Source organism: Nicotiana tabacum, chromosome 18, assembly GCF_000715075.1.
Source record: "Nicotiana tabacum cultivar K326 chromosome 18, ASM71507v2, whole genome shotgun sequence".
Lineage (NCBI taxonomy): Eukaryota > Viridiplantae > Streptophyta > Magnoliopsida > Solanales > Solanaceae > Nicotiana > Nicotiana tabacum.
The window spans coordinates 83,143,346-83,205,681 of NC_134097.1; the positions used below are offsets into that span (position 1 = coordinate 83,143,346).

The following is a 62,336-nucleotide window of genomic DNA, read 5'->3' on the forward strand; positions in this document are numbered from 1 at the left end:
AGTGATTACTATGATTTTAATATTATGAGGTTATAAATGAGCCGAGTGCTGTGAGTGAGTATTGTGTGATGAGAGTTGAGTCACGAGTGACTGAAAGGCTGCCCGAGGGGCCATATTCTAAGTGATTCCTTGCCCGAGGGGCCCTGTTATGTTGTTTTCACTGTTTCTATCTACTTTCAAACAAAGCCTCTATTGGAAAAATACTGCTAAGTATATGATTTCAAGTTTTAACTAAAAGTGTGGATTTTATGACAAAATTGGTTTTAAATGGTAAAGTTGAGCTATTACTCTATTGCTATTTTCAGTTATATGTTTTTAACTGCTCGTCACTACTTTCAGTCTTTATTTACTTTAGTTACTTACTGAGTTGGCATACTCACGTTACTCCCTGTCACACCTCCTTTTTCACCTGCGCCGCCCGCGAAGGGGTGCGGAAGGGAGTTTTTTCCACTTAAAGGACAATCGAAATGGGATTTAGTTATTTATTCAGAGTCGCCACTTGGAAGATTTAGGGTGTCCCAAGTCACAAATTTAATCCCGAATCGAGGAAAATATTCGACTTTCCAAATGAAGTCAGCGAACCAGAAATTCTAAGTAAGGCATTCTGTTGACCCGAGGGAAGGTGTTAGGCACCCCCGAATCCTATGGTTCTAGTACGGTCGCTTAAACTGTTGTAATGGCTAAAACATCTAATTTTAATACATGTTCAAAAATTATAGTACAATTTCAACTTTTAACTGCTTTATTGTTATTATTATTTTATAGAGAATTGCAACATCGTGAAAATGTATCTCGAACCACGTCACATCAATGTACCCGTGGTTATCGACATATTCCGACTCTGTTGAGATTTTGATTTGGGTCACATAAATGTGCACCCGAGTTTTAAGAAAATTAAATTATTAAAGGCGCGCCTAAAGCGACTAGCGTATCACTTACTTTGGGTAGGGCCGTGAAAGTTTGCTAAACGGTCCATTCCGAAGTCTAAGCAATTTTTATAGTAAATATTTACTGAGGGCCCCGCAATTTGTGATTTACTATGGCGAGGCACACCTCCATTTTTAATTTAAAAGGATCGTCCTATAGTAACTATGTTTTTCTATTTCCGTCTGTCTCTAAAATAAAATAAGAAAAAGTACCTAATTTATTTACATGCTTGCGGGTTATTAGTTAAGATTCGTATACGATTTGTTAATTTTGAAAATGATGCAATAAGGGCGATCCGTTTGCCATTTATTGGGCTCAAGTCCAACGTATGTGAGGTAAAACTGGACTCGGGCCATCCTTAATCCAATAGGGCTAGTTAATGGTTTATACACATTCATAGCTTGTAAAAAATGGTATCATCTTATTAACAAGTTTCTTCAAATTTAAAGTGGCGTTCTACTGGAATGTAAGAACTTGGAAATCTTATTAATATTTTTTTTAAACCATTTACATGCATTAAATTAACTATTTGTATCTAATTAAACAATGTTCCTATCAGCTTCCGAAACAGGCCATTTGTTCCATGAGATAACTATTGAATGTTTGATAATAATCTAAATGGCCTAACATGCTTTTGATATATGCTATTTAACAGATAATACTGAAGTAACAGAACAAGAGTTACTATATCATCAATCCTTTTAACTAAACATACATGGGCAGTTTTCTTACTAAACTATTGCAAAAAGGCATGTCCAGTTATACATAAATAAACACTTACATGATTCTAATGAAAAGGGTATTCTAATACGTATACAAATAAATAAACAACTATAATCAATTTAAAACTTCAACTCTTCACTTCTTTGTATTCATGCTTCAAGTTTTAACCTACAAGAACCAGTGTATCAATTTGTGTACCTGGTATTTGAAAAGCAAAAAGAAGAAGAGGAGGATCAGTGCAGAAAGCAGCAGTAGCATACACAGCAACACAGCAGTACAGCAACAACCAGTAAGTCCAGGAAATACTAAAACTGAAAACCAGCAGTACCAAAATGAAACACAGGCAGATGCAAGGACACAGTATTCTGATTTGTTAAACACTCAAGAAAAGCGGCCTGAAACTCTTCATGTAAAAGTTCAGCCTTAACACTCTAACTCTTAGTGTAAAAGTTCTGATTTTTACTTTCTGAATTTTTTTCTTTTCTTTTCCAGTATTTTCCAGATTTTTTTCCCTCTTTCCGTCTGCTCTCCAAAATCAGTGAGCAACCCCCTTTTATATAAATCTGCCCCCCCCCCCCCCCCCCCTTTTTCCAGATTAGTGCCCGACCCTTTTTTTCTTTTCAAAAATAGATTTCTCCACTCAAATGGCACTAAGTCTGCATTTTCAATTAATCAAACTCCCCATTTCATGTTGTCCCCCCACTAATATATTAATTAATAACCCCATTAACAAAGCACTAATAATAAAATAAGAACTTAACTGTTTCAATCCCAAATTGCCCCTAAAAACCCTTAATATTACTGCCCTTTTAACACAAACACTACTGCATTACAGCCTTTTAAATTTGAAATCTGTTTTCATCTTTAACAAAGATTTGAAAATTAAAACTGACTTTCAACTGTAACCAAACTTATTTCTGATTACTGAAGGATTAAGGTTAGAAATTAATTGGAACAAATGAACTTGGAATTAAATCAATCTAGACTTAATCACAACATAGAACTTAACAAAATCCTTAAAACTGAAACTGAAATAATTAATCAATATGCACATGAATGCAAACATCAGTAATGCAAGTTCATTGTCATTAGGATGACAATGTCTTGAAACCAAATGGCCACGGATCAAATATACACAACAACGTTTGACAAACTTTCTGTTTTAACAAACAAGAGTGCATTAATTGACGAGAACTAATTTAACTGACTACCTAAAACAAACGATAACAGTCAATACAAAATAAACGAACAGGCTGTTTCAATCAACAATAACAGGAACATGGACTTATAATAAAATAGCTAATCGACAAACTTAATTAAATCGATTACACACATTGTAACTCATAGAAATTACAACAAACAGAAACAATGCTAGAATTTGATCGAATAAATGGGTCTAGTGGATATGAGACAGAATTAAGTAAAAAAAAATAATAGGAAAATTATACAGATTACTACAACAGGCAATAATACATACATAGAGTACAAAAGAAAAACAGGAAAAATACCTCTGAATCTTCAAACCCAAAATATGTCCTAATATTGAATAGATTTGAACCTTATTGAGGTCGAACGGACCTGAATCGAAGTATTCTAATTTGAGAATACTTCGATTAAGGTCCATTAGACCCCAAACCTTCATTTAATCGGACAAATTCCATGATTTGGAATTTTAGGGTTCCATTTTTTCTCAGATTTAGGGTTTGATCATTTCTGGGCAGATTTGAAGGGAATCAAGAGTGGTTAAGGGGTGAAGGAAGCTTGGGGTCACCTAGTATGAATCTGAAATAAATCTGGCAAGTTGATGTTCGGCTCGAACCTTCAAAAGAAGATTCGAGGAGTTTTAGGAAGATTCGAAACAAACGATTGTCAGATCCATGGTGAGGGTAGTCAGGAGAAGCTATGGTGTTGATTTGGAAGCCATCGGAAAAGGTTGGGTTTTCAGGCCAAACTTTGATCGAAGATTCGAGACGTTAGGGCCTGATTCGAGGGATATAGGTTACAGATTTGGAACGGAGAGGTCAAGAGGAGTCGGGGGTGCTAAGCTGGGGTCGTTTGGACCACCGGAACCGCCGTGAGGCGATTTTCGGTGGGTGGTTGACGGTGGTTGCAGGAGGGGTTCATCTGGTCTCTGAATATCAGAGACGAAGGTGGGAAAGGGGGGTGGGGTAAGAATTTAGGCTTATATAGTGAGGGGTTGTTTTGATCTTAACCGTTAGATCTATTAAGATCAATGGCCAGGATGAAAGGGGTTAAACTACACGGTGTCGTTTGGTTTAAACAGGGGGGTCGGGCTTAACCGGGTAATGGGTCAGGGGTCGGGTTTGGTTACATCTTTGGGACCGTTTGATCATCTGAGATCATCGGTCCAGATTGAGACGCTCGAAACGGCGTCGTTTGATAGAGGCTGGAGACGGGTTGGATTGGACTTGGGCATGGGGTGTGATTTTGGGCATGATTTTCCTTTTAAAAAACTGGCCCAATCCGAATTCCTTTATATTTTTGAACTCTTTCCCTTTTCTTAAAAATTAAATAAAATCCTAAACAAATTGTAAAATAAAAAAAAATAAAACTACACACATATTATTTAACACCTATAATAATTAACACACAAATTAAACATTTAAATAAAATCAACACAATGGCAAGAAACACATATGCATATTTTTTGTGATTTTCTTTTAATCAAATTATGGTTAATTAATTCATAAATATATTACTTTTTATTATTTTATCCTTTTATATAATGCAATGATTAATTAATTATAAAAATGCAACATTAATTCCTAAATTACGCAAATGTAACATTAATTCCTAAATGCACATGTACCTATATTACTATTTTTCTGTATTTTTCTTTAATTAGAATAAAATAAACATGCACAGATAAAATGCCACGAAAAATTCAAAATCATATACAAAGAAAAATTATTTGTGATTTCTTTTGGAGTAGTTCTTGTGAGGCAAAAATCACGTGCTCACAGCTGCCCCTCTTTGTCCGAAAACACGAAGAGTTTTTGTATAAAGATAAAGTGAGCGGATACGAGCGATTTTTGCCCGTTGGAATACTCCGTGTGAAGCATTTTTTGAAAAAGATTTAACCGAACCTTTGCTTCAAAGGTTTCCTACATATCCCTGGCTAGAAGGGAATCAGGTTAATGTAGTTCGGGAAGTTTTGGTAGCTGGGGCTACCATGGAACTGTTTTTTGCTGTTATTGTTGTTGCTACTACCTCCCGATCTCCTTATTACACCGTTTCCAAAAGAAAATAAGAAGCTAGACTAAGCTAGGAATTACAAAATCTTATCTGTCTTCCCCTTGCTCTGGTTGTCTCGCTCTTGTCGGCTTGTGTTTCCTTCGGTGCCTTTCTTTCAAAAACTGTTGGGGATGACACTGGCCTTTTGCCTTTTTGAGCATAAGTTTTATTATTTCGCTCTGTCTGCTGGGGACACTGCTTCCTACATTTTAGCTTGTTATGCTGGGGATCTTTGTTGTACTCCTCCTGATTACTGACTTCTGTTTGATCTTGAAATGTATTCCTCCATTCTCCAGGCGGATTCCTGACTTCTCTGACTTAAAGATATAACAACCTCCGTTTTACAGGCGGGCTCCTGACTTCTTCAACTTCCCAAAATAATCCAGCCTCCATTCTCCAGGCGGGCTCCTGACTTCAATAACTTCTTAAATTCTAACACCTCCATTCTCCAGGCGGGCTCCTGACTTCTTCAACTTCCCAAAATAATCCAGCCTCCATTCTCCAGGCGGGCTCCTGACTTCAATAACTTCTTAAATTCTAACACCTCCATTCTCCAGGCGGGCTCCTGACTTCTTCAACTTCCCAAAATAATCCAGCCTCCATTCTCCAGACGGGCTCCTGACTTCAATAACTTCTTAAATTCTAACACCTCCATTCTCCAGGCGGGCTCCTAACTTCTTCAACTTTCTCAAAATTTTAACACCTCCATTTTCCAGGCGAGCTCCTGACTTCTTCAACTTTGAAAATAATTCAGCCTCCATTCTCCAGGCGGGCTCCTGACTTCTTCAACTTCCTCAAAATAATTCAGCCTCCATTCTCCAGGCGGGCTCTTGACTTCTCCATCTTTCTCAAAATAATTCAGCCTCCATTCTCCAGGCGGGCTCCTGAATTCTTCAACTTCCTCAAAATAATTCAGCCTCCATTCTCCAGGCGGGCTCCTGACTTCTCCAACTTTCTAAAAATAATTCAGCCTCCATTCTCCAGGCGGGCTCCTGACTTCTTCAACTTCCTCAAAATAATTCAGCCTCCATTCTCCAGGCGGGCTCCTAACTTCTCCAACTTTCTCAAAATTGGTGTTTTATTCCTCTGAAAATTGCTGGGGATAACACCGATATTTTATTTCATCAATGTGTCATTTCCTTCTTCAAAGACTATTTCCTTTAAAGCTGGTGCTTTCACTTCCCTAAAACCTGCCGGGAATAACACTGTTGGGGAATTATCTTTCTCCTTTTAACAATAGTGGGGATGATACTGATTATCTTGCTTCTTCCAAGATTGCTTTTCTCTTAAAACTTGTATCTCCCTTCTCGTATACTGCTGGGGATTTTTCTTCCTTCAACACTTGTGTTATCTTCTCTCTTTCCCAAATGACTATCTGATTTTAAGAAAATTTTCGTAATGAGAGAAAATTTTCTGCCCAGTTTGATAATCTTCTTTGTGACCCTGTCTTCCTGCGGTCAATAATATTTCCTTTCCCTGTTTCAAATCAAAGAAAAATTTATTAGTTTAAAACGGGGCGAGTGGTCGTGCCACTTCTGCTAAGGAGGGTTTTTCCCTTTTCTTTTCCTTGCATTGCTATAAAACTTGCTGGGGAGAATATTGATTGTTGGGGCTGATATTCCTGCTGGGGATGGTTGTCTTTTCTCTTCCTTCCCCGCTCCGTGTTGTCCGACCATTGTGGAGCTTGGTCGAGAATCTGTCGGAGTTGTTCCTGTATCTCACAAATCTGCTAGGAATCATCTTGGAATTTGATCCGTAACTTCCCTTGGAAATGTGGGCCTCTTAGGATCTATACCCATTCATCATTTGGTCTTGCGACAAACTTCTTTTCGCTTTGTCGCCTTATCTTTGGCTTGTCCTTTTCGTATTTTGCCTTGCACCATTTTGGCAACTGGTAATAAGCTCTGAAAATCCTTTTTAAAAATAAACTGTTGGGGAAATAAAATCTTTTAAACCAAAAATGAAAGAGTGATAATTTTAAAGATAGAAAAGAAGTTTTTCTAGACAAACGCTGGGGAAAAAGAAAAGAAAAGAACTTATCTGAATGATATAATCAATCCCAACGATTATGTCGTGCATTCCGGATTGATCAACCCAGTCTATTTGTATCAATCAATCTTTCGGATGGCCTCATCTCGCTGGGGATATATAAATACTCCACTTTTGCCAAATGTGGACCTTTTCCGCCAATCTCGCCTTGTCGCCTCATAGTGCCCTTCGAGGGGTTTTCACTAATAAGACTCTCTCATTTCTCTCAACTCTCGTCGCCTCATGGTGCCGGTGAAGGTTTTCACCGATAAGACTCTCTCATTTTATTTTATTTTTCAGCTGGGGATTGGAGCGTTGTCGATATGACGCTCTTTGTTGGGGATTCTTTCCGCTATCAATTCATTTCCAGTTTATGATTCTTTGTCTCTGCTGGGGATCAGAGTGTTGTTCCCGACTTCCACGTGCATGAACTTGGCACTTCTCGGATACTGATCGGGAGGTCTTTTTTGGACATCAATATGGTTTTTTGTGTATGGCTAAAAGGAAAAGGGGTATCAAAAGTTTAAAATAATTTGGAGGGGTGAAACAGTACAACTCTTGGAATCAAATTTTCTTTTCACAACTTCTGCCCCAGTTCTTCTTACTTGGGGATTTTTATTTTTTGGTTACACTATGACCGAGCCGTGAGGTGCCTACGTATCCTTCTTTGAGGAATCAGGTCAAACGTAATTCCCACTTTCTTTGTTTTTCTTGTGACTTTTCTTTTGTCTTTATTATTGTTTTTCTCTATTTTTATCTTTTATTTTAATTACTGACTCCAAAAGAGGGATATGAAAGAATAAATAAGGCTCAAAAGGGTAAGCAAAGGTTAAAGTGTTTTGATAGAAGAAAGAATTGCCTCCGTCATTTCATTCTCCGATAAATGCCAACCACAAACAAATGACAATTACAATCAAAAGAGATCATACAAAATATCTCTTAACTGCGTCGAAATTGATAGCCATGTCGACGCATTTTCCTTCGATATCTGTTAAACATAAAGCGCCATTGGACAATACTCTGGTTACAATGAATGGTCCTTGCCAATTCGGGGTGAACTTGCCCTTTGCTTCTGCTTGGTGTGGCAGGATTTGTTTCAACACTTGTTGCCCCACTTCAAATTTTCTGGGGCGCACCCTCTTGTTGTAGGCTCTTGCCATTCTCCTTTGATATAACTGGCCATGACACACAGCTGCCAATCTCTTTTCATCAATCAAGTTCAACTGCTCCAAACGGGTTTTGACCCACTCGTCATCATCAATCTTAGCCTCAGCGATAATCCGAAGGGATGAAATTTCAATTTCCGCTGGTATTACTGCTTCAGTTCCATATACCAACAAATAAGGGGTTGCACCTACTGAAGTCCGGACGGTAGTGCGATAACCCAACAATGCAAATGCTAATTTTTCATGCCATTGCCTGGATCCTTCTACCATCTTTCTCAGTATCTTCTTTATGTTCTTGTTGGCTGCTTCAACAGCTCCATTCACCTTGGGACGATATGGTGTGGAGTTACGGTGTGTAATCTTAAACTGTTCACATACTTCCCTCATCAAATTGCTGTTAAGATTAGCACCATTGTCCGTGATTATCACTTTCGGGATCCCAAATCTACAGATGATATGGGAATGGACAAAATCCACCACTGCCTTCTTGGTTACTGACTTGAAAGTTTTGGCTTCAACCCACTTGGTGAAATAATCAATGCTTACCAGAATGAACCTGTGACCGTTCAAAGCTGCCGGCTCAATAAGCCCAATGACATCCATGCCCCATGCCACAAATGGCCATGGCGCTGACATTGTGTGCAATTCCGTTGGTGGAGAATGAATCAGACCACCGTGTATCTGACATTGATGGCATTTCCGCATGAAATTGATACAATCATGCTCCATAGTGAGCCAATAATACCCTGCTCGAAGAATCTTCTTCGCCAATATATATCCGCTCATATGTGGCCCACAAACTCCAGCATGTACCTCTGTCATAACTGTCGTGGCTTGACTGGCGTCTATACATCTCAGAAATCCCAAATCTGCGGTTCTTTTGTACAACACTCCTCCACTGAGGAAGAAACCATTTGACAATCGCCGAATGGCTCTTTTTTGATCTCCGGTGGCCTGCTCCGGGTATATCCCCATCCTGAGGTACTCTTTGACGTCATAAAACCATGGCTCACCATCCATTTCTTCCTCTATCATGTTGCAATAGGCATGCTAATCACGAACCTGGATGTGCAACGGGTCAACATGAATTTTGTTTGGGTGGTGAAACATTGATGCTAAAGTGGCCAATGCATCGGCAACCTCATTGTGAACTCTTGGGATGTGTTTGAACTCACTGATCAAAATTGCTTGCTCAGATCGTACAAACATTGTCGATATGGTATGAGCTTCAAATCCCGTGTTTCCCATTCACCCTGAATCTGATGCACCAGGAGGTCCGAGTCCCCCAAGACCAAGACGTCCTGGACATCCATGTCTGCCGCTAATCGCAAACCCAAAATGAATGCCTCATACTCAGCCATGTTGTTGGTACAATAGAAACGCAGTTGAGCTGTAACAGAATAATGATGTCCTGTTTCAGAAATAAGCACTGCTCCTATTCCAACTCCCTTCGCATTTGCGGCTCCATCAAAGAAAAGCTTCCAACCTGGTTCCTCAGGTAAGTCCAACTCATCTATATTCATTACTTCCTCGTCAGGAAAATATGTCCTCAACGGCTTGTATTCTTCATCAACAGGATTCTCAGCCAAGTGATCTGCCAACGCTTGGGCCTTCATGGCTGTCCTCGTCACATAGACGATGTCAAACTCCGTGAGTAATATTTGCCATTTTGCTAACCTTCCTGTGGGCATAGGCTTCTGGAAAATATACTTTAACGGATCCAAACGGGAAATGAGATAAGTAGTATATGAGGATAAATAATGCTTCAATTTTTGGGCCACCCAAGTTAGGGCGCAACATATCTTCTCGAGTTGAGTGTACTTAACCTCATATACTGTAAACTTCTTGCTGAGATAATAGATGGCTTGCTCCTTTCTTCCTGTAATGTCGTGTTGCCCCAACACGCAGCCAAACGAATTCTCCAAGACCGTTAGATAAAGAATTAACGGTCTCCCCGGCTCAGGTGGAACCAATACAGGTGGATTTGATAAATATTCTTTGATCTGGTCGAATGCTTCCTGGCATTCCGCTATCCATCCTACCGCAGCATCCTTCTTCAACAGCCGAAAAATGGGTTCACAGGTTGCTGTGAGTTGAGCAATAAATCTGCTGATGTAATTCAACCTTCCCAACAGACTCATTACTTCTGTCTTGTTCTTTGGCGGTGGCAAATCTTGGATAGATTTGATCTTTGACGGATCCAGTTCAATACCTCGCCGATTGACGATGAATCCCAAAAGCTTCCCAGATGGAACACCAAATGCACATTTGGCCAGGTTGAGCTTAATATCATACCTTAGAAGTCTTTGAAAGAACTTCCTTAGGTCTGCTACATGGTCTTCCTGATGCTTGGACTTTATGATCACATCGTCTACGTACACCTCAATTTCTTTGTGGATCATGTCATGAAATACAATGGTCATTGCTCTCATGTACGTCGCCCCAATATTCTTCAAACCAAATGGCATTACCCGGTAGCAATAAGTTCCCCACGGCGTAATGAAGGCTGTCTTTTCTGCATCTTCCTCATCCATCAGAATCTGATGATACCCAGCATAGTAATCTACAAAAGATCCGATCTCACGTCCGGCACAATTGTCGATCAAGATATGGATGTTATCTAAAGGAAAGTTGTCCTTTGGGCTTGCCCTATTCAGATTGTTGTAATCGACACACACCCTGATCTTTCCATCTTTCTTTGGTACCGGCACCACATTAGCCAACCAATCAGGATATCGAGTGACACGAATAACCTTTGCTTGCAGCTGCTTGGTTACTTCTTCTTTAATCTTCACACTCATATCCGTTTTGAACTTACTCAATTTTTGCTTGACGGGAGGGCATGCCTGGTCAGTGGGTAATTTATGAACCACTAAATCTGTGCTTAACCCCGGCATGTCATCATACGACCATGCAAAAATATCTTTGAACTCAATAAGTGTTTTGATCAATTCCTCCCTGATATTTGGTGCAATGTGGATGCTTATTTTAGTTTCTTTGATATCGCCGGCATCCCTTAAATTGATGGCTTCTGTGTCATTTAAGTTGGGTTTGCATTTTTCTTCAAACTGGCTTAACTCCCTGTTTATCTCCTCGAATGCTTCATCCTCATCGTATTCCGATTCATTATCGTAATCGACCTCTTGTAGGGTTAGCTCGAAATCAGATTGATCTTTTAGACTAGGTTGAAGATCCGTTGTGCATGCCATGTCATTAGAACAAGTATGAAAAGAACTGTTCAGAAATGAAGGAAACAAAATTAAAATAAGAAATAAAATAAGAAATAAAGAAGAAACTTTTCGTTTTATTGAATTATGGGATAACAAGGTTTCACACTTTATTGAACACAATAAAAAAAATCTGGATTACAACCCTGGAATAATCCAGAAAATAGAAAAGGAAAATCAGAGCCAACTACCAGGACTCCCTCCAAGTAGGAAGAGGAGTAGCTATCCAATTGTTGACCTTGACCTTAGGACCCACAAACTGTATGTCTGCCTTACTGGAACCCTCTCCAGCTTCTATCATGTTGATATCGGCAAAAACTATTTCAAAGCTTTCATTCAAATCTCCATTTGGCCCCATCAGAGGTCCGAGAACTTTTGGGACCGGCTACTTTTTGCACCCTGCTTTGACAAATGATCTGGACAGGCATGGGACTGGCTTAGGAAGGACCCAAACTCTTTTCTTCAATTTATGGGCCCATTTCACATCCGCTGTGGTAGGCTTGAATCCCAACCCAAAAGTTTCCAGGTTCTTGGGCAAAGAAACTGGCTGGATCATTCCCTGCAGATCAACCCCCAAACCTTTTCCTGGTACAAACCCATTATTCAACATTTCTGATGATATCAGGAAGGTTGCAGCTGTGATTTTGGGAAGTGGAAGGCCCCCGCCCTCAGGAATTTTGTCTACTGAGACTGCGTCGAAAATCTGATAAACCCATGGGCCTTTATCATCGTTGGTTTCTATGAAGGGCACAATAGCATCGCTGACGGCATGTGTGCCGTCATCCCCGTGTACCACAATCTCTTGTCTATCCCATTCAAACTTGACCATTTGATGCAGTGTAGAAGGCACTGCTTTGGCTGCATGGATCCAGGGTCGTCCCAACAAAAGATTGTACGACAGCGCCACATCTATTACTTGAAATTCCATGGTGAACTCGACCGGACCAATAGTTAATTCCAGTACGATATCACCCACTGTGTCAGTGCCGCCCCTATCAAAACCTCGGATGCAGACACTGTTCTTGTGGATCCTATCATCCGCAACCTTTAGTTTGTTCAGAGTGGCCAAAGGGCAGATATTGGCACTTGACCCATTATCAATTAGTGCTCGAGTGACCACCGATTATTCGCATTTTACCGTTAGATAGAGTGCTTTATTGTGTTCAGTACCCTCTACCGGTAACTCATCATCAGAGAATGTCACTCGGTTTACTTCAAAGATCTTGTGCGCTACTTTCTCCAAATGGTTCACTGAGAGCTTGTCTGGGATATAGGCCTTGTTCAGAATCTTCATTAAGGCCTGACAATGATCGTTCGAATGGATTAACAAGGATAGCAACGAAATCTGGGTTGGGGTCTTTCTCAATTGCTCTATAATTGAGTAATCCTGTGCCTTCATCTTCTTCAAAAATTCCTCTGTTTTTTCCTCTGTTACTGGTTTCTTTATTGTTTCAGGATTGACCCTTCTCAATTCTGCGGGAGCAAAACACCTTCCCGATTGAGTTAACCCCTGTGCCTCGCATACGTCTTCCATAACCTCCTTCCCCTTATGTGTCACTGTCACTTGACTGTAACTCCACGGCACAGCTTTCTCACTTGTTATCGGCAACTGTATGACCGGCTTGATAACAACTAGTTCCACGTGGACCCCTTTTACTACCAACATTGGTTTGTTTGCTACTCCCTGCAACACTGCTCTGACTGACTATGGCTTCTTCGCATTAATAGACGATCCTTTCCCTACTACCCCAAAGGGCTTGTCATATACCTTTCCCGACTGTACCACTGCATTTCCACTGGTCGACTCTTCATTAGCACTGGCACGAATCATCATTACCGTTTGTGAGGGTGTTTTTGGTTTCCCTCCTTTGTGCACTAGTTCGATCATATGGGCTTCATGGTGCACCAGTAACGGATTTTCATTGATGTTATGTGTCTCTGGTGCTTGAACCTCGATCCTATTTGTGTCAATAAGATCTTGTATAGCAGTCTTCAACTTCCAACATTTCTCAGTATCATGCCCGGGAGCACCCGAACAATATTCGCAGCTTACTGAATGTTCAGATTTCTGGGAAGGGGATTTGGAAATTTGGTTTCAACAGGACTTAGTAGGCCTATCTGCTTCAACTTGCTAAACAGAGTAGTATAGGTTTCTCCCAACGGAGTGAATGTTCTTGGCTTCTGCATCCTTTCGTTCCTGAAAGCCTGATTTCCGTGGAAACTTGGCCCTGAAGGATTCCTGTAAGCCCTCGGTGGTGGATTTGTGTTTTGTGGAGGTGGATATGTGTTTTGTGGAGGTAGATATGTATGTTGGGGAGACGGTCCATGCCATTGCAGACGAGCCGGAGGCTGGGTGTAAGTTTGGGCGTGATGGACGGAAAAATGTTGTTCTTGTGGTGGGTAGTAGGGTTGTGGAGGGTAATTTGGAATGTGTGGGTAGTTTAAATGATGGGGTCTGGGTTGGTAATGAGGGAAAGGACCTCTAGATCTGGACCAATTGTCTGCCTCTATTGTTGTGACCTCCTCTCTCCTTTTCTTTCCGAGCGCACCTCCCATGCCGCTCTGAATGGCCTGAGTTGTTGCCTTAATTGCCGAGTAACTCAGGATATTATTGGACTTAAGTCCCTCTTCTATCATACCTCCCATTTTCACCACTTCATTGAAGGATTTGCCAACTGACGTCACCAAGTGACCGAAGCAAGTCGGCTCTAAAGTTTGTAGAAAGTAATCTACCATTTCTCCCTCTATCATTGGAGGATCAACTCTGGCTGCCTGTTCTCTCCATCGGAAACCAAATTCCCTGAAGCTCTCTTTGGGCTTCTTCTCAAGCTTTAGCAATGTGAGACGGTCTAGGACTATCTCAAGGTTGTATTGGAAATGTCCTGCGAAAGCCTGTGCCAAGTCATCCCAGGTGTACCACCTGCTCGGATCTTGTCTTGTATACCACTCCAGTGTCGACCCGCTTAAACTCTGGCCAAAGCAAGCTATCAGTAGCTCATCTTTTCCCCCTGCTCCCCTCATTTTGCTACAAAAGCCTCGTAGATGTGCCATAGGATCGCCATGCCCTTCGTACAAATCGAACTTGGGCATCTTGAACCCTGCTGGTAATTGAACGTCAGGGAAAGGGCATAGATCCTTGTAGGCCACGCTGACCTGGTTGCCTAACCCGTGTATGTTCCTGAAGGACTGCTAAAGGCTTTTAAATTTCTGTATCACCTCGTCCTGCTCTGGGCTCTTAGCCGACTTTTCAATCTCTGACGGGACCTCAAAGTGGGGATTATAGGTATGTGGCTCGGGTGCTTTGAATGTGAGTTCAGGGGGGTAATATTATGTGTCGTGAGCCTGAAACAGTGGCTCGCTAGATGATCTGTGCAATGGGGCTGGGGAAGGCACCACAAAGACGGGAACATTTGGTGGAGGAGGATTCTGATTGGGTGGTGGAGCTTGGGGATCATAGGCCTCTCTTCCCTGATAGTAGTGATGGCTTGGGAAACTCGTTGAAGGACTGGGAGAGGGGTATTCTGATGTGTGTCCTGGTTGGAGAGTAGGAGTAACAGGTAGTTCCTGCCCCTTTTGGGCTCGAGCTAAGGCTATCTGCATTTCATTCATTTCCAGCCTCATCTTTTCCATTTTTTCCATGGCTTCCTTCAGCATCTAATTTGCCGTCTTTTCCGACTCAACACTGTTGTCTGAACCAGTCATGCTTTCTGGTATGGGCCCTTTTGATCTTGTTTGATAATGGTACGGTGCCAGTACGCTTTAACAAACTAACTGGTATTGATTGGAAAAACAACAAACTTGTCAATGTTAGAGTCTTAACAGAAATTTCATTTGCACGTTAGGGGGGGATGCAATGTTCCTAGGTAGTTAATCATTTCTAACATGTTTTTGCTCCGACCGCATGCATCATCCCGGCTTATTTTATTTGTGCCTTTTTCGAGTGTTTCAGGGACCTTTCTTTTCTTCTTCTCTCTCTTTTTTCCCTCTTTTTTTTTTAATTACGGTCGAATCCTATAGAGATTGCCTACGTATCGTGACCCCGCACGAATCAGACCAAGCGTAGTTCGTGCCACAAGCAAAAAGACCCAATTTTATTTTTTATTACCCAAATATGCTATTACAAGCCATTATTTGAAAGAAAAACAAACGAAAATACAGACTCCATACTTTTAAGAATGTTTGAAGAGAACATAAGGGTAGACAACAGACTCTGAAAAACAAACAAGTGCAGGATTTAACTAGGGATACATTAAAGCTTTGAATTTTGGTGCCCGCGAGGCATCATTCGGCCTTTCCGCGGGCTTTGGTGTTAGGCCTCTTTGCAAGCTTTTTAATTCCTCCATGATCTGGTGGACATAACCCATGATTGAGGCAAAAAGGATATCACGAGGCATTTCTTCATATGTTAGGCATTTCGTGGTGATGTAGCGCCCAATCTCATTGATCCTACCCCTGATTCTATCCCTCTCTATGAACAGCTGTTCTATTCGTTGATTCTTTAGTCCCAATATTCGAGTATTGTCCATGAGCTGATCTTGGAACCTCTCTATTTGTTCTTCCATTCGGGCTATTGACTCATAGCAGCGTTCCCTATCTGTTCTAGCATCCCGGGCTTGTTTAAGGACCTGATCACTGAGAGTGGAATTTATTTCTCTCAATGTTGTAACACTCATTTCGTAATCCCTTTTCACTTGCCATAGGTGCTTTCTCCGTGCTGTTGTAACTTTTGCCCGCCTGGTCCGTAATCTTGCTATGCTAGCCTTGGATCTTTCTAAGTCTTTCTGGCCTTCAGCGACCTGATTCCTTAACCCTGCTATCAACCTTTTATCAGCCCGGCTTCTCAGTTGGTTGTCGGCATCCATTTTCATCTTCCGGATCTGAGCTTTGAGGATCTCGCTTTCTCTAGCTAATATGTTCTTTTCTCCCTTGTTGTCAGCAAATTGCACTTTGCTTTCAAATTTCAGATCCTGAATCTGTTGTTTCAGTTTGCCTATTTCGGCAAGATATTCCAGCTCTTTGGCCAACCAGTCCCAATGCTCTTGTGAGGACTTGGCAAATTCTTGAAGGTGAGATCTTTTAGTCAACCTTCCAGACGACATTTCCCCTTTGTACCAAGCCTGATTTCCAGGTGAAACTTCCCCTCTTTCCTGATTCAGCACACAAGTATTTGCCTCTAAGTATTGACATTGGCTCCAAATATGGCGGACTCTTGCTTCAGGAAACTGACCATCGGAATTGATCTCAATTACCTGGGTACTTCGATCCTCATCTTTGGGCACTATCTGAAACCTCCCTAGTTGCCTCAAAACCCGATACGACGCATAAGGTTGAATGCTCTTAAGTCCCATCAAGAGAAAATGGGGCCTAGCTACTGGCATGTATATGACTTCGTCGACCGGTAACCATCCCATTTTCCACTGTATTTGACTGGCATTGAGGGTCTAGAAATACGAGGTCCATGCCGAGACTCCTTCAGGTAGTTGGGCCTCATTAATTCTATTGTAGAACTCCTCTATGCAGGTCTTTTCAGAAGATCCATGGCTCAGGAACTGGGCTCGGTGACATAGGTGTTCGGTCATCCACATTTGCAACAACAAGTTACAACCTTCGAAAAAGTTTCCTCCGGCTTTGCAGGCCGTGAGAGCTCGGAACATATCAGATACAATCATGGGCGCCAGCGTGCTATCTTTTTGAGTGAGCAAAGTACTGACGACCCCAGCTATCTTTATGTCGATATTCCCGTCTTTTCTTGGGAACACTAAGAGCCCTAATAAGGTTATCATGAAATCAACCCGTCTATGTTCATCCCACTTTCGACGGTTACTTTTGCTGCACAACTTGTTTTCTGGCTTGTCGAATCCTCCTATGTGACCATATCTTTGGTATATGAAACTCATAGTGCAAAAACCCTTTGCCAAGTCAGGGTTATGGATTGCTCTGACTATCTTTAATGAGTCTAAAAACCGGTGTACCGCTACGGCTCTTGGAGCAACCAGGTATTTATGCCTCAATGGAACCTCAGCACTGCCGATGTACCCTGCTATTTCCTCTAAAGTTGGGGTAAGTTCAAAGTCCGAGAAGTGGAAAACATTGTGCGCAGGGTCCAGTGAGGGACTAGTGCCCTTATAATATCTCCTCGAGGCCTGATATCCAACAAACTCGTGAGACCTTTCAGATGTTTCTTGATTTCGTCATGCCTTTCTTTGCCTAAATCATTCCACCATAGCCGCAATTGGAGGGGAATTTTATTCATGATTGAAAAAGGTTCATTTTGAGTCGTGCTCATTCTGCACATTTATTAATAAGATTTAAATAAGAGAAAATTTATTCGACTAAAAAAAATATGATCATTTTTCCTAAAAAAGAATTTCTGGACACGACCTTTCAGCACTTCAGGGATGAAGACTTTAAGGTTGTTGTGATAAAAAATAAGAAGTGGCCGTTTATACAAAGGCAGCCTTCCGGAGTTCCTTTTGGGAACATTCCGCTATTTTTGATATAAACAGCATCACCCGACTCTATGACAGAAAAATGAAAATTTTGACATTTTTATTATTTATTAATTTTTACAAAAATGGGAGGTTGGACCCGACGAGGGTTGCCTACGTATCTCACGTCCTGTGAGAATCAAACCGGCGTAGTTTGCCCAACATAAACTAAACTTGTAAACAAGACTCCTTTTTTTTCAAACACATTAAACTAATAAAACATTTTCATTTTTTTCAAAATTTCGGCAGGGTTTTGATACTACTCGGACATTGGTTTTATTTTTCTAAAAAGTAGTTATCTCCCTACACTGCTATTTTTCTCTTCTTTTTTTCACAATTTTTTTTTTTCAAAAAATCTTGATTTCAGAAGCCGGTCAGCATGCAGATCTGAAGCAAATAAATGCGCACAACACACAGAATGCAGCAGGATGGTCTTTTTCTATTTCAGGTTGCTAGTCCTAGACGGACCCAACCCTTGTGTTGAGTCCCCTAAGTCAAATGCAACATGATGCAAATAAGAGTTCCTACTAGGGATCCGGCATGAAGTCACGTTATTTTATGTTCGAAACCTGGGTCTTTGTTCTAGACAGTGCACCCGAGCGGACAGCTCGAGTTGAGGAAGGAGCTCCTTTCCGGGAACCAAAAGGCCAGTCGGCTTAGAAACTTTCCGAGCCTCTTTTATTTAGGGTACGAAACTAACAGAATAGGGAGTCTTAACCAGTAAGCACATCCCCGGAGGTAAGAAGAGAAGGCTTCGGCATAATTTATATGTACAGTTCAAATAATCTCAAAGTAGTAAAAAGCATCATTTTGCATATTAAGCTCAAACATGTAAAATCAGATAAAGCCAAATATAACAATTTATCTAAGCTCGAATTTTGAACCCTGAGTCGAATTTCGTATCCCCAGCGGAGTCGCCAGAGCTGTCACACCTCCTTTTTCACCCGTGCCGCCCGCGAAGGGGCGCGGAAGGGAGTTTTTTCCACTTAAAGGACAATCGAAATGGGATTTAGTTATTTATTCAGAGTCGCCACTTGGAAGATTTAGGGTGTCCCAAGTCACCAATTAAATCCCGAATCGAGGAAAATATTCGACTTTCCAAATGAAGTCTGCGAACCAGAAATTCTAAGTAAGGCATTCTGTTGACCCGAGGGAAGGTGTTAGGCACCCCCGAATCCCGTGGTTCTAGCACGGTCGCTTAAACTGTTGTAATGGCTAAAATATCTGATTTTAATACATGTTCAAAAATTATAGTGCAATTTCAACTTTTAACCGCTTTATTGTTATTATTATTTTATAGAGAATTGCAACATCGTGAAAATGTATCTCGAACCACGTCACATCAATGTACCCGTGGTTATCGACATATTCCGACTCTGTTGAGATTTTGATTTGGGTCACATAAATGTGCACCCGAGTTTTAAGAAAATTAATTATTAAAGGCGCGCCTAAAGCGACTAGCATATCGCTTACTTTGGGTAGGGCCGTGAAAGTTTGCTAAACGGTCCATTCCGAAGTCTAAGCAATTTTTATAGTAAATATTTACTGAGGGCCCCCCAATTTGTGATTTACTATGGCGAGGCACACCTCCATTTTTATTTTAAAAGGATCGTCCTATAGTAACTATGTTTTTCTATTTCCGTCCGTCTCTAAAATAAAATAAGAAAAAGTACCTAATTTATTTACATGCTTGCGGGTTATTAGTTAAGATCCGTATACGATTTGTTAATTCTGAAAATGATGCAATAAGGGCGATCCGTTTGCCATTTATTGGGCCCAAGTCCAACGTATGTGAGGTAAAACTGGACCCGGGCCATCCTTAATCCAATAGGGCTAGTTAATGGTTTCTACACATTCATAGCTTGTAAAAAATGGTATCATCTTATTAACAAGTTTCTTCAAATTTAAAGTGGTGTTCTACTGGAATGTAAGAACTTGGAAATCTTATTAATATTTTTTTTAAACCATTTACATGTATTAAATTAACTATTTGTATCTAATTAAACAATGTTCCTATCAGTTTCCGAAACAGGCCATTTGTTCCATGAGATAACTATTAAATGTTTGATAATAATCTAAATGGCCTAACATGCTTTTGATATATGCTATTTAACAGATAATACTGAAGTAACAGAACAAGAGTTACTATATCATCAATCCTTTTAACTAAACATACATGGGCAGTTTTCTTACTAAACTATTGCAAAAAGGCATGTCCAGTTATACATAAATAAACACTTACATGATTCTAATGAAAAAGGAATTCTAATACGTATACAAATAAATAAACAACTATAATGAATTTAAAACTTCAACTCTTCACTTCTTTGTATTCATGCTTCAAGTTTTAACCTACAAGAACCAATGTATCAATTTGTGTACCTGGTATTTGAAAAGCAAAGAGAAGAAGAGGAGGATCAGTGCAGAAAGCAGCAGTAGCATACACAGCAACACAACAGTATAGCGACAACCATTAAGTCCAGGAAATACTAAAACTGAAAACCAGCAGTACCAAAATGAAACACAGGCAGATGCAAGGACACAGTATTCTGATTTGTTAAACACTCAAGAAAAGCAGCCTGAAACTCTTAATGTAAAAGTTCAGCCTTAACACTCTAACTCTTAGTGTAAAAGTTCTGATTTTTACTTTCTGAATTTTTTTCCTTTCTTTTCCAGTATTTTCCAGATTTTTTTCTCTCTTTCCGTATGGTCTCCAAAATCAGTGAGCAACCCCCTTTTATATAAATCTGCCCCCCCTCCTTTTTCCAGATTAGTGCCCGACCCCTTTTTTCTTTTCAAAAACAGATTTCTCCACTCAAATGGCACTAAGTCTGCATTTTCAATTAATCAAACTCCCCATTTTCTGTTGTCCCCCACTAATGTATTAATTAATAACCCCATTAACAAAGCACTAATACTAAAATAAGAACTTAATTGTTTCAATCCCAAATTGCCCCTGAAAACCCTTAATATTACTGCCCTTTTAACACAAACACTACTGCATTACAGCCTTTTAAATCTGAAATCTGTTTTCATCTTTAACAAAGATTTGAAAATTAAAACTGACTTTCAACTGTAACCAAACTTATTTCTGATTACTGAAGGATTAAGGTTAGAAATTAATTGGAACAAATGAACTTGGAATTAAATCAATCTAGACTTAATCACAACATAGAACTTAACAAAATCCTTAAAACTGAAACTGAAATAATTTATCAATATGCACATGAATGCAAACATCAGGAATGCAAGTTCATTGTCATTAGGATGACAATGTCCTGAAACCAAATGGCCACGGATCAAATATACACAACAACGTTTGACAAACTTTCTGTTTTAACAAACAAGAGTGCATTAATTGACGAGAACTAATTTAACTGACTACCTAAAACAAACGATAATAGTCAATACAAAATAAATAAATAGGCTGTTTCAATCTACAATAATAGGAACATGGACTTATAATAAAATAACTAATCGACGAACTTAATTAAATCGATTACACACATTGTAACTCATAGCAATTACAACAAACAGAAACAATGCTAGAATTTGATCGAATAAACGGGTCTAGTGGATATGAGACAGAATTAAGTAAAAAAAATAATAGGAAAATTATACGGATTACTACAACAGGCAATAATATATACATAGAGTACAAAAGAAAAACAGGGAAAATACCTCTGAATCTTCAAACCCAAAATATGTCCTAATCTTGAATCGATTTGAACCTTATTCAGGTCGAACGGACCTGAATCGAAGTATTCTAATTTGAGAATACTTCGATTAAGGTCCATTAGACCCCAAACCTTCATTTAATCGGACAAATTCCATGATTTGAAATTTTAGGGTTCCATTTTTTCTCGGATTTAGGGTTTGATCATTTCTGGGCAGATTTGAAGGGAATCAAGAGTGGTTTAGGGGTGAAGGAAGCTTGGGGGTCACCTAGTATGAATCTGAAATAAATCTGGCAAGTTCATGTTCGGCTCGAACCTTCAAAAGAAGATTCGAGGAGTTTTAGGAAGATTCAAAACAAACGATTGTCAGATCCATGGTGAGGGTGGTCAGGAGAAGCTATGGTGTTGATTTGGAAGCCATTGGAAAAGGGTGAGTTTTCAGGCCAAACTTTGATCGAAGATTCGAGACGTTAGGGCCTGATTCGAGAGATATAGGTTACAGATTTGGAACGGAGAGGTCAAGAGGAGTCGGGGGTGTTAAGATGGGGTCGTTTTGACCACCGGAACCGCCGTGAGGCAATTTCCGGTGGGTGGTTGACGGTGGTTGCAGGAGGGGTTCATCTGGTCTCTGAATATCAGAGATGAAGGTGGGAAATGGGGGGTATGGCTTTGGGGGTGGGGTAAGGATTTAGGCTTATATAGTGAGGGGTTGTTTTGATCTTAACCATTAGATCTATTAAGATCAATGGCCAGGATGAAAGGGGTTAAACCACACGATGTCGTTTGGTTTAAACAGGGGGGTCGGGCTTAACCGGGTAATAGGTCAGGGGTCGGTTTGGTCACATCTTTGGGACCGTTTGATCATCCGAGATCAACGGTCCAGATTGAGACGCTCGAAACGGCGTCGTTTGATAGAGGCTGGAGACGGGTTGGATTGGACTGGGGCATGGGGTGTGATTTTGGGCCTGATTTTCCTTTTAAAAAACTGGCCCAATCTGAATTCCTTCATATTTTTGAACTCTTTCCCTTTTCTTAAAAATTAAATAAAATCCTAAACAAATTGTAAAATCAAAAAATAAAACTACACACATATTATTTAACACCTATAATAATTAACACACAAATTAAACATTTAAATAAAATCAACACAATGGCAAGAAACACATATGCATATTTTTTTGTGATTTTCTTTTAATCCAAATTGTGGTTAATTAATTGTAAATATATATATATATTGTATTTTATCCTTTTATGTAAACCAATGATTAATTAATTACGCAAATGCAACATTAATTAAACCAATGATTAATTATTTATGCAAATGTAACATTAATTCTTAAATGCACATGTACCTATATTACTATTTTTCTGTATTTTTCTTTAATTAGAATAAAATAAACATGCACAGATAAAATGCCACGAAAAATTCAAAATCATATACAAAGAAAAATTATTTGTGATTTCCTTTGGAGTAGTTCTTGTGAGGCAAAAATCACGTGCTCACACTCCCTGTACCTTGTGTGCAGATCCAGGTGCCTGAGGGGCAGAGTGAGGGCTTTCTGCTGATTCAGTGTTCGCTGGAGATTACAAGGTAGCTGCATGGCATCCGCAACCCTGTCTTCTCCTTTCTATCCAGTTTATTCTCACATTTCCTAGACTTGATGTATTAGATGTTCAGTGATGTATTAGAGGCTCTAGACTCATGACACCAGATTGTTTGGGTTGTGTAGTATCTCCTATGTTGATCTTTTGCATATTTCTGTCCGTTTATTACTTATAATGAATTTTCGCAGTTAAGACTTATGTTAGAAAAACGACTTAATGTCATTGATAAACGGGTTGTGATTATGGGTTGTCGGCTTGCCTAGTACTGTGATAGGTGCCATCACGATCGGTATTTGGGATCGTGACAAGAACGGGGTCAACTTTCAATTTCGTTCGAGATCAAGCAGGAGGATCCCACCTGGAGAACGAGGGTCAATATTTCAGAAATTGGTTTCAAGTGCAAGTTAGAGAAGCGTCAGGGGAACCCCACCTGAAGAACAGGGTCAACTTTCAGTTTACAAGTTCAAGTCAGGGAGGCATCAGAAGCCCGCCTAAAGAACATGTTCAGTTTTCAATTTCAAGTTAGAGAAGCATCAGGAGAATCCTGCCTGAAGAACTGGGTCAACTTTCATTTTACAATTTGAAGTCAGAAAGGCATCAAGAGCCCACCTGAAGAATAGGGTCAACTTTCAATTTTCAAATTCAAGTCAAAATTAAGCAGGAGGATCCCGCCTGAAGAGCAGGGTCAACTTTCAATTTACAAGTTCAAGTCAGGGAGGCATCAGGAGCCCGCCTGAAGAACATGTTCCATTTTCAATTTCAAGTTAGAGAAGCATCAGGAGAACCCACCTGAAGAAGAGGGTCAACTTTCAGTTTACAATTTCAAGTCAGAGAGGCATTAGGAGCCTGCCTGAAGAATAGGGTCAACTTTCGATTTTCAAGTTCAAGTCAAAATCAAGCAGGAGGATCCCGCCTGAAGAGCAAGGTCAACTTCCAATTTTCAAGATTCAAGTCAAAGACAGTAGGAGTCTGCCTAAAAAACAGGGTCAACTTTCAATTTTCAAGATTCAAGTCAAAGACAGCAGGATCCCGCCTGGAGAATAGGGACAATTTTTAATTCAAATCAGAAGTAGCATGAGCCGCCTGAGGAACAAGGTTTTCAAGCTCAAGTCTACTCCAAGTTCAATTTTATTTCAAGTGCAAGCAGCAGGATGCCCGACTGAAGAACAGGCTCAACTTCAAGTTTTCTTCAAAATCAAGTCAGCAGGATGCCCATCTGAAGAACAGGGTGAATTTTTTGTTTCATGTTTAAAGAGCAAGTGGGGATTCAAGAAAGACTCAAGACAAGAAGTAGATAGGATTTTGTATTTTTCTTTTATTTTTACTGTAATTTTTCCTTTTATTTTTTATGTAATGGTAGGAACCACGGACCGGAACCTCGACGACACCTCAATCGGCTCTCCACCTCGGTACTCCATCATTGTTCCTACTTTTGAACTACACGTGGCCTGATTCCTTTATAGCCAAGTATATGTAGGCAGCTCATATACTAGAGCTCGGTCACATTCTCCTTTTTCTTAGTTTTTGGTTTCTCTAAATAAGGGTCGGGTCAAAAAATATGTCTTGTAGTTCTTTGTCTAAAAACTCTTCATATTTCCAGTCAAAGAGGGGAAGCTGTAGACATGTAATTTTTTACCCTCCCCAATATTTTATATATTTAGGCATTTAAATGTTTAGTTTAGGCCTAATATCGCTATTTCAACTAGTTTATTTTGTCACAAAAATGAAAATTACAAAAATAGGTTTGTCTTAACGGTTAGTTTTATTTTAATAGTTATTTTTACTTAAGTAGGATTAATTAGTAAATGGTGTAGTATTTTTAGTCTTGCTTTAGAAGAAAGAGTACGAAATTTGAGGCTAATTTTTGTTTGGTCTTAATTGAAGAGGTCCAAAGAGATGACCCAATTTTAAAGCCCAAACCCAAAGAGCCACTCTCCCTTCTTCTTATACATGCTAACGCACATTTTCAAGACCTAGACACAACGTAAAAAAAACCTAGGTCTAATAAGCTACAGCCGCAGAAACCTATCTCCCAGTCGTTCCTGTTGCTTCATCTTCAACCTTCAGCACCCTTCACACACAAGACCTAAGAGCTGAGAACGCCCAAGCTTCAGCCATTTTTGGACCCTTCTCCTTCATCTTCCTCAACCTAATGCCACCCTCCCTCGCCTGAGAACTAGCCCCATCGTTGCCCCTCCTATTCAAACAAAAGAACCAACAGACCTAACCCTATACGACCTAAGCAGGGAGATGAACAACAGAAGAAAAAATACCCTAGACTTATAGATCACTCCATAGTTTTTGTTGCTTCTGGATCTCTCACCAAACCAGTGACCAAACTAACACAAATCAGCCACCCTCACTTTCGTCTCACAACAACCGGCGTCCAAGCCAGAAAACAACCTAGAAAAAAGTTGCACCAGCACCCTCACACCTCTCTCCCTTTTCTTTACACATGTCATTTCACACCAGCGACCACCGGCGACTATCTTCAGTCCAAAATGAGAGCAGCAACAGTGAGAAAAAGTTTCTGCTTTCTCTTCTCGTGTCTTTGATTTTTGTCGGAAAAAAAAGGTTAAAAAAATGTAGTGAGAGATAGACAATTGAACGAACGCTCAGATATGAGTAAAGGGAGGTAGTGAGGAAGTCATTTCAGAGTTCGATGAGGTTCTGGCGAGGTTTTTTGATTTAGATCTTGATCGCGGTTCCATTGCTTGGCATCGCCAACTGTCCGACAGTCAGATTTCAGATCTATTCGAGGTTTATTCCTCAATTTTTTTTTCTATTTTGGCTTAATTCCATGCTTCCAGTAATTTTGTTAATCTCTCTTTGATATGTTTTGTTGATCTTTGAATTAATGTTTCGTTTTTGCTCGTGATGCCTGGAAGAATTTGTTTGCGTGTTTTTGGTTCTTGTGATTATTGTTTGTGTGTTTCTTTTCAGGTAATTTTATATTCGGATGAATTATTAGTAAATTTGACGTTTCGTTGGCAATGACTTATTAAAAGATAAAGGTTTCGAGGCTTTAGGATTGATAATATAGTGATAGAATATTAAGTTAACAAAGTTAAGTAGGGTAGCTGATTGCTTGGATGTTCGAAAGGTCTTATGCCGTGGGAATGGGAAAAACTGTGGGTACAGTTCCCGAGGCATAGTCATGATACATAATCCCAAAATTTGAGTGCACGTTGGTGTGACTTGACCCCCCAACTCCGAACAATAATGAAATTAAAGATGTTGTAGATCGTGGGTATGGTTCCCGTGATGCGATTCACAATGTGTACCAAACAAACGAGTGTGCGACATCGCAACTTGTTCCAACCTAATTCCATAAATGATTAAGAGCGATTTTGAAAATTCAATAGGCTCTAAATATGTAATTAATTAGATAATTAGGCCAACAATAATATTTGAGCGACCATGCTAAAACCACGGAACTCGAGAATGCCTAACACTTCTACTGGGTTAACAGAATTTCTTACCCGAATTTCTGTATTTTGCGGACTGTAAAACCGAGTCAAACTTCCTCGATTCAAAATTTTAAACCGGTTGGGACACCATAAATTATCCCAAGTGGCAATTCTGAATTTAAATAAATAATTTTGTTTCGATTATTGTCACTTTAATTGAAAAAACTCTCTTATACCCCTTTTCGGGTAGAAAAAGGAGGTGTGACACATACCATTGAATACATCAAACTTCTAACGACAGAGGAATAAGGAAATTTTGTCATGCTTTCCATTTCCTCTATTGTTGTAGGACACATCTTCTTGTTTAACTTCAGATGACTAAAAAGAGGTGTGCTGACTAGCTTAGCATTCTTCATGTTGAAGCATTCCAGTACATGTTCAATGTACTTTTCTTGAGACAGCCACAACTTTCTACTTGTTCGCTCTCGAACTATCTTCATACCCGAAATTTGTTGTGTTGGGTCCAAGTCCTTCATATAAAATGACTTGGACAAATTTCCCTTCAACTTTGCGATCAACTCCTTGTCTTTCCCTACAATTAACATGTCATCCACATACAACAATAAAATAATAAAATTGTTGTAAGAAAATCTTTTGAAGTATACATATAGATCAAAATACGTCTTTATGTAAGTTTGACTTTTCATGAATGAGTCAAACTTTTTGTACCATTGCCTTGGTGTTTGTTTCAACCCATAAAGACTCTTATTCAATTTGCATACCATGTGTTTCTTTCTAGCTACTTCAAATCATTGTGGATGCTCCATATAAATCTCCTCTTCCAAATCTTTATGGAGAAATGCAGGTTTCACGTCCAACTGCTCCACATCAAGATCTAGGCTAGATGCTAAGATCAAAATTGTTCGAATAGAAGTCATTTTGACAACATGTGAGAAAATTTTGTCAAAATCAATACCTTTCTTCTATTCAAAGCCTTTTACCACCAATCGAGCTTTGTATCTAACTAGTTTGCCATTTTCATCTTTTTTGAGTTTAAAGACTCATTTGCATTTGAGTGGTCTTTTACCCTTTGGAAGTTCAACCAGCTTGTATATGCCATTTTTCTGTAGAGATTTCATTTCTTCTTGCATGGCTTTCATTCATTTGGTTCTTTTCTGGATGAGACAACACCTCCTTAAGACTTTTTGGCTCTCCATCATCACTAATAAGGACATTCTCTATGGAAGGGTACCTGTATTACTCTACCCTTGGCCTTTCTAATCTCATTAGAGATTGAGGTTCTTATTCTTCTTGAGTGGGGTACTCACTTGCTCGACATCATCATCAGGTTGATCCCCCTACTTAATAACCTCACTAGGTCGCTCCCCCTGCTTGGGAACCTCGTCGGTCGTACTTTTTGCACTTGTGGGATAGTTAGAAGAAGAAGGAATGGTAACAAGGTTAGGAATTGTACCATTCTTGGCCTTCTCTGACATATCATAATCAGTTCCAACTTCACTTTCTCAGAAGACTACATCTCTGCTTCTGGTGACCTTCTTCTTTACAAAACCCCATAATCTATATCCGAACTCTTCATCTCCGTATCCGATAAATATATAGGGAACAGATTTATCATCTAGCTTTGTTCTCTATTCCTTTGGTACTTGCACAAAAGCTCTACAACCGAACACAGATGTGAGTAGGACACCTCCTTGTTAGTCCAAACTCTCTTTGGGATGTCAAATGCCAACGGAACTGATGAACTCCTATTGATCAGGTAACAGGCTGCCCGAACTGCTTCACCCCAGAATGACTTTGTAGTTTAGCCATTCTGAGCATGCTTCTCACCTTCTCCACAATGGTATGGTTCATTTTTTATCTAAGCCATTGTGTTGTGGGGTTCCAGAAAATGTCTTTTCATGTCTGATCCCATGGCTCGAATAGTACTCTTCAAATTCCCTTGAAGTGTACTTACCTTCATTGTCACTTCGGAGATGGTTTAGCTTTTGCTCTGTCTCCCTTTCCAACCATAGCATGAAACTTCTGGAAAACTTAAAATGCCTGATCTTTAGGTTTCGAAATATAAACCCATAGTTTTCATGAAGCATCATCAATAAAAGTAACAAAATGTTTGTTACCGCCCATCGATTCAATTTCTATTGGGTCACAAATATCAGAATATACCAAATCAAGTATATTCAATTTTCTTTCAGACGATGTCTTAAATGAGACTATATGTTGCTTACCAAATAAACAGTAGTCACAAGGTTTTACCGTTGTAACTTTAGAATAAGAAATGAGTGATTTCCTGGCAAGAATCTTCTATCCTTTCTCGCTCATATGACTCATCCTTTTGTGCCACAAATCTGCAGAAATCTCATCTTGTACTGCGTTCCATTTACCTTGGCATATTTCTGCATTTTTCCTGTATAACGTGCCACAAGAAAATTCCTTTGCAATCACCAATGATCCCTTGGTGAGTCTCCACTTTTGATTTGCAAAATAGTTCTCATTTCTATCTCGGTCTAAAGTAATTTTCGAGATCAAGTTCATCCTCAAATCAGGTACATGCCGCACATCCTTTAGAACCAATGTACATCCAACATTTGTATCAATACAAATGTCACCAATTCCCGTAATCTTTGAGTAACTTGTGTTACCCATTCCCACAGTGCCAAAATCACTTGCTACATATCTGCAAAAAGAGATCTTTTATGGGTGTAGCATGGCAAGATTTTGTTGTATCAACCACCCATTCCGACTCTAGACCTGACAAGTGCATGCATTCCTCTTCCTCATTTATAAAGAGGATAACATTATCATTGTTTTGTACCATGTAGGTTGTGTTATCGTCATTCTTCTAACCACTGCTTTGAACTTTGCCCTTCCATGGATTTGGGAAATCTCTTTTGAAGTGACCTGGTTGATCACAATTGTAGCAATTTCTATCTCTTCATTTGAATCGGTTCTTAGATTTCTCATGAGCTTTGGATCTACCATAGTTACTCGAACTTCTTTGATAACTCCTGCCTCTACCTTCTGTGATGAGAGCTTGTCCTTAATTTTCAGGATTCTTTCTCATCTTCTCATTAAGTAGAAGAGCCGATGTGACATATTTCGACTCAAAGGTAGTCTTACCGTGCAAGATGGTTGTTGCCAAATTATCGTATGAAGATGCCAATGAGTTCAATAACAAGATGGCTTTGTCTTCTTCTTCGATTTTCACTTCGAGATTGGTGAGTTGTGTGATTAGTCTGCTAAACACATTTAAATGTGACAAAAATCCGTACCTTCACCCATGTGTAGGGTGTATAGCTGCTTCTTGAGGTAGAATTTATTTGTCAGCGTTTTGGACATGTATAGGCTTTCCAACTTTGTCCAAATTCCACATGCGGTGTTTTCATCAATAATGTTATTTACCACATCATCTGATAAGTGCAACCTGATTGCACTAGCAGCCCTTTCATCCAAGTCAACCCAATCCTCAACTTTTATGGTATAAGACTTTTTGGTGTCAACATCCAGTACCTTGTGTAATCCTTGTTGGACGAGCATATCCCTTATTCTTCTTTGCCATGCTGAGAAACCTCTATCTCCGTTGCATATTGCAACCTCATATTTTACTCCGGATATTTTTTTTCACTGAGTATAGTACTACCAACAGTCAATATTACTTCTGTGAACGAGCAGAACTTGTGCTCTGATACCAGTTATTGGGAATAAACCCCCTAAAGAAATAATAGTCACGGTAATAAAAGCGAAATAATAACGTAGCACCGAGATATGGTAATCAACAAGAATAAAAATAACAATTAAGAACACAAAAGTTTTTACGTGGAAAACCCTTTTGAATAAGGGATAAACCCATGGCCCCGTGAAGAGCAACTGATATCATTATAGCAAGGAATTTACACTTTGTAGGTCCGAGTAAAATACTCTAAAGACCACTATAACATACAAAAGAAATAACCCTCTTTTGATATTTCCAGCTCACTATAATATCGCTCTCTCTATTTTTCTCATTGACTATTTTTTTATACGGAAAAAGGGTCATATATATCCCTCTACTAGCTAAAATAAGCTAGATTTGTCCTCCGTTATACTATTTGATAAAAATTATCCCTACCATTCAAGTCTTTTGTTCAAATACCCCTCTGCCGTCAAATTTTAAATTTAAATTATAAAAAGTCATGTGTTAGAGTTCTATTGGCTAAACTAAACCCACTCCTCCTTTTTCTTTGACCAAGTCGACCCGACCAAATCTCTCACCTGTCATCTTCCCAACCTCACCCTTTCTTCTTTTAACAACTCATTCCTCTAAAAACTACAGGGCAAATTCCTCAAAAAATGAAGATCGAAAATTTAACATTCAGATAATTAGCTTATTAAGCTCAGTGCTCCCATTCATCTATGAAATTAAACACTAAATCTAAAAGTTTTACACCAATTAACACAGAAAGAAAACTGATTTAAAAGAAAAAAAAAAGAAATACATGTTTAACTATCGAAAAAATCAAAGGAACTATAGTAAGTGTTGATAGAGAATCAATATCTTTGCAAACGTGTGGTCCGCTTCATCAAAGGCAAGAATCTTCATGCACTCATGCCCATTTTCTAGTTGTGACCTACTTTTTTATAATTTCAGGAGTGTCAATTATTAATTATGTTGAAACAGGCCGGCACTTTGAAATTGGCACATAGTTGGTTGCATCTGCTTGGATAGCTAATTTTGTTATACCAGTGAATTTCCCCATTCTTATCAGCACTTCCATATTCTGCAACATTTTCCACCATTTAAACCAAATATTTTGAAGTTTTTATTTGTTTGAATTGATGAAAAATCTTCTTAATATTCTCTTTGAAATGTAGAGGGGTATTTTGAACAATAGACTTGAACGATAGGGACAATTTTGATCAAATAATATAACAGAGGACTGATCTAGCTTATTTTACCCAATAGAGGGACATATATAACCCTTTTCCATTTTTTATACCCTGTGAAACCTCACTCTTTCTTTCTCTTTGTTGGTATGTAGAAATGGAAATCCAAGCTCTCCTTCTATAGCCTCCGAGAAGTCTATTATATTTGACATTTTACCCACTTTCCCTTCGTTTTCTTTCTTTCATTTATGGGGATGGACCCCACACCATCCTAGCATAACCAGTCATCCCTTAATCATTTTGGCAAGGTTGAATTTCTCAGCCTTCTCTTATAATAGAGTACTGCCGGGCTTAGGCCCCTCCTTTGTTATCCTTTTTATGGTATAAAAGCACACCCAAACTCTAATGGATGAGATAAACTTGCAAGACGAATGAGGTAATAAGAATACAATGGTCACTGTATTAAACAGAAAGACAATAGGAATAATAATGGCAATAACTTTGTTGTTCGTTTTTGTACAGCAATACAATAACATGAAAGATGAAGATAAAATTAACTTAGGAGTTGAGTGAAGTATCGAAATATCAAACAAGAATAACAAACATCATTAACTGTTCAGTTTGTGCAATATCAAACTAGCTTGACTTCTTAGAAGCATTCTCTCTTGCCATTGTCATTTGTTCAAAAAGGCTTCCATCATAAACAGCTCGTACCGCTTCTTTCGTCAATTCACCATTCTTGTTTTTCGCCAAATCATATAGGAGCCTCCAATCTGTTGTAGCATTAAGCCTACGCCAATAAAAAATATGATATTAGAAAATATATATCACTTCAAAGAAAAACAAAAAGAAATATAAACAGCACCATCCAAAGTAGTCTTTAGGTTCTCTATTTTTCTTGAGCAACTCGTTCACTTCGTCAGCTGTTAACGAATTTGCATTTTTATGAGCATACTTCTTGAAGATCTCCTCAAACTTCTCTGGCACAAATCTTCAAAATCATTCAAAAATATAATCGAATATTAACTGTATCTTATACAAAGCTTACAACAAATGTGATCTATGACCATTAAATTATTGTCTATGAAAGAGAATTCTGTCACTAACTATTCATTTTGTGAAAAAATTACAGTTTGTACTTAAATACACGAGTCACATATTTTTAGTTACAATACACAAATTATTTCAGCTTTACCTTCCTTCAGCATCATAAGCATCAGAATCACTGCCATGCTTTCCATATTTGATGTTTTTAATCACAATGGGAAACAGTAGAGACGGCCATTTTCCCTATGATCAAAACAAATAAATTAAATGAGAACTTGGCTGGTAAATTTCGGGCCATAGCAGTGAATCTTTTTTTCCGAAAAATACAAATATATATATATATATATATATATATATATATTAGCTTGCGGTCCTCTCATCCTTACGACCTAAATTAGATTGGATTTGGAATTCATAAGAGTTTCTTCTTTTTATGATTTTGTTTGTATTTTATGGAAACCCAACAAAAGAACCAACAAAGATTGTGATGAAATGATAAGTATTTCTTTATTCTTGATTAGAGTTTTTCGATTCTAGTCCTGAGTATGAAGTAGTCTTTGTTAAGGAATATTTTACTCTTAAATATGAGACTTTCCTAGATAAATCCAAATTTAATAAGACCTCATGCAATGCGAGTACCACCGAGTAGGAAATCGGGAAAAAAAAAAGAAGAAAAAATCAAGAAAAGAAAACTCAAGCGGCCGCCCGCCGTGGGTGTGTTAGCATTGCAATTGAGGAACAAAAAAGAACTAGCTAGAAACAACTAGCCGTAGAATATTAAAGTCAATCATATAACTCTATTCATTGCATGTCTACCTCTGTCACCAGCTCTAATCTAGACAATCTAATCCCCCAATTTGTTGACCTGTTTTTCTTTTTAATTTAGAAGAATTAAAATAGAAGGGCAAATATAGCTAGCTTATATTTCGGTCGATGTTATATCAAGTCTATAGTAATAATGCGCAAACAGAAAGCTGGAGGTCTAGTTCCACCCAAATCCATATTCTTACCACCCATAATCAAGAACACTTTAAAATATTGTTATCACAAATATGTATTATCTCGTATTATATTGTGATGTATGATCATCTTATGTATAAATTAAACTATTATAAAAAATTTACTTTTTTAGTTAACTATGTCATAATACGCTGACTCCCTCCCCAACTTATTCGCATTATTCTATATATATGTCATCCTCTCTTATTTGTGTGCATCGGTACCCCACGTTCAATTAATAATAACATAGCAAGTGCCACTACACAAATAATATCATTTTATTCCATCTAAATACTGACAAGAGATCAAAGAGATTGTTTGTCGTCATTGAAATTTACTTATGTCATAGCAAATAGAACATGGTGATAAATATTTAATTCATCTGCATGTTTATATGTACTTGCATGACTGATTTTAATTTAACCTTTCTCTATTGTATTCCACCATCAAACTCAGTAATTAAACTTCCTCTGTCCCAATTTTTCCTAAAGGTGTTTGGATTTCGAAAGTCAAACGAATTATTCTTTTGATCATAATTTTTATATACTTTTTAAATATTTTAAATTATTAATTAATGTAACTTACAACACTTTTTAAATAATTTTTAAATATATAAATTTTATTTTTAAAAATTTAAAAATACGATGTCCATGATCAAAATTAAGAATTTTAAATCTCGAAAGTGAAAATTATCATATAAATTGGGGCAAATGTCTATTTTTATGACACATTTCCAAAAAGATGAATATTTTTTATATTTAAAATAATTTCATTTAAATTTGATATTTTACTCTTAACGAGATGGTTTATATCACACAATTACATATATCTTATTTTAATTCAAAAAATCTTCTTCTTTTTTTTTCTTAAGTTTGGTGCCAAATAAATTTGGAGTAGAGGTGGAAAAATGGTTAAAAAAAAACAGTTAACCATCCATATTATCTACTAAAAATGGGTTGGATAATAAACTTTTTAAAAACGGATCAAATATGAATAAGAACCATATTATTCATTTAGAAAATGAATAACTAACGTGTTTAACTTTTACATTTATAAAATCTCAAACTGGGGTTCCTCAAGTTTGAGAGACTAGGAATTATCCCAAAAGTGATCATATTCATGAAGTCATGGATAAGATGGTTACTCAAATTATCCGCCGGTTAACCCGTTTTTTATCCATATTAAATATGGATCGGATCAGATCGGATAATTTATCCGTTTTTTCATTACTCGTTTTCGACCCGTCCCGTCCGTTTGCCGCCCTACATTGGAGTATTACAAAAAATGGGAAGAAGAAAGTAATGTCATATAATGAGGACTAGTTAGAATCTAGACTACGAACAATAAATGCATAGAGATAGAGAGAGATTCGAATTACCGGTCGAGTCTTGTGACTGAGAACAAGATGAATGAGAACAGCAGCCAAAAGTGAGCGGAAAATATTACGTCCCAGTTTTCTGAAACCTGAACAGATGATAAATCATAAATATAGTAAGAAAATTCGTGAAAGAAAAAAAAATAATTAGAAAGAAAATTAAAGGAAACTATCAAATTTACCATAAATAATAATTAAAAAAAATAGAGAAAAAGTGCACACCTAGATATGTTTCCCAAGGCTATATTATTCCATCTTTGTTGATATCAAAGAACATTACATGTTTTTCTAAAGGAGTAAGCTGGTCATGATTTCCCATCCCTGCAGGCACATGCATATGTTTTCTCAATACCAAAAAGGCACACGTTTAAGACAAGAGGGGTTCTGATGGCAAGCAACCTCCACTTCTAACCAAGAGATTGTGAATTCGAGTCTCCCCAAGAGCAAGGTGGGAAATTCTTGGAGGGAAGGATGCCGGGGGTCTATTTGGAAACAGCCTCTCTACCCCAGGATGGGTGTAAGGTCTGCGTACACACTTACCCTCCCCAGACCCAACTAAGTGGGATTGTATACTCCACTATGTGGAATTATACTGAGTTGTTGTTGTTGTTGTAAAAAGCACACTTTTGTATTTGAACATTTGACTTAAAATGATTTTTGAACTCACACAGTCTTTATACTAGAATCTTCGTTTATGTCAAAGAGATTCAACAGTTTATATGTCCATAATAAAAAATAAAAAAACTTATTACTATTCCTATTTTGCACGCTATAATATACTCCCTCCGTTTCAATTTATGTGAACTCATTTGACTGGGCACGTAGTTTAAGAAAAGAGAGAAGACTTTTGAACTTGTGGTGTATAATGAGACACATATATTTTGTGTGGCTATAAATCATTACATAAAGGTAAATTGTTTTCAAATAAGGAAAGAGGTCATTCTTTTTGGCACGGACCAAAAAGGAAATAAGTTTACATAAATTGAAACGGAGGGAGTATATTTTAGCGAAAGGGATTCAGTTGGACTATTTTGACTCTATATAACTCTGCCGCTGTGCATGTCTCTAGAGAGTCTGAGAGAGAGAGAGATGCATACCATCAGGTTGAAGGCTGCTTGATGAAGCCATTGAATCAAACTGCAACTACTGAATGTTTTCTTTGTGAATGAAGAAGAAAGAAAAAGGAAGATATATATATAGTTAATAATTAAGATGAACGAGATAATGGTACTTTAACATGATTTGCTTGATTGGAGGAGAAAGTGAAGAAAATATCATGAAAGAAGTTTTTCTTATAAAGATATTATCTTTCCTTCCTAAATGCATATTAATTATTTTCGTTAGTGGTTCCTGTAGAACCACGAGTGTTATTTGGAGTTGACATTTCTTGGAAATAGAAAAGGCCCATCCTTTTTGCTGAGAAACATAAATTAGTCAGTTGAACTGTATTTTTATATTATTGTAGATATGACACAGACCGAACATTACTCAATTATTGGGCAATTTGTATCTTATCGTAAAAAGGACCCAATCCTCAAAAAGTTGTTTAGCGACGGATTGGCTACGGAATAATAGTTTCGTTGCCAAAAAAGCCAAAAAATAGTTAGCATATAATATAGCGACGAAATCGAAAAATCGTTGCTAAATATTGGCGCCCTCAATATAGCTACAGATTTAGCGACAAAACCTGAGCGACAAAATTTATTTACCTACAACGACGGAATTAGCAACGAAATGTCCGTCGCTATGTTTAATTTCTTTATCAAAATTTTTTTAAGCTCCTTGCTACTGAAATTTCCGTCGATAATGTTATATCTAGTAAACAATAATATCATTATTAGCGACGGAAATAAGCCGTAGCTAATTCCGTTGTTGAATACCACTTAATTATTTATCCTAGGGCACAAAATTTGTAAAAGTTCGGTGTCTTCTTCTTCTAACAGGGTAGAACGCTGGGAGCAAATATAGTCGGCTGGGAGCAAAATCAATGGAAAACGCACTTGAGAGCAAGAACAAGGGCAAAAATTAGTAGCCAACGTGAATTTAAGGTGTGTAGATGGCTTTAATTTGTTTCTTCTTCTATTTCTTATTAATCAGTAGCTTGATGGTGGTGCTAATGACTACGAATACTATGTTCATTACACTGAATGTGAGTGAACATTTTCAAATTAATTGTTTTCTTTTTATTTTATTTGCATCAATTTGGAGTAGCTAGGGCTTGGAGCTTTATCAGATTTTAATTGTAAAAGGAGGCTTTTTTGTATGTAAAGTTCTTTTCTTTCATGGTTGGACTTGTGTTTCTGGTTTAATTTTCAAGATAGGATCTTTTTTACGTGACTAATTAGGTTTTCACTATATTTGTATTTGCTTCTTTTACAGTTTTACTGACTCTTTATGTGCTTGTCTTGGTGAAGAGGTTATGTGTTATTAGCAAAATTGGGTTTTAATTTGACTTAAAATGGATATAGAATAGTATCTATCAAGTCTTGACTTTGGTTGTGATAAGCAATTTTTCATTTTTTCCCCTTGATGAAATCTCCCAAAGTGCAAGATCCTTTTATTATTCAATCTCCTTTGTTTTTAAGAAGGTTTGGAGTATGTAATTTTTGTTCTCCCCTCTTCACCTTACTAGGGTTTTAGTTTGTTTTATATAATTTGAAATTGAATTTGAGAAATTCTGTGGATTAGTTTTTACTGTATCTGTTATTCTACTGCGATTTGATCTTGTGAGCTTTTTTTCTTATTTTAGTTGAATAATTGCCATTTATGGCTAACTGTAGTTCCTGCACTTCCTTTTTCTCCATATCAGCAAGCATGTTCTAGCAACATTATTGACAGGTAAAATAATGTGTCACTTTCTTTTAAGTTATTCAAACAAATCTTGCCTTGTAGAATCAGTTGATCATCTTTGGTAGATATTTACATCTATTTGGCTTCGAATTTCATCTTTGTTTGGTATATGAGAACTTTTCTTCTGCATATGAAATATTAGTATTTCACTGATCTCCCTGTAGCCTTGGTATGATTGAGAATATATCTATATTTATTGCTTTTCTTTGATGTCTAACTTCTCACTCATTTCCCTAAATTTATCGCTTACTATTAAATTTGAAAATCTAGCAGTTGGGAACAACTTTGGAAAGATCCCAAGTGTGTTGAAAAGTCAGAAACAAATGCAAAGAATCGTCGTGGCGGTAGGAGTGGAGTCTCCACTGAGACTCACACAGGCGGCTCTGTCTCCATTGGGGAGTATCGCAAGAGACTTGTAAGTATATCGCAACCTTAGCTTTATTGCAAATCTAAACTTAAAATTTCTTCTTGTTGGTGCTAAGAATTACTTATAATTATATAAATATATGTCTGCTCTTATTTCAGAATTGCTTATAATTATATGTTTGCTCTTATTTCATACCTGCAACTCGTTTGAGAATTCTCCTACCTGCAAAATAATAGTTAAAGATTGAGAAATTTTTATTCACAATGACACAATAAATATTTGATTTTTTTATAGTTTAAGGTAAAACTAGGAATGGCCCTCTTACCTTCAGCCATGAGTTTAACATGTAAAAAATGTTTGTCCGTAGATTTCTATGGCAAGAGACACAAAGCTGAGTCACGCCATTGGACTTTCTTCTTCAGAAAGTGTAAAAAAGCAGAGAAGTTTGGTATCTTAAAGGGAATGACCTAAAACCTCATATTATGAGCCTTACAGAAATTCCTAGAATTGTTTTGTTGGCAGAGAAATAGAGGTTTAATTAAGACTAAAGAAGTTGTACAAAAAAAATGGAGGAGAAATGATAGAAATAATAATACAGTTAATAGAACAAATATGGATTTGAGCACTCATAAAAAAATAAGAGGAGGGCAGGTATAAGAGAAGCTTTTTCCACAAAGGGATAAGTAATTTCACTGGTTTAGCATATGGTCTTTCATTTTCTTTCATTCTCACTCACTTTGTCCCCCTCTCATTTGTAATTATTATCTGCAACATAATAATATGGAAAGTAATTAGGTGCAAAATAATTAAGATGAGTTGTCTGCTCTTATTTTATTTTTTGGTGTAAGTAAGAATTCCTAGATGGGAAAAGGTTAGATGGGAATACACTGCTAGTCTAGGAGTTTGGTCGACTACACCTATTGTTTTATCTTTCCTTTAGACTAGTTTTCATTATCGAGAATGAGAGCAAAAGCTGTGTCGGTATGTAATTTTGATTCTGACCAGGTTATTCTATGTTTAAAGATTGAGTGCATATTGACGTTCTTTTGCTGTCAATATAAGTTGATTATGCAAACGCTATAACACCCAGTACACTTCCCTTCTTCAAAGGTAGACCAGCTAACGTGCACTGCAGGAAGTTCCATCTTGGATACTGAATTTGGATGGTTAACTGAAATGATGATAGAATTTAAAGTGATTGAAATAAAATGGTTGTGCAATAAATTTGGTCAGTGTGTGACATATAATGTGCCTTTGTCTACTGCTTATCACTTAATCAAAAAGGGGGTGGTGTTTGTCTACTGCTTATCACTTAATGTGCATTTGCCCTGCACTAGTTGACATTGTATATACATTAGCCAATTCAGTATGTTTCTTGTGCAGTGGCATTTGAAAAACAACATCTAATTTGAGTGAATAAAAGCATGTATCGTTACTTTATATTTTTTCTTGCTTAGTTGTTGAATTGGAAATTGAGTAGTAATTGGATCAAGAGGTTAAGCTAGCCTTCCATTGTAAAGTGAATTTGTTGGCATATTCCGCCGTTTAATTACATTGAGCAGGATATATAGTGCAATTACATTTCCATCAGTTTACTGTGTACTTTACTGTGTACTGTTTATATGTTTTGTGTTGGTGGTAAATTTTGCATAGCATCCTTTCAAGTATATCAAAAATCAATGTTAACCAAGTGCCTGGCCTAGCAGTTTATGGCCATCAGTTTTTTGTCCAGTCCTTTTACTTGCAAAAGTCTGGTCCTCAACATCGCATACAAGAGTGTTTTGTGCAGTTGTCAACTGCTTACTTTCAGCCACCCCTTGCACTTGTTTTGCCCATGTATTGGAAGCCTTAACACCTGAAGGAAATACATCAAATACTGTCACAACATTTTGAGCCGTTGATGATGGTTTCAGCCCTGTATTGGCAGCCTTAACCCTTGTATTGAATCAAACAAAATTGAATCTCTGTTAGTTACAAGTTCAGAAAGATTAGAAGTTAGAACCTTTGCTATAGTAATATTTTCATCCTTTTAAAAATAAATTATTTTTTGTATAGGCTGTTGAAAAGGGTCGAGACCCAACACCAAGTGAGTTACATTTGTACGTCCATACACATGGGCATGATGGAAAATCTTTTCTTGATGAGGAAGCTCGGCTCGTGCATGTAAGTTCAATATTTTATAATCTTATTTACTATAATATAAAAAGAGTATGAAAAGTATCCTCTCTGTTGGTTAATTAAATGCTCAACATTCTTGACTATTTTAATTTAAGTACTTATTACACCTCTTTTACAGGAAAGGTATCAGGAAATATTATATGAACAAATACAAACTCAATCTGATATTGATTAATGTAAAGCATATTACGAAGACGCGGGAGGGGAAAAGAAGAGAAGAGTATATGGTATTGATCAATGTAAAGCATATTACTGTTCATGGGGTTCATCTATCGGTTTCAGATGATGACCTTAACCCCCAAGCCTCGTATTTGGAAGTTTTTTGGTTTGGACTTTATTGTTGTTGTTAGGGATAATTCGCACCTTTGTGGTTTGAACTTTATTGTTGGTGTTAGGGATAATACCCACCTTTTTGGTTTGAATTTTATTGTTGGTGTTACGGATAATTCGAACTTAATTGTATTAGCTATATGCATTTTGGACCTTGAAGTATGTTAATTTATATGAATTTTAGTTATTATAAAGGATATCTAATAATTTACATACAAAGTGCATGAGCAGAGAAAATTTAATATGCTAAATAAAAAGGATCTAAATGGGAAAAATATTGCGACGGATATTTTTTGTAAAAAAAATAAATATATAAAATAACATTGCGACAAACGATTTTGGTCGCCAAATGCAAAGGTGAAATGAGTCTTAAAATATTGGCGACAGATTTGCGACCGAATTTTTGTCGCAAAAGTATACCAACGACGAAATGCATTATGAATTTAGCGACAAAATTTTCTAATATAGCGACGGAAATTCTGTCGCTAACTGTAGCAACGGATAGTGTTCGTCGCTAGAAGTCGCTAATATTGCGACAGATTCCATTTTTCCGTCGCGAAGAGCTTAGCAACGAGCAAATCAGCAACAAATGGTAATCCGTCGCTAATCCTGATTAGCGACGAAACAAGGCTCTTTATTAGCGACGAAACAAGGCTCTTTAGCGACGGATTGTGTCCGTCGTTAAATGCTATTTTTTTTGTAGTGAATTGATAAGAGAAAAGAAAATTGATTTTTCTACTCAGTAGTGATCATCAATTTTACGTTAGTTACCTTGTACGCGTATTTCACGGTAATTATATGTATGTAATGGAATATATTATTTACCACCCAAAAATACTTTCTCTGTCAGAAGTTAGTCAACTTTTAAAATTCTATTATATATAATATGTCGCTCCCCATCTCAACCATCTTTTGATAAATTGTCTGTGTTAATATCACTGTTCAACTCTTTTTTAAGTTCATAGTAGTTGTTAGGCTCATTGAGAGCTCATTAAAGGTGCATTTACGTAAGTGTTGGGGAAATTTAGCCATCTAGTTTGAATTTTCTGGCAAAACTTATCACTTTCATATGTCACCACAAAATGGAGATCAACTCAAAAAGGAAAAAAACTACATACTAGTCTTTACTATTTTTGGGACCGCTATAGTTCCTTATTTGTTTTCAGGGGACTAAATTTGAATAGTTCAGCTTCTACATCATTATATACGTGCTTTAGGTTTTTATCCTTATTTTCTTTGAATTGGTTTTGGTTCATTTAAATCTTACAAAGAATCTAAAAAGTATTACTCCCTCCCTCTCAATTTATCTGTCTTAGTTTGACTTGATAGAAAATTTACTAAAATATGAAGATTTTTAAAATTTAAGGTCTTCTATATATTATATCATTTGTATGACTATAAAACTTTTAAAACTTGTGATCTTAAATAAGACACAACATTTGTGTGACTATAAAAGCTTTTCATACATTAAGTATAGAAATATGTCAATCTTTTTTTAAATGGACTAATAAGAAATAGTGTCAATATTTTTTACACAGAGGAAATAACATGTTATTCACTTGGAAATTCTTGCGGAAGTGATTTATCTCATAACACCACCACTAATTACCTTAGTTGTAACGACCCGACCGGTCATTTTTAACTTTAGCATTTCGTTCGGTGGGTTGAGACATTGAGTAGCTTCATTTGATGTATTATAACTTGCGGCTATAGTCAGTTTTAGTTTTCAAGTGGTTTGGGATTGATTTGGAAGAATGACTCTCGATTTGAAAGTTTTAAGTTTAAACAGTTGACCAAGGTTTGACTTTTGGGTTAACAGACTCGGAATATAGTTTTTATTGTTCCGATAGGTTCGTATGATAATTGTGGACTTATACATATGTTCGAATTTTGTTCTGGAGGTTCCTAGAAGAATTCAACTCTATTTCTTGAAAGTTGGCAATTAGAAGAACTTAAGAGTTCATAAGTTTAACCAAGAGTTAACTTTGATGTTATTAGACTCTAATTAGTATTTCGAGACTTTGGATAGATCTATATAGTTGACATAAACTTGTGTGCGAAGTTTAGAAGTACTCTGAAGTGTAAAAGTCTGATTTAGATACTCTTTTGACGGAATAAAGATTTAACAACCTAAGAGAAATTCTACTAGGTTTGAGCTTCGATTATTTGTTGTGATGTTCCCATGGTTATTTTGAGGCCTTGAATAATTTTGGATAATGGATATGAACTTATTGGTATAATTGGATGGGGCCCCAAGGGGCTCGGGTGTGTTTTGGGTCATTGGTTGAGAGACTGGTTAAGGATTTAGAGTTTGATCATGGTCAATATCAGGTCAAAATGACCTCTTTTCGATGTTTTGAGTGCACGAAAATATTTGTAGTATATTTTGTGATTGAAATGCATATATGGTTTGTGTCTGGGAGGTTCCGAATGAGTTTTGGGTGCTAAAATGAAGATTTTTTGTTATTGTCGATTTTTCTGGTGTAAATAATTACGAAAATACCAGTTATGTCGGTAATATTTTCAAACTCAAAATTTCTGACAACACATTCGAATACGAGTCCAACCGTACTAATTTCACTCAAATCCAACTCCGGATCAATGTTCAAATCTCAAATATTCAATTTAGAAAAGTTTAGACAAAAGCTCGCAATTTCTCATTTAAAATCATTAATCAAATGCTAAAGTCGACAATAGAATCATGGAATATAATTAAAATCGAGTAAAAAACACGTATCCCAATCCATGTGATGAAATTCCTCTCCAAAATTGCCCAAATCCGAGTTTCATAACTCAAAATGTGATAAAACAAAAAAAACCTCTTTTTATAACTTTTGCCGAGCTCTTTTGCATTTGTGAGCAAAGGGTCGCTTCTGCGGCATCGGTTCTGCAACAATTATCCCGCTGTTGTGGAAAATCTTGGAAAACCATCATTTCGCACATGCGGATAATGTCCCGCTTCTGCGCAATCGCTGGTGCGACACCAGCCCACTATGCTCATATTCGCTTCTGCTCTCCAAGCCACTACATCTACGTTGTCGTAGATGCGCTCAAAATCGTGCTACTGTGGAGATCGCCCAACTCCAGCCTTCTTCATAAGTGCTACCAATTTCCCCCTTCTACGACCACCACACCTGCACAAAACCAGTCACAGTTGCGCACAGAGGTGGATATAGTATATTACCAACGGGTTCAACTGAACCCATAACTTTCGACGCGGAGTAAAAATTTATAAGTAAAAATTCATTATAATTGGAAAATAGTAGATTTGAACACATAACTTTGAAAATATAATGGGTTCAATGCTAAAAACGTTAAAATTGAACCCAGAAAATTTAAATCCTGGATCCGCCTCTGGTTGCGCATCACCAGAACTAGCAGCAACCAGCACTCACACATGAAGGAAGAATGGTCTGAAATATGTCTGAAACTCACCTGAGCCCCTTAGGAACCGTCCGAATATACCAACTAGTCCCACAGCATAACACAAACCTATTCGAGGCCCCAAATCACACATAACAACATCAAAACCATGACTCGCACATCAAATCAAACTTAATAAACTTTCGAAGTTCCAACTTCCAAAACTCATGTCGAATCATATGAAATCAAATCGGAATAACCTCAAATTTTGCACACAAGTGCCAAATCACATAAATAACCTATTCCATTTCCCAAAAAAAACAATTTAAATTCGATATCATTAAAGTCAACTCTCGGTCAAACTTATGAACGTTCTGTCAACTATTGCCAAATATGGCCAAAACCTTCTTGAAGCCTCCAAATGCAATTTTGGGCATAGGCCCAAGTCCAAAATCACCATACAGACCTGATGGAACCATCAAAACTCTGATCTGGGTTCAAATTCACAAAATTTAAACTTGGTCAATTCTTTCAATTTAGTGTTTCCTACTTGAAGATCATCCATTCCAAATCAATCCCAAATCGTCAAGAAAATTATATATATATATATATATATATATATATATATATATATATATATATATATATATATATATATATATATATATATATATATATATATATATGACACATAATATATCATACGAAACTACTCATTCCTTCAAACCATTGAATGGAATGCAAATACTCAAAATAACTAGTCGGGTCATTACAATTTATTCTATGTTATATCTCATTACATGCTTTGATTACTACATGTTCTTACTTGCTATTCATGCCTTATTTGTTATATGTCATTAAGTTATAACATGTTTCAATTAATTCACTTCTCGAACAATATATGCTTACTTGTTGTGTGTTCCTACCTGTATTAATTGTATATCTTCATTGATTCTTGTCCCTACTTGTCTTATTGTCTTTACCTTATTTATTGCCCTTTAGTAGGTTATATCCGATTGTGTGAATCCTTTGGCTATTCTTGAGTTAATGATTTGCTGAGATTTGTGAATATGAGATATCAGTTTCTCTTTGTTGTGCTAGTAGTTCCTTGGTGTTCTATACGTTTTAGTACCTTTTGTGTTGAGTATCGAATCTCATTGTATAGAATTGTTCACTTTAGTAAGTTGATATTGGGAATAGGTTACGCACTGCAATAGCATTAAAATGAATTGATAATGGGAATGGGTTGCACACGTACAACAAATATTGATATAATATTAGTATCGGGTTGTACGCTGCAACAGATATTGTATAAATATAGGGATCGGGTTGCGCACCACAATAGAGTCTAATGTGTTGTAGTTGGTTGTAACTGTGGTGTTCTTTTTCTATACTATGACGTGAAGCTATGGAATTATGCTATTCTGGGCCCTTCTATTAGTTCGGGTTCGTTTTTATGGGTTTATCAGTTTTACTCTATATTATGTTGTCTTTTATTTATTATTCGTATAGGTTTATCGTAAGTGTCTTGTCATAGACTCGTCGCTACTTCATTGAGGTTAGGATAGATAGTTACAAAGTACATTGGGTCGATTATACTCATACTATACTCCTACACTTGTGCAAACCCCGGTATTGGTCCTAGCGACGCATAGAGGAGTTTGCTCGGATTCGACTTATTCAAGAGACTTGAGGTAGAGCTGCACGACATTCACAGTCTTTGAAGTCCCCTTCTATCGTGTTTTACTATTTCTCTAGTTTCAATTTGTTGTATTTTATTTCAGACCATATTTATAGCATTTTATTCGCTCATGTACTTGTGACTCCGGATTTTTGGGATTAGTATAGACTGTGTACTTATGTATTTATCATATATATCCATGGATATTTCAGTTATTAATTTTTATTATTATTATTATTATTATTATTATTATTATTATTATTATTATTTAATTGTTAAAATTGGTTAATTCTTTAGTTAACGTTGGGTTGCCTAGCAAGTGAATGTTAGGCACCATCACGACCCCTGTAGTTGGAGATTTCGGGTCATGACAAGTTGGTATCAGAGCTAGGTCTTGCAAGTCATGAGCAAGCTTAGTAGATTCTTGAGATCGGTACAGAGACGTCTGTGCTTATCTTCTAAAGGCTATAAGGTGTTAGAGAAATTTCACTTCTTTCTTTCTCCATTGTACAATTTTATTCTATCATTAAGTTATTCTTATTCTCTCATAGATGGTGAGGACACGTACAAAATCCGCAACCGATTAGGAGCCAGAGCCCCAGGTTCCAGCCACTACCATGGTAGGGGATAGGACTAAGGGAGTGCCAGAGGCTGAGGTAGAGCTCAGCCTAGAGCATGTGCAGTAGCACCTATTGCATAGCCTCAGATCGAGCAGGAGGAAGAGGTCTCATTTCAAACCGTGCCAGTTGAACCAGTTCAGGTCCTAGAGGGGTTCATTACCACCGATTACTTCGGGACGTTATAGTCCACTTGGTGGGCCTTATGGAGAGCGTGGCCTAAGTCGGTGTATTTCTTGTTATACCAGCCATCTTTTCGGCTTGGGGAGGAGCCCAGACTCTTGCTACTCACAGTTCAGAGCAGATGACTCATGGATATCAGACTTCGGTAGTTCTAGTATTTAGAGCAGTTCAGTTTATTACTGTTACACAGTCTAGGGAGGGTCTCCGATGTCATAAAAAGGATCGAAAAGGTTGGACAGATTAGCCAAGCTATTTCCTATTCATTTTGGTGGTACACCTTCTAAGGATCCCCAAGATTTCTTAGAACGTTTCCATGAGGTATTGCACAAAATGGGTGTAGTGGAGTCCAATGGAGCTGACTTTATAGTGTTTCAGATGACTAGTGTAAGCACGTGATTTTTGCCCTATATAAGAATTACTCCCAAAATTCCAAAGAATAAAACAATTTTTTGTTTGTTTGCAATTGTTGTGAGTTTTGTGTTATTTTTCTTGTATTGTTTGCATTTGTCTGCACATGTTTATTTCATAAATTAGTTAAAAATAAAAAAAATACATGTCGCATGCATCTAGAAATTAATGGTACATTTAAGAATTAATCAACCATAATTTGGTTAAAAGAAAATCACAAAAAATATGCATGTGTGTTTCTTGTCATTATGTGATTTTTATTTAATTGGTGCTAAATAATATGTGTAATTTTACTTTTTACTTTTTACAATTTATTTTAGAATTTTTGTTTAAATTAGAATTTTACTTAATGCTCCGACTCCGGATTTCGATCCTTTAGCACATTCTAATGTTATGATTCTGATTTTGGGTAGGTTCGGCCCGAGTTGAGGCCGAGGCGAGAGGCAAAGGCATCGTGAAGTAGTAATTCACTCGGTTTGAGGTAAGTAACCATTGTAAATTTGAAACTGAGGGTACAAAACCCCGATATTTCGAACTGATTTGATAAATGAGGTGACGCACATGCTAGGTGACGAGCGTGTGGGGCACCGGTAGGGATTGTGACTTGGTCCGTCCCGTAGCGACTATTATGCCGCATACCTGATTTGAAATCTTATGATATTCCGTATTTTAGACATTTATACTGTATTATGGGCTTTATGCCATGTTTGGGGCCTTGTGCCGACCTATTGAGACCCTTAGGGGCATTTCTATTGTTCTTCCTCACTCTATTTGTTTAAAAGCATATCCTCAGTCATGTTTTTACCTGTTTATTGTTTAAAACCTGTTTTATCACTCTACCTTTTAAATGTGAGGACTGTTTGGACTGAGTTTCCCTGAATTCTATTGTTATGCACGAGTGGTTGTGAGGTAAATGACTGAGAGAGGTTGATTGGGCTGCATATATGGATCGGGTTGCACGCCGAAGCGATACTTATATAGATCGGGCTGCACGCCGCAGCGATATATATTGGATCGGGTTGCGCGCCGCAGCGATATGACGCTTGGGCTGTAGGAGCCCTTCCGGAGTCTGTACACCCCAGTGAGCGTAGTCGACTATAAACTATGGATCGAGCTGCATGCCGCAGCAGTTAATATGATTATTATTAATATGAGATAATTATTGAGCCTGAGTACTAAGAGTGAGTACTAAGTGACGAGAGCTGAGTCATGAGTGACTGCGAGGCTGCCCGAGAGGCCATATTATGAGTGAAACCTTGCCCGAGGGGTGCATTTATGATATTTTCACTGATTTCACTCTTCTTTTAAAATAAGCCTCTGTTGAAAATTGCTAAGTAAATGATTTTATGTTTTCTAATTGAAACTGAAGTTTTATGACGAAACTGGTTTTTAAACTGTGGAGTTTGATCTGTTAACCTGTTGTTTACTCCTTTATATGATTTTAACTACTCATCACATCTTTCAGACCTTATATACTTGAGTTACTTACTGAGATGGCATACTCACGTTACTCCCTACAACTTGTGTGCAGATCCAGGTGCCCGAACAGAAGAGTGAGGGTCCTCAGCATTGTCGGAGACGGCAAGGTAGCTGCATGGCGTCTGCAGCCCTGCTTTCCTCCTTCCTATCTTGTTCTTTTTTGCATTTTAGACCTGTGATGTATTAGAAAGTTGGTTTGTATATTTAGAGTCTCTAGACTCGTGACACCAGATATTTGAGCCGTGTTGGTTAATGTTTATTGATTTTCGCATATTTTTAGTCGTTTTATACATTTCTTATGAAAAATTGAGATTTAAGCCCGTGTTAGAAAATAGTTTTATAAAAGAAATTCGTTGTGATTAATGTTTGAGTTGGCTAGCCTAGTAATGTAATAGGCACCATCACGACCGAGTAGTTGGGGTCATGACAAATAATTCTTAGACCGCCCTCTACCTCTTCCCGTGCCCTCCACAACCAGCCGTTCGCATCTCCTTACCGGAGCATCTAGGCTTCTCCCACTACTAGAAATTCGGTAAAAACCGAACAACTTTGGTCGGTCAAAAAACCTGCCAAAAACCGACCAAAGTTGGTCGGTTTTTCAAAATATTTTAATTTTTAATTTTTTATATTACGAAACCGACCAACTTTGATCGGTTATTTTTGGCGCAAAAATTCGGGAAACTATTTTTGAGTCCCGTGAAATTTATTTTTCAAGAAACCGACCAACTTTGGTTGATTTTTGCAATTAAAATAAATAAAAATTAATATTAAAAAAATCGACCAACTTTGGTTGGTAAATTCAGCCGGTCATTTTAAAAAATAATTTTATTTTTTAATAAAACTGACCAACTTTGGTCGGTTATTTTCGTGCGAAAATACAATTAAAGAATATAAATAAAAAAATAAGACAATCTTAAAATAAAATGCACCAATGGTCTCGTGGTAATAGTATTCTGTCACAGTATACAACCCGGTTCGATTCTCAGATGGTGAATCTTTTGATTACAAAATTAAAATACCGACTAACCTTGGTCGGAAAATACCGACCAACTTTGGTCGGTTTTTTTTTTGCAATATTTTGTTTTTGAATTTAATTGACCGACCAACGTTGGTCGGTAATTTCCGACCAAGTTTGGTCGGTCTATTAAAACGACCATCAAAATACCGTCCAAGCATATTTGGTCGCATTTTGGTCGGTGATTGGCCATAACCGACCAAAGTTGGTCGGTTTTTTTGGTCTGTATTTACCGAATTTCTAGTAGTATCCTCTGAACATGCCCGAACCATCTGAGCCTCGCTTTCCGCGTCTTGTCATCAATGGGAGCCACGTGCACCTTCTCCCGAATAATCGTTAAATTCTCCACAAAAATACTGAAACGTTAAACTTTTGTATTATAGCAAAATAACAAATGAAAAAAATTTAAATGGTGCGGGACAGATTGAAAATAGGAAAATTTACTATGCGGAGCGGGGCGGGTTAAAATTTTGCGGGTTAACCCTCAAACCGCCCCGCCCCACCCCACTGCCATCCTTAACAAACATATACCTTTCAAAATATCCTTTCTTACTTGGAGAATTTTGAAAGGCATACACTACCTTTTGATGAAATGATGACTATTTTTGGAAATTAGATTATCTCTAGATGTTGCTGCTGCAGCTCCTTATAAATAAAGACAATGCAACATGCCTTCTCAGAAAGAGAAGATGTTAAGTACATATATGGAATTACATTTTGTATACGACACCAAATGTTACGTATTAGAGTCTTTCTAGATAGCTGTTGGAAGACTAAGGCAATAAAGTACAATCTAATGATTCAAGCAATACCACTCTTGATTGTATGGGAATTGTGGAAGGTTAGATGCTCATGTAAATATATAAGACCAACGGAAGTTTGTGTAACGCAATTTAGTAATGGCTTGGATCCAACTCAGTGTGATTCTGGATAATTTAAGACCTCATGAGGGAATGATTAAAGTGAATAGTGATAGAAGCTTTGTAAGAGACAGGGAAAAGTAACAATGATTGGCATCATATATGGTCAGGGATGCAGAAAGGAGACTTCATCATATGACCACCTCACTTCCAGTTACCTGCAAAAGTAACAATGAAGTTGAGGCATTAATTAGGGGCTACATGGTGTAGGGAGAATGGCTTTAGCAACTTCATCCTTAAAACTTGACATATCCTTAATATATGCTCACAATGTTGGAGGATATTATTAATTGAAGACACAATATATATAGATTTTGAACCAAGCTGAAGCTAAAGCTACTCTTTACTCTATAAAAGCCAACCAACTAGCTGATATATTAGCCAAAAATGCATCATCTGTTCAGGGAGAATTATCCATATTTTTTTGCATATCAGAACATCCCTAGAGATGCAAAAGGCTCTTTTCAGTTGGATATATAAAAGTGAACTTTTCAGTTTTAGAATTAAATATGATAATGCTAATTTTTATGTCATTTAAATGTATGTATAGTGGACTGGACTAGACTGTTTTGTTGTATCGTCGGCTGGAAATAAATCCCCTACAAAAATAATATTCATGGTTATAAAAATGGAACAATAATGTAGTACCGAGATACGGTAATCAACAAGAATAAAAATAACAACAAGAACACAAAGATTTTTACGTGGAAAACTCTTTTGAATAAGGGAAAGAACTACGGCCCCGAGAGGAGCAACTGATAGTACTATTGCAAGGAATTTTACACTTTGTAGGTCTGAGTAAAATACTCCAAAGACCACTACAACACTCAAAAGAAATAACTCTCTTTTGGTATTCCCACCTCACTACAATATCATTCACTCTTTATTTTTCTCACGGACTATTTTCTTCTACCCTGTCTGTGAAACCTCACTCTTTCTTTCTCTTTGTTGGTGTGTAGAAATGAGAGCCGAAGCTCTCCTTTTATAGCTTATGCCTCACTCTCTGAAGCCTACTATATTTGACATTTTACACACTTTTCCTTCTTTTTCTTTCTTTCATTTATGGGGATGGACTTTCTTTCCTTCCTTTTCTTTCTTTCATTTATGGGGATGGACTCTATAAATCTCCCCCTCCAGACTCATTCACATGAATGAGGTAACACCAAACTTCTAGCTTGAGTGCATGCCGACAAATTTTTTGCACAATTTGAACTTTTCTCTTGGTACCACCTTGGTCAGCATATCTGCGGGATTCTCACTTTTAGAAATCTTCAAGACTTTTAGAGATCCATTCTCCACCATTTCTCGAATCCAGTGATATCTCAGGTCTATGTGTTTGGTCCTTGCATGGTACATGGAGTTCTTGCTAAGGTATATTGCATTTTGACTATTACAATAGACGGCATACTCCTTCTGACGCAATCCAAGCTCTTGAACCGTTTCAACCATATCATCTCCTTGCCAGCTTCAGTAGCAGCAATATATTCCGCTTCAGTTGTAGCGAGTGCGACATACTTCTGCAACCTTGACTGCCATGATATAATTCCCCCTGAAAATGTAAACAAATATCCAATAATGAACTTTCTGTTATCAATGTCACCTGCCATATCATCATTTGTATAGCCCTTCAATATTGGATCAGATCCTCCAAAGCACAAACAATCTCCCGTGGTACCTCTCAGGTACCTGAGTACTCACTTGATTGCTTCCCCCCAGGATTTTCAAGAAACCTACTGACAACACCAACTGTGTGAGCAATACAGGTCTAGTGTATACTGTAGACATGTAATTTTTGACCCTCCCCAAGATTTTACATATTTTGGCATTTAAATGTTTAGTTTAGGCCTAATATTGCTATTTCAACTAGTTTATTTTGTCACAAAAATAAAAATTATAAAAATAGGTTTGTCTTAACGGTTAGTTTTATTTAATTGTTATTTTTACTTAAGTAGAATTAATTAGTAAATGGTGTAGTATTTTTAGTCTTATTTTAGAAGAAAGAGTATGAAATTTGAGGCTAATTTTTGTTTGGTCTTAATTGAAGAGGTCCAAAGAGATGGCCCAATTTTAAAGCCCAAACCCTAAGACCCACTCTCTTTTCTTCTTATACACCCTAACACACATTTTCAAGACCTAGACACAACCCAAAAAAACTGTAGACTTAACAAGCTACAGTTGCAGCACTCTATCTCCCAGTCGTTCCTGCTGCTTTATCTTCAACCTTCAGCACCCTTCACACACAAGACCTAAGAGCTGAGAATACCCAAGCTTCAGCCATTTTTGGACCCTTCTCCTTCGTCTTCCTCAACCTAATGCCACTCTCCCTCGCCTGAGAACTAGCCTCGCCGTCACCCCTCCTATTCAAACAAAAGAACCAACAGACCTAACCCTACACGACCTAAGCAAGGAGATGAACAACATAAGAAAAAACACCCTAGACTTAAAGACCCCTCCATTGTCTTCATTGCTTCTGGAATTCTCACCAAACCAGCGACCAAACGAACACAAACCAGCGACCCTTGCCTTCGTTTCACAACAACTGGCGTCCAAGCCGGAAAACCACCTAGAAAATAGTTGCACCAGCTCCCTCAAGCCTCTCTCCCTTCTCCTCAAACGCATCTTTTCACACCAGCGACCACCGGTGACTATCTTCAGTCCAAAATGAGAGCAACAATAGTGAGCAAAAGTTTCTGCTTTCTCTTCTCGTATCTTTGATTTTCATCAGAAAATAGAGGTTAAAAAAATAGTGAGAGCTATTGTAAGCACGTGATTTTTTCCCTATGAGAGAATTACTCCCAAAAAATTTAAAATAAAATGATTTTCCTTGATAAGCAATTTTGAGAATTTTGTGACATTTTTGGATAATTATTTGTATTTGTCTGTGCATGTTTATTTGTTAAATTAATAAAAAAATACAAAAATATGTCGCATTTTGCATGTAGGATTTAATTCTATAATTGTTAGTAATTAAGTTTGTTTTACAAAAATTAAAAATTACAAAAATAGGCATCTTTTGCATTTTTAGCATTTAATGTCCAAATATACAATTTTATGCTTAATTATTACTTAATTGTGCGTTAATTGTTATTGGGAGTTAATTTACGCTTTTATAACTTAATTTAGTTCTTAATAATAATTTAAGTATTTTTATAATTTAGCTTTAGAAAAATAAAAGAAGAAAAGAGAGCAAAAATATAAAGAAAATCGGAATTAGGCCTCTTCTTCAATTTCAAACCACAAGCCCAAATAATTGCCCAACCTTCCCCATGACCCGGTCCATCTCCACACGGGTCGACCCGGTCCATCTCCACGCGGGTCCCCAACCCCTCTTCATTTTTCATTTTCCCAAAAACAAAACAAACTCAAAAAACCCTAAAACCTAAACTTAACTATCCGCCCCCCACCCTCTCTTCTTCTTCTCCAACAACCCTAAGCCGAATATGAAAACCAAAAACGCAGAGATTGGAACACTTTCGGTCAGTACTTAAGAAACCATAGACCACCTCTTACTCTTACTCGTTGCAGTGGTGCACATGTTCTTGAATTTCTGCGATACCTCGATCAGTTCGGAAAAACTAAGGTTCATACTCAACTCTGTCCTTTTTACGGACACCCAAATCCACCAGCACCTTGTCCTTGTCCTTGTCATCAAGCTTGGGGTTCACTTGATGCACTAATTGGTAGACTTAGAGCTGCTCATGCTTCTGCTTCCTGCTGCGACCACGCGACTGTTTCTTCTTCGTCGTCGAGCTCGAGCTCCCATGGCGGCCTTCTTCGTCGAGCTCCGTGTTTGATGCCGCCATGAACTACCACTGCCTTCCTGCGACCACTCACTTCCAGCTCATTTCTGCGGCTTCTGCTACGTCCAAACGGAAAATAAAATGGCTGCTACTTCTTCGTCGTCAACCACTCGCTTCCAAACACACCTTGCTTCTGCTGCGTTGTTGCTGCCACGATGAGCAGCTTATTTTGTTTCAGCTATGCTGCTGCCCCCATTTCGTTTATTCGAGTTTTGGTCGAGGTCTTCGGTCGTCGTTTTGAGTTCGTCAAGGTTAAAAGGAAGGTGAGTTCGTCGTCGAATTCAAGATCCGTTAGGTCGTTGGCAGTCTTGGTGCGATAATCGTGTCTGGATAGATTTGTTCTCATTCAAGTTCTTCGTCGTTTCGGTCCGGTTAGTGGGTTTTGAGTTTCACTTTTTGTCCGTATTTTGTTTTGATATTCTCGAATCTAAAATCGGTAAATGTTTGATTTTTGTTTTGTTCGTGTTCATTGTTTTGTTAATATTTCAGTTTGTTCAAGTGAAATTGTTAGTTTAATGTTGTTAGATTCAAATTGAAGTTTAATTAATTATTTCTTCAGTTTGTTTCATGTGTTGTTATGTATTTTCCAGAAATTGTTATGTTGTTAGATTCAAGTTTAAATTCATAATTGTTTTTTCTTCGGTTTTGTTTTTTTATTTGTCTAAAATAATTCAGTTGTAATAGGGAAATATATGTTGGTTTAATCATTTGAATCCGTCATGTTTGTTATTTAACATGCATTTAATGCATGTTTATTCTTTGTTCGAAGTCCATCCAGTAATTTAATTTGAGTTTGTTTTTGATTTGTTGATTTAGTTTGAATCATGTATTGTGTTGTTAATATTGTTGTTTCCTTGCTCATCCATTTTTGGTCTAAGTTAACCAGGATTGGTTCCCAATATGGTTAATTTATTCACATTAATTTGATGTTGTTCATCTGTGTTCATATGATTTGTTGTTGAATTTGTTGAGAAATTGGTCATATTGGCTATATTTTGGTTGAGATTGATTAGGTGAATTGGTTATAGCTGATGGGGTAGTTTGGTAAATTGCAGTACGTTCAGGGGTAAAATGGTAATTGCAATAAGGTCGGAGGGGTAGTTTGGGAATTGAACATTTTGAATAATTCTTTATGTTAAGCATGAGAGACAAAATGTAATGGGGTGTGAGTGATATAATTGTTTATGTTAGGCATGGGGGACAAGACATAATGGGTTGGGAATAATTCTTTAGTTTAATATAGTGAGGGACAAAACATTAGGTAGTGGGATTAAAAGGGGGATGAGTGGGAAGATAGTGGGTTTGGTAGGGGAAAATGGTTGTTTTATTAATTGATTAAAGGGTTTGGGATGGGATATAAATGGACGGACATAATACAGAAAAAAAAGAGAATAGAATACAGAAAAAAAGAATAGGAGGACAGAATACAGAGGAAAATTTTAAGAGAGAGGAAATTCCGAAAAATACTAAGACTTCAGAAAATGAAAAGAAAAACATTCTGGAAATTCAAAAGAAGAATAGTATACACCTGATTACAATCCAAATATTCTGATATACGGATTCAGAAATTAAGGGTTAAACACTAACTAGTCTTTCAAAATCTGAAAAGATTCCCTTTGCTTCTGTCCGTTGATTGTTGTTGGTGTTTCTGGATTTTTGTCTTGATTTTAAAATCTGTCACTAAGTTTCTCGTTGCTGGTTGTTACTGGTTGCTGGGGTTGCTGTTGTTTTATGCTACTGAATTTCTGCTGATCTCCCTTTTCTTTTGCTTCCAATATCAGGTACACAACTGACACGCTGGTTATTGTAAACCGAAATATGAAGCATGAATACGAAAATGAAGAGTTGAAATTCTAAATTTAATTTAATTATATTCTGAATTTTATTTGTATGTATAAATTATTTAGCTTGCAAAAATCAGAATCATGTAGCTATTTAATATATATAGTGGAACATCCGACGATAGCTTAACGGATGAACTATCTATATATTGCCTAAAAATAAATAAATGGTGTAGTAACTCCGTCTAGTCAAAATTCAAACGAATAGGCCATTTAGGAACTTGGTAGGAATATTGTTTAGTTAAATAATATTGGTTAATTTCAGCATGTAAATGGTCTAGGATTAAAATTAGATTGCTAAGTTTTTTTTAATTTGACAAACTGAGAACATGCTTAGTATAATGTAACTAGGTAGTAACATGTGAATAAGACGGCCCAGGTCTAGTTTTATGTCATACACGTTGGGCCTGGGCCCACAGTGGCAACGGACTGTCCTGTTTGCATCATTTTCAGATTTTATGAATCATATTCGAAACCCATCTATAACAACTCAAGCATGTAAATAAATTAAGACATTTTCTCTTTTATTTTGTGGAGACAAATTTAATAAGAGAAAAATGTAGGCATTTTAGGACTGTCCTTTAAAAATAAAATGAGATGAACCTCGCCCAATAAAATGCACCAATTGCGGGGCCCTCAATAAATGTTTAATTGAATATTTAGAATTCGGGATGGACTGTTTAGTGAATTCCACGGTCTTACCCAGAATAATATTACGTTAATCGCTTTAGGCACGATTTTAATAATAATACATTCCTAAACTCGGGTGTGCATTTCATGCGACCCAAATCCAAATCCCAAAACATTGAATAAAAATGTGTTCCAGATTGCGGGTGCATTTCATGTGACGCAACCAAAGACATGTTTTTAAACGATGTTCACATCCTTTTGAAATATAATAATAAAAGCGGCTAAGGGATAAAATTTGCACATAAGTTTATAATATGTATTATATCAGATAATCAAGACGAATATAACAGTTGAGCGACCGTGCTAGAACCACAGAACTCGGGAATGCCTAACACCTTCTCTCGGGTTAACAGAATTCCTTATCCGGATTTCTGGTTCGCGGACTGTAATACAGAGTCATTCTTTTCCTCGATTCGGGATTAAATTGGTGACTTGGGACACCCTAAATCTCCCAAGTGACGACTCTGAAATAAATAAATAAATCCCGTTTCGATTGTCCTTTAATTGGAAAAAACTCTCTTGTACCCTCGCGGGGGGCGGAAAAAAGAGGTGTGACAGCTCTGGCGACTCTACTGGGGACGAAAGTAACCCAGAACCACTGGTTCAGGGTTAGAAATTCGAGCTTAGATAAATTTTTATATCTGGCTTTATCTGATTTTTACATGTTTGAGCCTAATGTGCTAAATGCTGCTTTTACCGCTTTGATATTATCTGAACTATATATAAATTGTGCCAACACCCTTCTCTCTTTACCTCCGGGGAGAAGCTCGCTGGTCGAGACTCCCTATTCTGTTAGTGTCATACCTTGAAATAAGAAAGAGGCCGGACAAGTTACAAAGCCGGACGATCCCGCGGGTCCCTGGTACGTAGCCCCCTCCTCGACTCGAGTTGTCCGCTCGGGTACACAGTCTAGAACAAATACCCAGGTTATGAACCTAGAATAACTCAGCTTCATGCCGGATCCCTAGTAGGAACGTTTGTTTGCATCACGTGCATTTGACTTTGGAGGCTCAACACAGGGGTTGGGTCTGTCTAGGACAGGTGTACCAAAAATGAAAATGATCATCCTGATGCATCTTACTTGCTGCTACTTGCGCATTTATTTGATACGGACTTGTATGTTGACTGACTTTTGAATATCAGGAATATTGTGAAATTGAAAAAAAAATAGCGATTAGGGAATTAATTGTTTATTTTTGAAAAAATCCAATGCCCGAATACCGTCAAAACTCTGCCGAAATTTTGAGAAAATAAAAAAAATGTTTTATTAGTTTGTTTTATTAAAAGCAAAGGAAAAATAGAAAAAAAAAGAGTCGTTGTTCTGTCTTATTTTTCAAAAAAAAATAGAAAAGGAAAATAGTTTGTCTTCCCCTGAAAAATAACAATGAAAAAGAGTCTTACTTTTAAAATAGTTTTTTATTTGTTTCTGAAAATGCCAAGATGAAAATGAAAAGAGTCTTGATTTGAAAGTGGTTTTGTTATTTGCTACTGAAAATGAAAAAAAAATCCTGTTTTAAAATAGTTCAGTTAATTGCCTGAACTACGCGAGTTTGATTCTCACCGGATGTGAGATACGTAGGCAACCCTCATCGGGTCCAACCCCACCTTTTGCTAAAATAACCAAAAAAAATTAAAAAAAAACATGTCAAAGTTTTAATTTTGTCATAAATAAGTCGGGTGATGCTGGTTTGTCAAAAATAGCTGAATGTTCCCGAAAGGGACGCCAGAAGGCTGACTTTGGATAAACAGCCACCTTTTGGGTCATGTTTAGGATTTTGGTCCAGTTGACCCACACAGCCTTAAAAATCTTTGTCCCCGAGGCGCTGAAGGGCCGTGTTTGCAACACCAAGTTTTTTTTTTGTAATTTGAAAAGAAAAAAAAAGAGTCAGCGGTCAGGTGAATACCATTCGGGTTTTTAGTCAAAATAAGTCGAGCCAGCTTCGGCCGCTTCTTAAACCGTTCTTGCCGAAATAGCCTTAGAGTATCTTTCAGTTGTCGAAAGGCTATTTTCGTAAAAGAACGAACAAGGTTGTAAAGTGTCATAAAATAATCCTCTCCGGCCTCAAAATTCATGTGAAAGGGGCCACATTTGCAACAATAACCGTTTGGTTGCATTTGTCAAACGAAGAAAGGGAGCTGGCCTTTTGTTTTTGAGTTTGTAAATCTTTTGATTAGAATATGTGGGTTGTTTGACTTTCGAGTTTATAGGTCATCTTTAAACCCTTGAAACCCAGTTTGTTTTATTATGGAAATTGATAAAGAAAAAAAATGTTTCGTTGTTGTTACCTTTTATTAGTCTGAACTACGCAAGGTCTGATTCATGCGGGGTCATGATACGTAGGCAATCTCCATAAGATTCGACCACCACTGAAAAAAAAAGAAAAAAAAAGAAGAAAAATAAAGGAAAGTGTGGGAGATTTTCAAAGGGGCACAATTACAAGGTGCATTGTATCTTTGATATATGATTATCTGTCAAATGCCCTAACACTAACGTGATGGCTTCACTTTGTTGTTGTTCATATATAGAAAAGTGGTTGGTTGTGGTAACTCCTCCCTGCAAAGCAAAGTCAAAGGACAATGGCTTAGAACCGCAGAACCGAGTGGATCGGTACTGATGACCAACAACAATTGGTCGGACGGAACAACGGGTTGGTAGAAGAAGTGAAAATGCTGAGATAGCATGTGGCAGACATGTATCAGGCATGGATAACTGGAAAAGCACCACCCCCTCCACCACCAAGCCTCTTGAACTCTGTCATTACCCAAGCACCCAGCACCATAACGGAAGATCCCCCATACTCTCCATCCCAACCCATTTATGACAGCTTTCCCAACTACCCGAGTAGCTTCATCACTCGTCCACGCTACTCCCCTCCCCAACGCTATTTCTCTCCACGAGATTCCCAAAGACGGGCTTCACTTTCCAAATACCCAGCTCCACAGAAGGCCTATCCACCCTCACAAGCCTACCAGAAGCCCCTTGGATAAGGTTTCCGGCCCAATCAAGCATTTAGGAACGAGAGGTTGCTGAAACGAGGAAAGGCTCTCACCCTATCGGAGTATCTTATGCAAGTCTGTTTGAAAGGCTAAGGCATGCTGGCTTGATTGAGCCACTCCCCGCATATACTCCAGATCCACGTGCAAGAAACTTTGATCCGGCAGCACGATGCGCATACCACTCCAATGTCAGAGGACATAGCATTGAAGACTTTCGTTCCTTGAAAAAGGAAATAGAAAGAATGATTCAGGAAGGGCAATTGTGATCAATGACAGTGACAGGGAGCACGCGAATCCTCTTGAGAACTCGCTGACCGAGGTTGATGATGTTAAAGCTAGTAATGGTCTTGGCAGCATTGATGCAAAGCTCAGTGGCTAAGATGCCAGGTTTGATAATTGGGAGGGCGCTTCGTTCCTTGGTTATCAACAGAGAAGTTTTTGATGGTTTATTTTGTTGTCATTTCTGTTGACCAGATTATTCTTAGGGTTGTAGTCCGAATGTTGTCTGGTGTCAAATTTTTTTATCTTCCCATTTGTCATAGCAGTTTGTTTAAGTTTTGTCCAGTTTGTTTTAGGATTTTATTCTGGTTTGTTTTGTTTTTCTTGTTATTCAAACCATTCCACCAGTAGTCTAAAGCAAATCCGGTCTTTTATTATTTCCAGTCATCTTTTTGTTTAGTCCTTTTATCATTTTTGTTTAGTACAGACTCTAATGACATGACATGCGCACACAGTTTGGGCCTAATCTTAAAAGTTAATCATAAAACTCCGGAAAGGTGGTCAGAACATTTAAAGGAAATAAGGACGGTTGAGATTATTCGGAGCTCGAGTCATGTGGAACTAGGGTAAGTAAAACACAAAGAAAACCGTTTAAAAGCAAGATTCGCCAAATTGGCATGAGGGTCGTTCATGATAATAAGAGTGAGAGTATCGCCCAACGGTGCTTTAGAAATGACAAATGAGAAAGCAAATGTTAAATATAATTGTCAAGTCCAACACCATCAGAAGAGGCTACAAATCTTTGTTTAAATTGTGTTGTTTGCACTTGGCATGTTTGAAGACTGGAATGACGAAGGCAATTTGTTCTGCTACCTAAATACTTTATCCTTCGTTACCCCTTTTGAGCCTTGTTTATTTTTCTTTCATACACCTCGTTCGGAATCAGTAGCAATGACTAGAAAACACAAGCATGGCAGGTAAAGAAAAGGAAAAAAAGAGAAAGAAAAGAAAACAACAAAACGGAAAAAGAGAAAAAAAAAAGAAAAGAAAAGAAAAATGATAACAAAAAAACAAAGGAAAGTCAAATGAAAAAAAAGAGGAATTGGGAACTACGTTTGACCTGATTCCTCAAAGAGGATACGTAGGCGCTTCACAGCTCGGTCATAGGGTGCATAGTGTGCATGGTGTGCATGGTGTAATAAAAAGTAAAAAATAATAATAAATAAATAATACCCAAGCAAGAAACTGGGGCAAGGGTTGCGCTTGTGGTGAGCAAATATGGTTCCGAAGGTTGTAATTTTGAACCCCAAATTGATTTGTTTTTGAGCCTTTAATACCCTTTATTTCTAGCCCTATCCAAAAAACCCACATTACGGTCCAAAGAAAGACCTTCTGATCAGTCTTCAAAAGATGCCAAGTCAGACAAATGAGAGTCTTACCGGCGAACATAACATTCTGTTCCACAGCAGAAAGGACTCTAATCCCCAGCAGAGAGAATCATACCGACAACACTCCAAATCCCCAGCTGGAAAGTGATATAAATGAGAGAGTCTTATCGGTGAAAATCTTTACGAACACCATAAGGTGATGAAAGCTGAGAGAAAAACCAAAATGAGAGAGGCTTGATAGTGAAAACCCTTCGGGCCCTACAAGTCGAATAAGATTGAGAATCAGATGAGGAATTGCCAATTTAAGGTCTTGAAAGACAATTGACGGCGGAGGATAGGCCACATGTGCATGTCATGACCATTAGAGTCGGTATCTGCGTTTGATAGGTTTTTTTTCTTTTGTTAAAGAGTCATCTTTTTACTTTGTCTTTTATTCTGTTCCTTTTTATCTTTCTCCTTTCATAGAAAAATACCACAGTAGAGTCTGTTTGGTCAGAACAAGTGAGAATTGACTTCAAAATATGCCATCAGCTTTACAATTATGCAAGATGAGATCTGGCTAGTACATCCAAGTGGTATAGTCAGCAAGGAACAAACACGAGGCCAGTGTCAAGAAAGATATCCCCAGCAATAGGGAATTGACAAAAGGATTGACGAATGTCAAGAGGGATATCCTTGCCATAATCAAAGGTTATAAACCTCAAGGCCGAGGCCCGTGGACAAAGCAAGGAGAGCAGTGAGCATGATTTGGGGAAAATCATACTAGACTAAAAGGTCGGGGAAATGCCAGTTTCCGAGCTATGCCACAAAAGAAGAAGGGATATCCCCAACAGAAAGGGATTATCCCCAGCAAATAATATCATCCCCAACAAGTTGTGGAACGCAGAGCAAGGAAGGAGAAAGGGAAAACCATCCCAGTAGGAGTATCACAACCAACCACCACGTTTTAAACTAACAAATTTTGTTTGATTTGAAACAGGTAAAGGAAATGGCATTGATGACAAAAAAACATGCCATAAGGGAGATTATCAAACTGGGGCAGAAAATTTTCCTTTCATTTAGAAAATTTTCTGGAAGTCAGGTACCCATTTAGGGAAGAATAAAGATAACACCAGTCTCAAGGGAAGTGGTCTTTGAACCAGTGTTGCCCCCAACATAATAAGTTTCAATGGAGGAAGTTGTTCCCCAGCGGACAGAACAAA

General features: G+C 37.6%; 1 protein-coding gene and 1 long non-coding RNA gene across 3 annotated transcripts; one reads left to right on the plus strand and one right to left on the minus strand.

Annotated features, from left to right (window-relative positions):
- Positions 1–31,874: 31,874 nt before the first annotated feature.
- On the minus strand, positions 31,875–36,197 carry LOC107829447 (putative peroxygenase 4). Its single transcript, XM_075237022.1, has 5 exons — positions 35,906–36,197; positions 34,812–34,897; positions 32,583–32,677; positions 32,253–32,378; positions 31,875–32,177 (listed from the first exon to the last, which is right to left on the minus strand). The coding sequence occupies exons 1-5, from the start codon at positions 35,934–35,936 to the stop codon at positions 32,024–32,026; spliced, it is 492 nt and encodes a 163-aa protein (XP_075093123.1). The 5' UTR covers positions 35,937–36,197; the 3' UTR covers positions 31,875–32,023.
- A 156-nt stretch (positions 36,198–36,353) lies between these two features.
- On the plus strand, positions 36,354–40,727 carry LOC107829446 (uncharacterized). 2 transcript variants are annotated; one of them, XR_012702175.1, is made up of 5 exons: positions 36,354–36,544; positions 36,752–36,856; positions 37,932–38,073; positions 40,081–40,188; positions 40,322–40,727. It is a non-coding gene; the product is annotated as an uncharacterized LOC107829446 (long non-coding RNA). The 2 variants fall into 2 exon arrangements; XR_012702174.1 differs by lacking the exon at positions 36,354–36,544 and having other exon boundaries at positions 36,583–36,856.
- Positions 40,728–62,336: the final 21,609 nt, after the last annotated feature.

Bases quoted from the DNA above. Each gene is read 5' to 3' on its own strand.
- LOC107829447 (XM_075237022.1), bottom strand. From the start codon at position 35,936: ATGGCTTCATCAAGCAGCCTTCAACCTGATG. The intron at 32,678-34,811 runs GTAATTCGAATC...TTTTGATCATAG, and splicing joins TCAGTCACAAGACTCGACCG to GGAAAATGGCCGTCTCTACT. The intron at 32,379-32,582 runs GTAAAGCTGAAA...ATGATTTTGAAG, and splicing joins GCTTATGATGCTGAAGGAAG to ATTTGTGCCAGAGAAGTTTG.